The sequence below is a fragment of the Pelobates fuscus genome, chromosome 5 (assembly GCF_036172605.1).
Source record: "Pelobates fuscus isolate aPelFus1 chromosome 5, aPelFus1.pri, whole genome shotgun sequence".
Taxonomy (NCBI): Eukaryota; Metazoa; Chordata; class Amphibia; order Anura; family Pelobatidae; genus Pelobates; species Pelobates fuscus.
In genome coordinates, this window is record NC_086321.1 from 182431934 (window position 1) to 182504022 (window position 72089).

General features: G+C 44.2%; 1 protein-coding gene across 1 annotated transcript; it reads right to left on the bottom strand.

Annotated features, from left to right (window-relative positions):
* Positions 1-21504: 21504 nt before the first annotated feature.
* On the bottom strand, positions 21505-57195 carry LOC134612105 (olfactory receptor 5AP2-like). Its single transcript, XM_063456482.1, has 2 exons — positions 57104-57195; positions 21505-22468 (listed from the first exon to the last, which is right to left on the bottom strand). The coding sequence occupies exons 1-2, from the start codon at positions 57193-57195 to the stop codon at positions 21505-21507; spliced, it is 1056 nt and encodes a 351-aa protein (XP_063312552.1).
* Between the last annotated feature and the right edge of the window lie 14894 nt (positions 57196-72089).

A 72089-nucleotide genomic window follows, 5' to 3' on the forward strand; every position in this document is an offset into this window, starting at 1 on the left:
AGAAATATATTATCTTAATAATATATTATATAAGAAGAGGAGGGACTAAATGCAATAACCCTTATGCAAATAAAATCCCTTTTGGGTGTCACACATAAAACATGGAACATTGGGGGGCGTGGCCTGACCGCGATGCTGAGCGGACGCATGTAAGCTGAGCTCCCGACGAATATAGGCCCTACAGCGCACAAAAGCCGACAAACAAGCAAAAAAATCACCCCAAATTGCACCCCGTGCAGCAGCATGGATAAAATAATCCAGCGGAAACCCCATAAGAAGCCGTCAGATGTGGGCACCTCAGTGGGCAATATGTTTGCGGTATCCAGCGGCCCAGCCAGACCAACAAGATGGCGGCCGTCACAGCCCCAAAACCACCTCAACGCCGGCTCACCCAGAGTCTCCCCAGGGCCCCAATTCATCAAAGGGGGATACCTCCCAGATCCTAACTAAACTGAAGGAGGTAAAAACTTACCTGGCAGGGGAGATCAGCAGATCCACGGCGGAGGTTAAGGCTGAGATCGCGGCACTTGGGTACCACACGACCACCCTGGAACAAAGGCATGAGACAGCCATCATAGCACACAATGAGGTAACCAGCCACGTTAACAACCTCACTACACGACTGATAGCAGCAGAAACAGCCCTGGAAGACCTAGCCAATCTCTCCCGCCGAAATAATATCAGGCTAAGAGGCCTACCAGAAAGGGAGGGTGAAGGAAGCCTATCAGACACTGTCATGGCGATCCTGAAGCCCCTCGCACCAGGCATCCCAGACAACTATTGGCACCTTGACTGGGTTCACCGAGCCCTGGGCACAAGAAAATTGGATGCCAAACAGCCGAGGGATATCATTATGCGCTTCCAACATTTTCAAACAAAAGAAACTATCATGTAGAGCTCAATGTAAAATTCTGGTTCTTGCTTTCAAATGTCTACATAAGGCTGCTCCCACCTATCTATCCTCCCTTATACACAAGTATGTCCCGTCTAGGCCCTTACGATCTGCTGAAGACTTACTTCTATCTTCTGTCCGTACTCCCACCTCTGATGCTCGCCTTCAAGACTTCTCGAGGGCTGCACCGTTCGTGTGGAACTCACTTCCCCCCTCCGTTAGATGCTCACCCAGTCTCCACTCCTTCAAAAAATCATTAAAAACCCACTTCTTCATAAAAGCGTATCAATTAAACTCTTAATAGCTCCCAACTGATTCATATTCTGCAACTGTCACAAGTCTACTACTATCCTTACATTTTGTGTCATTTTACCCCACTCCCTCTAGCATGTAAGCTCATTGAGCAGTGCCCTCAACCCCTCTGTTCCTGTGTGTCCAACTTGTCTGGTTACAACTACATGTCTGTTCGTCCACCCATTGTAAAGCGCTGCGGAATTTGACGGCGCTCTATAAATAATATAATAATAATATAATAATAATAATGAAGCGCAGCAGAGAAGGCCCCATCACCTATATCCTCCTGTTCCAAGACCTGGCCCCAGCGACACTCCAGAGGTGCAGAGAATGGTGACCGATTACAGACATCCTCAGAAACCACAACACAAAATATGCCTGGGGACACCCCTTCAAGCTCATGGCGTTCAAGAATGGCAGGTCGAAGATACTAACACCTGACGGGGACGCAGCAACCTTTCTTCAGGGCACTAGACATCCAGGCTCTGCCAGACCTCCAATGGTAGACAGCAAATCCAGCAAACCGGGGAGTGGTATACAGCGGGCGAGTGAGGGCACAAACCACAGGGCAGACACACCGAGCACTTTTTTTTTTTTACACACACACTACTCTTAGGTTTGCCACCTGACTGGTATTTTACTGGCACAGCTGGTATTTGAGGCTGCCTGGCCGTGCCGGTATTGCAGTAATTTTTCTCAGAATAAGTGGAGATTACTCTGCAATACCAGCACCGGCCAGTAGGGGTCACTGTGTGTGGAGAGAGGCAGGGATAGGAAGTTACAGCATACGGGCGCCATTTTGGGCCGGTCACCCGGTGTGTTATTATATGTCTATATATTAGGACTTCTGTCCCTAATTTTTAGATTTACTTTGACTTAGGGACAAATCTCACTTTAGTAAATAGTGATGTGATTATTTGATTTCTCCTATTCTCTTAATGCTATCTCCATGCGGACAGAGCTCACAATAATAAAAGAGTTGTAGATATCTACATTTTATTTTGCACAGTTCCAAAATCCATATTAGTTAAAAATAGGTGAAAAGTGAATACATTACAAATCAGGCAAAGATCCAGTCCCACTTTAAAACATGTATATTAAGATTATAGATTGTGGAGTTAGTTCACTAAACTTTTAATTTTAGCAAACCTAAATCCAAATACAACGCATAGTTTCAATCTGTAAATTCAAATAATTTCAATGTATTGAGTAAACTTAGTCGATAACGTAAATAACCACAGAGGTCTTAAAGCAGCAAATGTCAGTTAATTTTATTTAATATCCCAGGATTAAACATCATGCTACTGGATCTATACACCCTCCGGGTGGATTTTAAGACTAACCATGTTTACTTTGAGGACCTTGCTCTGCAGATCATAGATATATATATATTCTATATATGTCTATGCTGCAGATCACACTGTGAGCGATCCAAGATGGTGGCCCCGCGGCGCATCAGCGCCAATAGGAATTTGCGGTCAATGCGGTGTCTAGGTATTATATGTCTATGCATATCCCTGCCTCTCTCTACTACTCACTGATCCGTGGGGAGCAGCAACACAGCACAGAGTCGAGACAGCAGCTCTACAGCTCAGGTAAGTGAGGACACTGAGACACTAGGGGACACTGAGACACTAGGGAACATATGGGGACACAGACACTAGGACACATGGGGACATAGACACTGGGAGACCTGGGAACACTGAGACACTTGGGGACACTGTTTCTCCCAGTGTCCCCATGTCCCCCATCCAGTGTCGCTAGTGTCTCAGTGTCCCCAAGTCTCCCAGTGTCTGTGTCCCATGTCTCTCAGTGTGCCTAGTGTCCCCATGTGTCCCAGTGTCTCCATGTGTCCCAGTGTCCCTATATGTCCCAGTGTCCCCATGTATATGTCCACAACTGTCCCCATGTCTCCCAGTGTCCCCAAGTGTCTGTCTCCCAGCCAGTGTTCCCTAGTCTCCCAGTGTCCCCTAGTCTCCCAGTGTCCCCTAGTCTCCCAGTGTCTGTGTTCCCATGTCTCCGTGGCCCTAGTGTCTTAGTGTCCCCAAATGTTTCAGTGTCCTCATGTCTCCCAGTGTGTGTGTGTCCCTAGTGTTGCAGTGTGCCTAGTGTCCCCATGTCTCCCAGTGTCATTATATGTTCCAGTGTCCCCATGTCTATGTCCACAACTGTCCCCATGTCTCCCAGTGTCCCCAAGTGTCTGTCTCCCAGCCAGTGTCTCCCAGTGTCTGTGTCCCTAGTGTCTGTGTCCCCATTTCTCCCAGTTTACCTAAATGTCTCAGTGCCCCCATGTCTCCCAGTGTCACCGGGTCTCTCACTGTCCCCATGTCTCTCAGTGTCCCCAGTATCCTAGTGACATGGGGACACACTGAGACACTGGGAGAAATAGGGACACTGAGACACTGGGAGGCTAGAGGACTGGGCAACATGGGGACACTGACACTGTGATACATAGGGACACTGAGACACTGGGTGACGTGCGAGACTGAGACACTGGCAGCAATCCATCTATACAGCAGAATCAAACTGTGAGTAGTTTGTTGGTGATTTTACAGAATTTTCTCTGATGTCACTCCTTGTGATTATACAAATGATTAAGGCTGGTATTTTTTTTTCCAAGAAAGGTGGCAACCCTAACTACTCTTTACATACTCTTGCTTAAAGTAGCACTATAGGGTCAAGAACACAATCATGTATTTCTGACCCTATTATGTTAAAACCACCACCCTGGCCCCTTCTATAGTAAAATATAACTTGTATTCAAGTCTGCAGCTGCTGGCTCTGCCTCTGAACTGACTGTCTGCTGACATCATCAGAAATGGTGGTCTGAGCAAATTACAATACTTCCCCATAGGATTGGCTGAGACTGTCAACTCAGATCAGGGGCAGAGCCAGCACAAATCATAGCCCTGGCCAATCAGCATCTCCTCATAAAGATAAATTGAATCAATGCATCTCTATGAGGAAAGTTCAGTGTCTGCATGCCGAGGGTGGAGACACTGAATGGCAGTGCTGCACACTAGGCAGTACTGCCCCAGGAAGCACCTCTAGCAGCCATCTCTGAAAAGACAGTGTTTACTGCAAAAGGCCTGAATGTAATGATTCTACTTACAAGAACAAATACAATAAGCTGCAGTTGTTCTGGTGACTAAAGTGTCCCTTTAAGTTTGGAAGCTTAAGAGGGATGTAAGGGAACAAAACTTGTGTGGACTGGCTGACAATAAAATTAGTTTAGGTAATACAGACGTTGGTCTCTCTAAAACTGTGGCATGTCCCCATTCTTCTACACTCACTACATACACCTTTTATCTGTCTCAGACTATATACCAGGAACTTCTGCCTGCTAGTAAGAAGGTAAGGAGACAAGTGGACCAGCGAGTGCTAGGGGACAGAAAGCATGGCGTGAGTGCATCATTAGATGCATTTATCTAAAGCTCAGGGTGCTGCCTGCATAGTATGCCCTTAGTTGGACAGCCTGCATGATTGGCGGGCAGCCTGACATGCATTCATGCCAGGCTGTCCTTCAAATTCTTTGGACAGACATGCCCCCTTTTTGGGCATGTTCTCCCCTTTTGGCAGGTCTGGTCACGTGACTCGCACCAGTGGCCCACCCTTTTACCCCGCCCATTGACTTCCTGCTTCACTGGACACTGCTGTTAAGGGTTATGGATTTACTTGAAAGATGAAAGCATAAATTAGAGAGAATTTAGCATAGAGTATGTGTTTTCTTATAGTTGCATCCTATGAGTTTCCCTCCAGCACCATCTCCATCAAATACATGGTGCTTGGGAGGTATGACTGTTTTAGTGTTTTTGGTCGATAAGATTCCGTAATTAGGACCATCATAATTGTCAGCACCAGGCCCAGTGTGCTCTTAATCTGGCCCTGGGTGAGATATACGGGGACACTAATGGCAAGTATATCTCCCCCGGTTCAGTATGAGAAAAGCCTGATTAAAAAAAAAAAAAACCCCAAAAAACCTTTAACTAAATATCAATTGAGACATCACACCCCAAAAAGGTTTAACCTAAGGGCAAAACCGCTGTAATTCCCAGGGGGGGGTGGGGGGCAGGGCAGAACGCCACTAGGGACTCACGGAAACTTGGGGGGGGGACCGGGAGGGGCCCCAAGGAACTGGGGGGACAGATGCACGAACTAACCCAAGCAGTCAAATATGGAGGCACCAAGCCGGGACACAGCTAAAATGGGGTTGAGAGGCAAATTGAGAAATATCTGGCACCGGGCAGCTACCGGGTACCGGGCTGTTTGGTAGGACAGATCTTAACAACCCGCTCGATTGACAACCTCTAAAAAATAACATGGTGTTTAGCGAACCTCACAAGTATAGGGTTGAACGCCCTGCTAAGACAACAGGCTTAGGTAAACTGCAATGTATACCATCACCGAACAGTACAAAAGAGGCCCTGTCCCTAGCAATACCATGACGTTTCGAATAGCTATATTATACTGAACGGACAGGTCAGACACAGACAGGTCAAGCCACTCTATACAGACACAAGACTAAGGAAAGAGCCATACCAAGACACCAATACCTACTGAGAATAGGCACGCAGTCTAGACACGGGATCTACCAAAGGTACACTATACCACTTGGGCGCCCATAACCCTTGGAGACGACACCACATAGCACCACCTACAGACTGTAAACGCACGGAGGGGCTAGCAGAGATAAGGATCACACAATGACAAGTACACATCCCCCCTTATGCTGAACCCCCTCCCTGTCCCCACACCCCCTGACAAGACCACACAAACTCCTGGAACCAAGGACGCGCCGCAGCATGAACCGAGACCTCTCCGGCCTCCTATAAGACCACACTGACCAACGGCCACACTGACCGACGGGCAAGATAGCCAGGGCAGGGGGACAACCCCGTAGATGTGCTCACGCATATAAAAAAAAGAGCCTAGGGACTAGATTGTACAGGTTAGGGCCCATGCATCCGTGTGCCGAACCCACTGTTGATGGGCCGGCAGCGCTGATGCAGGCGCCCCACACAAGTCTGGCAAGGGATAAGACCAGACGCTTTTTCTGTTTTTTCTGTTTATATTTCTATGTTATGATTAACAACCTTTCTATTTCCCTCCTCCCTTCCCCCCCTCATGGTGGCCGGTGCAACCCAATCTTGGCGATCACAAGGAGGCACCCCCACGCAAAACCCCCAGGGCCGGCCAGAGGACAACACCTGTAATTCAGCCCAAACGCACTCACCCCAGACACCACTATGTCCACACGCATTAATTCCCTAAACGCTGAATGCCCCTAAAAAGCGTAGGCTCTTATACAGAGAACTTAAAAGACTATGCCCAGATATAGCCTTCTGCAAGAAACCCACCTACCTAAGACCCTGGGGATATCCCTCAGAGATCACATATACAGCACGGGCTATGAGGCTAGATCACACTCCAAACGCAACGGAGTAGCAATACTAATACACAAACGTTGTCCGCTACGGATCACGGGGGTCAACCCAGATACAGACGGACGATATCTCATAATTTCCGGGACGTTATTTGCTCACACCATTCACCTCATAAACATTCACGCACCTAATGAACCATCCAGAGATTTCTGGGATCAAATAGCGGATAAACTGAAAGCTTTACAACATGGCATGATTATAATGGGAGGTGACTTTAACGCCGCAGATAGGGGGACCATAAAGGGCTTACCACGCTCACACGGCAGAGGGAGACAAGACAGACTGATACATGACTTCATCTGCACAACGGGACTGATAGATGTGTGGAGGCCCACCACCCAGGAGAAGTAGACTACACATTCTACTCTGCACCCCACGACTCCTACTCCCACATCGACTACTTCTTAGTAAACGACCAAGCCATCCAAAAGACCACAAAGTCCTCAGTAGGATCCATCACATGGTCCGACCATGCAGACATCAGCTTAGAACTAGACAACCTCTGTACCACGACCCAGTGGAACTGGAAACTAAACACCTCCCTACTACAGGACCCAGCCATTAAAGAGACTATACGCAGAGATTGTAGAATACTTCGAACTAAACACCACACAGGACCTGACACCCACAACCATATGGGCTGCGCACAAAACGGTTATAAGAGGTACCCTCATCAGGGAAGCTACCAGAAAAAAGAAACTAAAAACACAACAATGAAAATCCCTTTTACGCGACTTACACACTCAAGAACAGAGACAAAAATCCAACCCCACACCCGACGGACTCATAGCCCTACAGACTACCCGACGCCACATTAGAGAGACTCTGTTAGACGACGTTGCGAAGGCTATGGTATGGTCTAAAAGAACATTCTACGAACAGGCCAACAAAATGCACACGCTCCTGGCCCGCACACTACGCCCGTGACCAAGACAAACACACATCACAACAATCAGGGACCATACAGGACAGACTAAAACAGCACCAGCAGATATACCTCAAATCTTCACCGAGTTCTATAAAACCCTATACAACCACACACCCACTGACGCCGACAATGCACCACACATGCGGGAAGATATCAGGCAACACCTTAGCAAAATTGACCTCCCGAAACTAACCCCTTCAGCAGTAGAGACCCTAGGGGATGAATTCACAGCGGACAAAATAGACAGAGCTATCTCACGCCTTAAGGGACGAAAGGCCCCGGGTCCCGAAGGATATGAGGGCAGCTATTACAAGACATATAGAGCTGAGCTTATACCTCACCTACTAAAGTGGTTCAACCACTTGATGCAGGGCGGACATCCCGACCCAGAAATGTCTATGGCCCACATAGTACTGATACCAAAACCGGGGAAAGACACAACACACCCTGAACATTACAGACCCATATTGCTGATCAACCATGATGTTAAACTACTAGCCAAGATATTAGCGGACAGACTATCCCCGGACGACAACTATTTGAAAACACTAGACGCAACATCGACTTAATATGGACACAGACGACCTCACACACCCCAACGCTCATCCTCTCTCTCGACGACGAAAAGGCGTCCGACAGGGTAAAAAAAAACATACCTGTTCGAACTCTTACGACATCTCCGGTTCTCCGAGACATACATTACAACGATCCAAACCACGTACACAGATGTCAAGGCACACATCCGGATCCCAGGTGCCACGACAGCCCCTATCACCCTACACAATGGCACACGACAGGGCTGCCCACTGTCACCCCTCCTGTTCGTACTCACACTAGAACCCCTAATGCAAGCAATCAGATTGAACCAATCTATACAGGGAATCACGGTGGGTGACCAGACATATAAAGTATCAGGATATGCGGACGACGTCCTTCTCACTCTTACAAACCACGGGGAACTCAATGAAGGCCTTAGATCGAGAACTAACAGCATATGGAGACCTATCGGGCTATAAGGTCAACCTGTCCAAATCCACTGCACTCTTAATAGCCATGACAACGAACGACACGACGCACATAAGGAACCAGCACCACATACCTATAGCACAAAACACCATAAAATACCTAGGGATACAACTGACCACACACCCCAAGCTGTGCGGGGCTAACTACACCCCCCTTCTCAGGACCCTTAGCACCGACCTCGACAGATGGGCAGACAAACCTATATCCTGGATAGAAGGGTCCACACAATAAAAATGAACGTTCTCCCCAGACTTCTCTTCCTCTTCCAAGTTCCAGCTAATGCCCATACCTATCACTAAAACAGATCTGGCCCCCCTGCAGAGGACAGTAGGGGATTTTATATGGCAACACAAACGACACATAGTTTCCCGCAACATATTGTATAGGCCCAAAGACGGAGGAGGGCTAGGCTTGCCCCACCTCTACAACTACTATCTAGCGGCCCAATTGGCCCAAATCGCCATGTGGCACTCGACACCGGGCGACCGCAGATGGGACCTAGAATCCAGCATAACGGGAGCTGACATGTCCCTATTCTACATCTGGCTACCTAGGGAACATAGGGCCATCCTACGCACTAATTGTCCAGCTATCCTAAACTCCTTCAGGGTCTGGGACATAGTGGCCCTTAAACACAAATTAACCACCTCCACCCTCTCCACTGATTGAGGAACAGAGCGTTCCCACCGGGAATCAGGGCCGTCTTTAACGCGGGGCAAACGGGGCAGCTGCCCCGGGCCCTGTCCCTGCTGGGGGGCCCAAGACAGCTGCTCTGTTTGCCCTCTGCCCGCAAATTATGGGGGCCCATCGGGTGGCCCATGCTCTTAGGGCGACCCGGTGGGCCTGTGTCAGCACGGGCCCGGTCGGGCGCTGTGGCGCTTTAACAGCGCGATCGGGCCCTTGCTTTTCGGCAGCCGACTGGGAGGAAGTGACAGCCGCGCATCACTTCCTCCCACAGAAACAGGAGCCGCGCGGGAGGAAGGAGCTGTTCTGGAGGGGGCCAGGCCAGGAGAGCTTAACTCCCAGCCACCCCGGCCAGCCCACTGGACCCCAGGGAAGCCACCCTCCAGGAAAAGGTAAGAAACTGGAGGGTGGTTATCAAATTTTTCATGAGTGTCTGAGTGTGTGTGTCAGTATATATGTATGTGTGTATGTGTTAGTGTGCCAGTATGTCTGTCAGTGTATCTGTATGTCTGTGTGTGTGAGTCTGTCAGTGTCTGTGTGGTTCAGTATGTATGTATGTATGTATGTGTGCATGTCTGTCAGTGTATGTGTGTATGTCAGTGTGTCAGTATGTCTGTGTGTGTGTGTGTCTGTCAGTGTGTCAGTATGTCTGTGTGTGTGTCTGTCAGTGTGTGTGTGTGTGTGTCTGTCAGTGTGTCAGTTTGTCTCTGTGTGTGTGTGTGTGTGTGTGTGTGTGTGTGTGTGTGTCTATCAGTGTGTCAGTATGCCTGTATGTGTGTTTCAGTATGTCTGTCTGTGTGTATGTGTGCCAGAATGTCTGTCTGTCTATGTGTGAGTCTGTCAGTGTCCGTGTGGTTCTGTATGTCTGTGTTTGTCAATATGTCTGTCAGTGTATGTGTGTTTCAGTATCTCCATCTGTCTGTGTGTATATGTGCCAGTATGTCTTTCAGTGTATCTGTAGTCTGTGTGTGAGTCCGTCAGTGTCTGTGTGGTTCAGTATGTCTTTGTGTATGTGTATTTCAGTATGGCTGTCTGTGTCAGTACGTCTGTCAGAATGTGTCTCTGTATCTGTATGTTGTCCATTAGTGTTTGTGTGTGTATCTGTATGTGTCAGTGTTTGTATCTGTATATCTGCATGTGTGTCAGGTTGTGTATCTGTGTGTCTGTATGTTTGTCAGTGTGTGTGTCGGTGTAGCTATATGAAGTCAGTGTGTGTACCTTTGTATCTGCATGTATGCCAGTGTTTGTATCTGTGTTTGTCAGTGTATCTATATGTAGTCTGTGTGTATCTGTATGTTCTTGTGTTTATCTATATGCGGTCAGTGTGTATCTGCGTGTGTGTGTGTCAGGTATTGTATTTGTGTGTATCTATATGTAGTCAGGGGGGCCCAAGTAAATGCTTGCCCAGGGTCCAAACAAAATTAAAGACGGCCCTGCCGGGAATGAGGACCCGAGATTTCAGCGGGTCTACAGAGAGCGATACACCTATATGAAGGAAACCAAATAGGGCCATTTGAGAAGTTGACGGAAAGGACCAGGTTACGACCCCCAGACTACTTTAGATACATCCAAATTAGAGACTTCGCACAACATAACCTAGCAAAAACGGCAGCACAAACTACACCAACCGGTTTTGAACGAATGTGCCTCAAGGAAAACCCCCCAAAGGGACTCATCACACACTTATACGCACACCTATGCACAAACAGCACTGACTGGGGCGACCTACACTATACTACACAGTGGGAAACAGACCTCAAAGAGACCCTAGAGGGTACATTCATATGTGGTGGGACTGCCCGAAAGCGCAGACCTTCTGGAGGGGAGTTGGGAACCTTCTTGATCAGTGGCGTACACACACTCTATGGAGCCCCGGTGCGAAACTGATCCGTGGGCCCCCCCCTACCGTGAACCTCTCCCCCCTGACTGTGGGCCCCTCCCCCCCCGACACATACATACAGACACAAACACATACCCCCGACAGACACATACATGCAGACACATACATACAGAGACACACACGCAGACACATACATAGACACACACACATACACAGACATACAGAAACAGACACACACACACAGAGACACAGACACACAATCATACATACACAGACATACATACAGATACACACACACACACACACACACACACAGAGACAGACAGACACACAGAGACACAGACACACATATGGATACACACACACAGAGACACAGACATACATACACACAGATACAGACATAAATACACACAGACACATATACACAAAATGTTTCCTACCATGTGTGGGTCCAGTGGTGGCTCAGCCTGATGGGAGTCAGAGTTCCCACTCTGACTCCCTCCTCCTTTCAGTTTCCTCCCGCGCGGGCTGTCAGTATGCTGGGAGGAGTGACGTGCGGTCACTTCCTCCCAGCTTGTGATGTCATCACAGGGGGCCCGGTCGCGCTCTTAAAGCGCCCAGCGCAGACCGGGCCCCCTTACCATCCATGTCCATCGGGTGGCCCTGACAGCATGGGCCACCCGATGGACCCCTTGACATGCTGCCCCGGCGGTTTGCCGCACGGGCCGGGGCCGCAAAGCGTGGCAGCTGCTACCCGGTCGCGGGAGGGCCGCAGGGCAGCCGGGCCCCCTGGAGTGCCGGGCCCGGTCGCAGCTGCGACCCCTGCGACCGCGGTACGTACGCCACTGTTCTTGATAGGGTATTCCACAGAAAAGTAACACTAGACCCATGGGTTTTTCTGCTCTCTCGAACACTAGACGATTGGCCAAGGGGGGAACAGAAACTCCTGCACAAAATCACGCTTGCTGCCAGACTCACCATGGCACAGGCATGGCTTAAACCAGCAATCCCCCAGGTAACCACAGTAATCCACAAAATAAAAGACATACAGGTCATGGACCACCTTACAGCACTGGTGATAGGCACCATGAAATCTTACGAAAAAGTCTGGGACCTGTGGATGGCAGGGGATTTAGAGAGCTGAGAGGGGACCACACTAGGGATACCCCATGGGTCCAACACTCACATCGATCCCAAGAGAGCCTCCCACGGCGCTCCACCCTCCACCATGAGGGGGCCTTGCCCCCACCCCCACTCCCCCTCCACCCCTTTTCTTCTCCTCTTCTCTCCATTTCCCCCTAACATATCCTATCACCGTTGCCGGAGAAGGGACCACGACTATCCATCCCTAAACATAAGAGGTCAAAGTCCATAACCAACGGTTCAATACGCAACGACCAAGGTTTCATAATTTTGAGTTTGGTATTGGTTTTAGTTATTCTATTTTGTTTTTTACAAAATATAAGTGAAGAAAAATGACACTAAATAGCAAGTACATTCAAATTGAAGATGTGGTACTATCAGATGTAAAATGGAATATAACCTGTCTACAAACCGATGTTGATTAACGCCTATACCATGTAATGTACGCTCTACCACACCACTGTATTGCAATGTCATGCCAAAAATAAAGAAATAAAAAAAAAACATGGAATATTAAAACCTTACTCCAGTAAAAATTCAGGGAAGACAGGGGTGGCAAGGAAAGGGAAGGCATGCTGCCATTGGCTGTTTAGTGCTAGCATGCTGTAGGTGCCTCTGACAACTAATGGGTTAATTTCTGAATGTACAGCATCTCATAGTGAAAGGCTATACTTACAGACTCTAGGCACAATGACCAAATAAAATCAATGAAGTGGTCATGGCACTTGGAGTAACTCTTTCAATGATTATTAACAGAATTAATACCAGAACAAGCCTTCCTCATAAATATTTTTAAATCAATAACTCCAAAGTGTCATATGAGCGTATGACACTTCGGAGTTACAGAATTCGGATGACCCACCAATTAGCCAAAATGTATATGAATTGCAATTCATTTAAAAACGCATGCACACGTCTAATGTTTTATAAGAAAATAGCAGAGCAGAAACAAGGAATCTCCTGATGTTTTTTTGAAATTGTAATTAATTTAAATCTAATTGAACGCACTCTCAGTAACCAGTCTCCAAATATGAAAGGCAAATGTGGAATCTAGCTACTTAGAATTACACCTGAAGAACCTTACAATTCTAAATGTATTCTTTAAAGATTTGGAAAACAGTCCATTACTTCTTTATAGTCCTGTTGTATGATGATTGTGGCTGCTATACAGGGGAACATATATACATAGGATTAACCATCATGCCCCACTGCTTCCACTGCAATAAATTTAAACTTGTGCAACCAGTTTTAAAGAATATGCAATTCATCCTAATTTTGACCAGTTGGCAGGTCTTCCAAATTTCAAATTTAAGGTCAAAATAGCCAAATCTGAAAAAGTCTCTATCAGCAATGCTTCCTGTTCAGCTACTCTGGCCTTACATTTGGAATTAACTTTGAATTAATTTTGAATTCTCACTTTACTGAATTACCCTGTATATTACAAATGGCCAACGCTGTGAATGAGCAGTGTCAATTTTTTATTTTTTTTTATCATTCAAAGTTCTGTTCCTGCCACCTAAACAGGGGGGACGGAAGGGAGAAGAGGGAAATAAGCAGCTTAGTTTGCCATGATGAGAAAATGGTCTGTCCAATGATGCGGGCAGCATATCATGTCCAATTAAGAGATAAAAAAAAGATGATTGATGGTTATGGGACTGCCAATGAGTGTTTATTATCACACAGATAACAGATCAAGTGACAACTGAGCAAGAGAGAGAAAAAAATGAAAAATTTAATTTTATTAATTAATAGAAGATTGAAACAGGAAAATCAATTATGATAAAACTAAGTTAATTCACTATTTTTTAAGAAAGACATAACAATATAATTTGGACAACAAGCATCTGACATTGCAAAAATGGCTGACATTGTATATCTCTTTAAATAGGCTGTATTGCAGCCATTTTTGCATTGCAATACATTAATGGTCACATTTTCCTGTCCTTATTTTTCCTCTAAATCTTTTTTCCAAATCTGTTGCATGGACAATAGTCATCTGAGCCAAAAGGCCCCAAGAACAACTTTTAGATCATCCAAACTAAAAAGTAAAAATAAAAATTGGCTAAATTGATTTGGAAAAACATTTTTTTTGCTGTCCACAAGTCTAACTCTAATCAGTCCAAGATTTCCCTAGATGGCAGCAGTACCAGTGCGGTCTGGTGGATGGTGAGAACTGGTGTGAGGGTGGTTGTCCAATACTGGAACTTTAATTTTATCTTTTGAGTGGATTTGAATTAGACATACTGTACATAAATCTTGTTTTAAAGCTATCATATGGCAATTCCTTGTTTCCAGTCTGCTTTTTCAGTTTTATAAAAGATATGTGAAGAAACCTTTTGTAACGGATCGCCTGGCACCCCGACTGGGTACCTCCGTTAAAGGATGCTCCTAGCGCTTCCTGAGGACTCCAAGCACTCTGGCAGACACCATAATCACCGAACCGATGCAGCCAGGGCCGGACTGGGATAAAAATTCGGCCCGGGCATTTTTTTATCACAGCGGCCCACTAAGAAGGGGCGGGGCAGAGAGGGTGTGTTTTGTCGTCACTAACGACAAACACGCCCCCTTCTCAAAGTGCAGGCCAGGGCAGACCATGCGCAGAGCTCTGCTAAAGAGCTCTAGCATGAGAAAAAAGCCCTGTATTTGTTCTGCACAGTGCAAGCAAATGTAATAACATGCTTGCACTGTGTTTCCTTGCAACTTGTCTCTGGTGTCTCTATAAATGGATACCAGGAGACAAAAATGCCAGGAAAGAGTATCGTGCTGTGTTTAGAGCCTGCTTGTGGGATTGTGTGTGTGTGTGTATAGAGTGAGCTGATTGTGGTGTGGTATTGTGCAATAAGGTCGGTTTTAGTCGTTGTGTTTGTGGTGTAATGTAATGCATATGTGGCTAGGGGCTGTAGAGAATGTGTGTATAGGGGATGTAGCAAGTGTGTGCATACAGGCTATAGTGTGTGTGTGTGTGTGTATATGTGATGTAGTGTTTGTAGAAGGTGTGTTTAGGGGTGTAGTATGTGTTTGCTTACAAGGAATCAATTGTGTGTATAGGGGATCCAGAGTGTGTATGTCAGGAATGTAGTGTGTGTGTATATATATATATATATATATATATATATTTGGAAGTATTGTGTATGTGTGTGGTGCAGTGTGTTGGGGAGGTTCTGTGTGTATGTGAGGGGTGCAGTATGTGTGTATGATGGATGCTGTGTATGATGTGTGTGAGTGCGCTGTGTGTGAGAGTGCCGAGTGTGATAGTGCTGTGGATGATGTGTGAGAGTGCTGTGTGTGATGTGTTTTGTGATAGTGCTGAGTGCTGTGTGTGATGTGTTTTGTGATAGTGCTGAGTGCTGTGTGTGATGTGTTTTGTGATAGTGCTGAATGCTGTGTGTTATGTGTGTGATAGTGCTGAGTGTGATGTGTGTGTGAGTCCTGAGTGTGATGTGTGTGAGAGTGCTGGGTGTGAGAGTGCTGAGTGTGAGAGTGCTGAGTGTGAGAGTGCTGAGTGTGAGAGTGCTGAGTGTGAGAGTTCTGAGTGTGAGAGTGCTGAGTGTGCTGAGTGTGATGTGTTTTGTAATAGTGCTGTGAATGATGTGTTTTGTGATAGTGCTGAGTGTGATGTGTGTGTGAGTGCTGTGTGTGATGGGAGTGAGAGTGCTGTGTGTGATGGATGTGAGAGTGCTGTGTGTGATGGGAGTGAGAGTGCTGTGTGTGATGGGAGTGAGAGTGCTGTGTGTGATGGATGTGATAGTGCTGTGTGTGATGGGAGTGATAGTGCTGTGTGTGATGGATGTGATAGTGCTGTGTGTGATGGGAGTGAGAGTGCTGTGTGTGATGGATGTGATAGTGCTGTGTGTGATGGGAGTGAGAGTGCTGTGTGTGATGGGAGTGAGAGTGCTGTGTGTGATGGGAGTGAGAGTGCTGTGTGTGATGGGAGTGAGAGTGCTGTGTGTGATGGGAGTGAGAGTGCTGTGTGTGATGGATGTAATAGTGCTGTGTGTGATGGGAGTGAGAGTGCTGTGTGTGATGGATGTGATAGTGCTGTGTGTGATGGAGTGAGAGTGCTGTGTGTGATGGATGTGATAGTGCTGTGTGTGATGGGAGTGAGAGTGCTGTGTGTGATGGATGTGATAGTGCTGTGTGTGATGTGTGTGAATGTTAGAAGGGAGTGAGTGTTGGGGGGGTAAAATAAAATAAAAAAGTAGCATTATGTCCCCCCTCCTCCCCTCCCTTCTTATCTGTAGCCTCAAACGTGGGGGGGGACCGGAACGCTGGTGAGTGAGAGGGGGGGACCGGCACGCTGGTATCTTCCCTGGCGGTCCAGTGGGTGAGTGAACTCTAGCCTGCGAGGCTAGAGTTCACTCTCGCGAGATCCGGTCGTTGCCATGGCAACGCGCCGGATCTCGCGAGAGGAACCCGGCGGAGCTGCAAGATAGAGCTCCGCCGGGTCCTCTACCTCCCTCCCCAGCCGCATGTCTCTCCAAGTGGGCCGGTGAGGGAGATCTCTGATCTCCTCACCGGCCCTTCATTGAAAACAGCGGGGCCGGCGCTCGGATAGTGCCGGCCCTGCATAGACCGGTAGGGGAGATCCTGGGACCTTCCCCTGCCGGCCTCGGCCCCACGGCCACCGCGGCCCACCGGGCATTTGCCCGGTGTGCCCGATGGCCAGTCCGGGCCTGGATGCAGCATTTGAATCCTCTCAAGCCTCTGAATGCTGTAGACAGTTGAATAGGAACCATACGAATAGGTTTTCAATCCTAGCAGTCAAACTGGAACAACATACAATAAATCCTCCCCCAATAATGAGACGACACTTCACTTTGAGGGTTAAGCAGGAACTCTGGACTGGCTCATCCAGCCTGGCTTTTATTTCCATCTCACACATACAGGCCACACCCAGGGGGAGGCGTAAAATGACCAATAGTATCGCGGGTGCAACCCACACATCCCCTCCCCTTAGTGTGACACATAATCCCATTATGCATACAGTTTAAAATATACTTTTTACACAACTTTCATAACTCTAAAACCATACATCACATTCACATAAAAATCGATATCCACAATATATCGATCCTATTCACACAGTACAATTGCCATGGAGCTAAAGTCTTTCCCATAGTCTTTCATTATATGAATAGGCTCCATGGTATAGCTATCTGGGTTAACACATTCACATAAAGTCTGGTCCATAGTCCAAAGGCAAGAGGCGGGCAAGCAGCCCCCTCCAAGGACATGTGGCGAGGTCGGTTTCGCCACACCTTTTTTCCTGAGATTGGTGTCATAACACTTGGAATGTGCATCTAATGCTCCATATCATGTGAATGATGCAAGATATGGACCTTTTTGACACAATGGTTAATTTGTTTTACAAAGTACAATATTTGATGTTTTTTGTTTGTTTGTCTTTTACAGTTTTTATATTACTGCTTATTTTTATTTATTTATTTATTTATTTTTGTTATAGAGGTAAAGTGTTTGACTATCCACTATTCACCTTACTTGTTTAATTATTACGTAAATGACACAGTGCAAATAGTTTATTTGCAAAAATATATATTCTTCTAGAAACTTTAATAACATTGTCAATATAACTGTACATCTCAAAAGACATATTCCATTAAAAATAATGAACAGGTGGATATGTTCACATTAGAAAGCTTCCCTAAATGACCAACTTCATGATGTGACACAAGTTTTTAAAAAACAAAAAATATTATGCAAGCGACATTCCTATTAGCACGAACTTACACATACAAACATACATGTATGAATATGTGCAAAATCCATTGTGGAATACAAAAGCAGACATGAAAAAAATTTAACACAAACAGAGATGCTTAGTACCCCTTAGAAAAATGTTTCAATCATAATTTAAAAGTTGTTTTGAGTGCAATAAGAGTGACTACAAACCTGGTGCAACCAGGGTCAGTGCTACTATAAGGTAACACTTGTGCCACCTTAGGACAGCACAGCAGGGGAGGGGGGCTGCAAAAATCGAAATACTGGTAGTCAAATTTTTAAATTGGCAGTGAGCTCCTCTACCGGGCCATAAGGGATTCATTATTGAACCTGAATGAACCACAAGGGAATTTAGCCCACTCCCTGCAAAAAAAGCCAACACGCACATTTTACACAAGTCATCACGTAGACATCACATATATCACACACAGCCAACGCACATATCACACATAGACCAAACACAGCCACCACACATTACATCACTTCACATTATTGTGAGCTTTACTACAGTGGATCTCTTTGATAGTGTTATACAAAATGCACATTACATTTAAAGCTGTGGAGCTCTGTAATAACCTACTTAGCACATTACTGAGAGTTCTATTGTGACAATGTTTATGATACATTACTGTTTTTTGATTTTTGTTTTTTTTACTGTGGAGCTCTGTGATAAACTCATACACACCACACAATACTGTAACTTTTAATACTGCCTCTGTGTGATTGGAAGGAGTGAGGGTATGGCAAAATAAATCTTTGTCTCTGTACCTAAAAACAATTAACATAATGTGCAATAGCTTCAGGGCTGGTGCAAGACTATTTTGCACCCTAGGCAAGACCAGCTACTTGCACCCCCCCCCCCCTCTAAAATCTCCAACTTTGTGTGTCTCTTTCTCCCCCCAGCCCCTTTGTGTGTCTCTTTCCACAGCTCTTTTGTGTGTCTCTTTCTCTTCCAAGGTCCTCTTTGTATAACTTTGTCCTCCTCAATCTCGTTGTGTGTCTATTTGTCATTCCCAGGTCGTCTGTGTGTCTTTTTGTCTCTCCCAGCACCTCTGTTTGTCTCTTTGTCCCCCAGTACTTCTGTGTGTCTCTTTGTCTCCCTACCCCTTTGTGTGTCTATTTCTCCCTTTCCCCAGCCCTTAAGTGTCTCGTTGTCCTCTCCAACCCCTCTAAGTTTCTCTTTGTCCTCCAGTACCTATTTGGGTCTCTTTGTCCCTTCCAGCCCCTCTGTTTGTTTCTATGTCCTCCCCATGCCCTCTCTGTGTCTCTTTGTCCTCACCAGCCCCTCTGTGTGTCTCTCTTCTCCCACCAGCTCCTCTTGGTGTCTCTTTGGCATCCTCCAAGCCCCCTGTGTTTCTCTTTGTCCCCCCAGCCTCTCTGTGCATCTTCCCCTCCCACATCCTCTGTGTGCCTTTTTCCCTCCTCTCCAGTCCACTGTGAGCATCTACTGTGTGTCTCTCCCCAATTCCTCTGTGTACCTCTCCCCCCAGACCTCTGTGTGCCTCTTCTCCCCTTAGTTTCTCTGTGTGTCTCTTTGTCACCTTTCAGCCTTCTGTGTGTCTCTTTGTCCCAGCACATCTTTTCACCATCAGCCTTCTGTAAACCTCTTCACTCCAAGCCCTCTGTATGCCTCTCCCCTCTCAGTACTTTGTTTGCCTCATCCCCCACTAAGTCCTCTGTGTGCCTCACCCCTCTCAGTACTCTGTGTGCCTCTTCCCCATTCTGCAGTACTATGTGTGCCTCTCCTCCCCAGCTTGTGTGCCTTTGGTATCCTAGATGTTGTGAACTACATCTCCCCTGATGCTTTGCCAGTAATATGTCTGGAACATTCTGGGAAATATAGTCCACATCTGGAGTGCCTAAGGTTGCCTAACCCTGAGGTAGCAACTAGGTCCTTTTCCCAAACTTACAGTTGCTGCTTAGCTGGAGCAAAGCATGTGGCCACTAGAATGGAAAAAAGAGAGGAACAAAGAGAGAAAATAACACCAAATAAAAACCATAGCATTTAAACCCCAGCACTTATATGGAAAGATTCTTTAAGAAGAGTAAACGTTTGCGGAATAACATTTCTGATTGCTGAATAACACTTCCTTCATTGGAGCCTATGGGAGAATTACTGATTAGTAAGCAGAGTACATTCTTACTTGGCTACGCCTGTAGCATTCAAAGTATATAACGTCTTCTGGACATCATTTTAAATTGTATAAAATGTACACTCTATAACAGGAAATGTCGCTTTAATAACACTACATTCTCTCATATGTTGAGATTGAAATGAAATCAGTGAAAATAAAAACACCATGTATAGAGAGCTATAGTAAATATCACCATTAGAGTTACACTACACTACCTGGAGATGTTTATGTGATCACAACAAATATGTATTACTTAGTTTTGGGTGAATAAACCACCGGGACTGTGTCCGAGCGCGGATCCTAGGCGGCTGCCTAGGATGGTTGGATATGGTTGAGATATTTTTCAGTCTGTAAAATAATGAGTGCCTCCTTGAAGGTACTTGTTTTGTTATCAGTTTTTCTAAATGTATATTTTAAACTGAAATAAATATATTACCCGTTAAGAAAATGTCTGTTTTTCTTACGTTTTAGAAAGTATTAGATGCAGCTTTGTGAGAGTAGAGCGTGGAAGATGCCTGTATTGGACTAAGCTGCACAAGGTTGCCAAAAAAATTAATCATCTTTTCATTTTATTAATTCTGAGAACTAGCTGTTTTAACACAGTGAACTGAATAAGATTGTGAAATATATCCGTCAACTGTTTTATCTATCTATTAATTTATTGCTTTCATGGAATAGGAACCTGCTGAAATAAAACCACTATTCAATGAGACTTTCAGGCTTTATTCACTAAAGTGATAATTTAACGTAGTTTGAAAGTGAACTTCCCATTTAAGGACAGAGTAGCCGAACTAAAAGCATAGATGATTTAATTTTTTTGACCTTGAATTTGAAATTCAAAATCAATTCACTCTGAATTCTCACTTCAGTGAATAACCCTGCTGATGTCTCCCATATGATAGAGAAAGAAGATAAACATAAACAAATACATTCTTTAGTGTATAAAGTACAGTATGCCATGATATTTTAGTCCTCAGATGAAATACCCTCTAAAACGACCTAAGCATATTTGGCTATTTATCTTCTTATATAAATTTTTCAAGCAGATGCAATCCTGTTAGTTTTGAACCATCTTGCAATAAATTAGTAAACCAGTAAATAAGCACTGCTATGAACAGTGTTTAAGGGACATCAACCAGACATTAAACTTCGTAAGGATTTTTTTCTTCAATTCATGTACATTTCAAGGTATTCATGTTTAGTTCTTTAACCATAATGACACAAGTTGTGCAGAATTATTTAGATATACTCTCCTTTGAAATTGCACTCCAAAAAATAGAAGTTAAATATTTTATGTCACACTTAAGGAGACATCATTGAGCTTATTTTATGACACTTAGTATTTTATACACCAAAGAACATTTTATATATACTGCCATTTACAAATTACGTTTAGTTATAAAGAAAACCTTTTCTACTGCCTTCTGAAAATCTTTATTCCTTAAGCAATATATGATAGGATTTAAAAGAGGTGTCACAACACCGTATACCAAAGATATGACATGATCCTGTCCATAGAGTGAGTGTGAAGCAGGCCGGAGATAAGTGAAGACGACTGTTCCAAAGAAGATGATAACAACTATGAGATGTGAGGAACATGTAGAAAAGGCTTTTCTTTTTCCTTTCTGACTAGGGATCTGTAGCACAGCCGCAATAACACAAACATAAGATATAAGAGTTAAGAGTAGAGAGCTTACAATCACACAGCCCCCAAGAAAAAATACAACCAGTTCATTGATATGAGTATCTTTACAGGAGATCTTAAGAAGTGGTGGGATCTCACAGAAGTAATGCTTTATGAGATGGCTATGACAGAACGGTAACAATGCTGTGAGTGTAGTTTGTACCACAGAATCTAAAAATCCAATGGTCCAACTGGTTAGTGTAAGAAGGACACAAACAAATTGGTTCATGATTGTATTATAAAGCAGAGGATGACAAATGGCTACATATCTATCATAAGCCATAACACCAAGTAGGACACACTCAGAGCCACCCAAAGTCACAAACGTAAACATCTGAACAAAGCAGCCAACAAAGGAGATTGTCTTATCTTCATTCAAGATATTCTTTAGGTTGTTTGGGGTAATAGCAGTAGTATATAATATTTCTATTAAAGCAAGATTGACTAAAAAAAAATACATGGGGGTATGAAGACGGGAGTCCAGACAAATTATGACAAGAACAGTGAAGTTGCCAACAACTGTCAAAATATAAATTATAGCAAATAATACAAAGAGCAAAGTCTGCAGTGCTGGAGATGTCTCTATTCCTAAAAGAATGAATCCTGAAACCAGGGTGATATTTTCATTTTCATCTTTCCTGGGTCCGAGATGTTGTAACCTTTTTGAACAGAAATATAAGTAGCATTAGAGAAAGGATGTAGTCACTGACCTCGGATTATTCTTGAGATGAAAATTAATCCACAAAATGTGATTCAGGGTGAACTTTACTTATATTCTTTTGTGATCAATGCAAGGAAATAGGAACAAACAGTACATAGTAACTGATTATTTTAAAAACAGTCAACATTTGCAATTTAATAAGCTAAAAGGCCATCAAATAAACGTGATATTGTAATTTAAGCATCACTGGAATCATAGCTCACAGGAGTGCAAATGCTGATGGATACAAACACATTTACTGTCTTTCTAAAGCTAATAAATAAAACTTACCAGGTTTCCATTATTCGTTATTTTATTGCAGTTAATGGCTGATGTGATCATTGTTATGAGATCATATGCTGAATAATTTACTCTTCATGCATCTGATGTAAAAATATAGAACTGGTTAAATAATCCAGAGGAACGAAGATTTACAATTAACACATTTTATACTGTGCAAGAAATACTAATGGGAAATGTTAATGAGCACGAAGAGCATAATGAGGTTTCATTTATTTATTTATTTAAAACTGAATTGTCAATCATGCATCTCATTAAAAACTTTGAGGTTTATAAATAGAGTTGAGCGAACCCGAACTGTAAAGTTTGGGTTCGTACCGAACATTACGATTTTTGGACCCCGAACCAGAACCCGGACATTTCAGTAACAGTTCGGGTTCAAGTTCGGTGTTCGGCGATTTAATGGCGCGTTTTGAAAAGCTGCAGGGCATCCAATCAACAAGCATTTGATTTGTGTGCCCTTACAAGCCATCACTGCCATGCCTATTAATGGCATGGCTGTGATTGGCCAGTGCAGCATGTGACCAAGCCTCTTATTAGTGTAGGGAGAGGATGCTGCAGCTGTGAGGGACAGATTAGGAAAGAATTCTGGTGTTGAATCTGCAAACTACATCGATTATTTTTGTGGGTGCTATACAGGGCCATCTTTAATTTTGTTTGGACCCTGGGCAAGCATTTACTTGGGCCCCCATGACTACATATAGATATGCACAAATACAATACCTGACACACACACACGCAGATACACACTGATCGCATATAGATACACACAAGAACATACAGATACACACAGACTACATATAGAAACACTGACACACACAGATACAAACACTGGCATACATGCAGATACACAGGTACACACACTGAGTTCATATAGAGAAATAAGCAATCAGTCTGTTTGTTAGGTGGGCACTTGCAACTGCATGTGTGCCAGGAACATTACTTTAATCCTGTTCTGGTAGTTCAGTGGGCAACATCTAGGCATTTTTAAATACTGCTGTGACATTGCAGTTTGACAAATTCACATTTTGTGTGTGCTAAAAAGTAAATTTGGGGCGTGCACTTCATATCTGAGAGTCAAATAGAATCATCAAATACTGCTGTGACATAGCAGTTTGACTAATTCACATTTTTATGGTGCAAAAAGTAAATTTGGGGCGTGCACTTCATATCTGAGAGTGAAATAGAAACGTCAAATACTGTGGTTACATCGCAGTTTGACCAATTCACATTTTTTTGGTGCTAAAAAGTACATTTGGGGCGTCCACTTCATATCTGAGAGCCAAATAGAACCGTCAAATACTGCTGTGACATTGCAGTTTGACCAATTCAAATTTTTTGTGTGCTAAAAAGTAACTTTACGGGGGAAACTTCATATCTGAGAGTCAAATAGAACCGTCAAATACTGTGGTTACATCGCACTTTGAAAAATTCACATTTATTTGGTGCTAAAAAGTAAATTTGGGGCGTGCACTTCATATCAGAGAGAGAAAGTAGAACCGTCAAATACTGTAATTACATCGCACTTTGAAAAATTCACATTTTTTTGGTGCTAAATAGTACATTTGCGGCCTGTGGTGCATTTCTTGCAGTCCAATAAAATAAATACTACTGTTACATTGTTGGTTTAAAAATTCACACTTTATTGTGCTAAATAGAACATTTGCGGCCTGCGGTGCATTTCTTGCAGTCCAATAAAACCCTTAAATACTACTCTTACATTGTTGGTTTAAAAAAAATCACACTTTTTTGTGCTAAATAGTATATTTGCGGCCTGCAGTGTATTTTTTGCAGTCCAATAAAACCGTGAAATACTTCTGTTACATTGTTGTTTGACAAATTCAAATTTTTTGAGACAGTGAAGTAACTGTATTAATTACGCCTGTCACACTGTTGTGTGACCTCTAGAAATGTTTTCTCTTTAGGACACCGGCACTGCCTTACTGAACTTAATTGTTGACTATTGGCGGTTACATTGTCGCCTGACATAAACCATCTGTTAGTTTGGTGGGTGAACTCAAAGAATGAGGAGAGCATCAAATAAGGGACGTGGCCCTGGTTGTGGTGCTGCTGGTGCTGGTGGAGCTCCTGTTGCAGGGAGAGGAGGTGGTCGATCTGTGCCAGCTACACGCACAAGTGAAACACCTTCCTCAGGTGCGAGTAGCCGAGAGAACCCAAATGCCGCTCTACGAATGGTGAGGCCACAACAAGTACAGGCAATAGTAGATTGGGTGGCTGAAAGTGCCTCCAGTTCCATCACATTGTCTCCCACCCGGTCCCCTGCTGAAAGCTCAGAGTTGGCACCTGCAGCCCATGGCCCCATCTGTCTTTCACCTCACCCCCTTGCAAATCAGGCAAGCAGTCTGAGCCACAAGTCATGCAGCAGTCTCTTATGCTTTTTGATGACTCTGCTGGCGGGGTTTCCATGGGCCATCCACCTAGCCCTGCCCCAGAAGTGGAAGAGAATGAGTGCACTAATGAACAACCACTTATGTTTCAGGATGTGGACATGGGAGGATCACCGCAGCACGTCTCTGTTGATGACGAAACACAGGTGCCAACTGCTGTGGCTTTCTGCAGTGTGCAGACCTGCACGGAGGGCAGGGTTGAGGAGTGGGTGGAAGATGATGTGAAGGATGGTGAGGTCCTAGACCCCACATGGAATCAAGGTCATGCGAGTGACATGTGCAGTTTGGAGGAAGAGGCGGTGGTCGCACAGAAGCACCAGCACAGCATAAGAGGGAGCAGGGTGCAAAAGCGGAGCGGCGGCCGTCCCCTAGACAGTACACCTGCTACTGCCCACTGCACCCAGGGACCGAGCACACCAAAGCCAGCTCCAAGGAGTTCCCTGGCGTGGCAGTTCTTCAGACAATGTGCTGATGACAAGACACGAGTGGTTTGCATGCTGTGGAATCAGAGCCTGAAGCGAGGCATAAACGTTCTAAACCTGAGCACAACCTGCATGACCAGGCATCTACATGCAAAGCATGAGCTGCAGTGGAGTAAACACCTGTCCGTACAGGTAGGGGGTCAACTTTTTGAGGGCCCAGACCAGGGCCAAGCACTCCTTCTCCACTGCCGCATAACTCACTTCCCTGGGTAGTAACTTTCTGTTCAGGTATGCGACAGGGTGCTCTCCTCCATCCTCCCCGACTTGGCTCAGCACAGCCCCCAGTCCAAACATGGAAGCGTCTGTGTGGACAAGAAAAGTTTGTTAGATACTGGGACAGCCAAGACAGGGGCATTAACAAGTGCTTGCTTCAATGCTTTAAACACGGCTTCACAAGCTGGAGACGACAGGACCTGTTTATGTAAATTCTTCTTAGTCAGGTCCATCAGGGGCTTGGCGATAGCGTTATAGTCGGGAACAAAACATCTATAGTACCCTGCAGTCCCTAAGAAGGCTAGTACCTGGGTCTTAGTGAGGGGTGTGGGACAGTTAGCTACCGCCTCTACCTTGGCTGACTCTGGTCTCTGGCTCCCACATCCCACTCTGTGTCCCAGGTACTGTACCTCAGCCATACCTAGATGGCACTTATCTGGCTTCAAGATCAGGCCTGCGGCCTGAATCTTGTCCAAAACCACCCCTACATGAACCAAGTGCTCCTCTCAAGAGCCACTGTAGATTGCGATGTCTTCCAGGTATGCACAAGCAAAATCCTGGAAGCCATCGAGGAGCCTATCCACCATACGCTGGAAGGTAGCTGGGGCATTTTTGATCCGAATGGCATGACCTTAAATTGGTATAGGCCAAACGGGGTGACAAATGCCGACTTGGGGATATCATCCTCGGCCAGGGGAATCTGCCAATAGCCCTTATACAGCTCTATGGTAGTAAGATAGCATCCCATGGCTATGCGATCTAGCAGTTCGTCTACCCTGGGCATCAGGTAGGCGTCAGTGGTGGTCTTCTCGTTGAGTCGCCTGTAGTCCATGCAGAACCGTGTGGTCCCATCTTTCTTAGGCACCAGGACTACAGGCGAGGCTCAAGGACTGTCTGAGTGCTTGATGACCCCTAACTGGGTCATCTCCTGTATTTCCTTCCGCATTCCTTCTCGGACTGCTTCAGGGATACGGTAAGGGGGCTGTCGCAGGGGTGTCTGTCCAGGGGTCTCTACCCTGTGCACAGCTAGGGTCGTATAGCCTGGTTCTTGGGAGAAAGTCGCCTGTTTCTCCCACAAAAGCCTCTTAGCCTGTCCCATCTCAGTGTGGCTTAACCGGTCCCTTAGCTGTACAAGGCTAGTAAGGTCAGTCTGGGGGTCTCTCTCTAGTAAATCAGGGAGGGGTAAGCTTTCTGAGTCATCTGCAGCAGGGGCACACACTGCAGCGACATCCTCCTGTCTTTCTTGGTACGCCTTCAGCATGTTCAAATGAAAGGATCGCTGGATCCTTTCATCTACACAGCTGGCAATGACATAAGTAGTATCACATACCTGGGCTACTACTTTCTATGGGCCCTGCCAAGATGCTTGCATCTTGTCAGTCTTCACCAGCTTGAGCACTAAGAGTACTCCACCAACATGGCCAGTCCAATTGTCCAGCCAGGGCACAGTTCTGGAGGATGAGGAGGATGAGGAGGAGGAGGAAGCGTGTTCACAGCAGGGCGGCACACAACGCAGCTCATGGGCATCACTGGAGCGTGGCTAGGTGGATACGGAGGACACAGGAGATACACCTCCCACAGAGGACAGTTTGTCCTTGCCTCTGGGCAGCCTGGCACACATGAACGACTACATGTTGCAGTGCCTGCGCAACGACTGCCGAGTTGCCCACATTCTAAATTGTGCTTGCTGGATCCATTACAAGGACAATGTGCCGTCCTTAATTCCCTCACTGGAGCGTGATCGGAAGATGCGCGACTACAAGCGCACACTGGTAGACGCGCTGCTGAGGGCATTCCCAACTGACACCGGGGGCTCAGTGGAAGCACAAGGCGAAGGCAGAGGAGGAGGAAGAGGTCGCCAACGCAGCTGGGGCCCCTCCAGCACCTCAGAAGGCAGGGTTAGCAGGGCATTCCCAACTGACACCGGGGACTCAGTGGAAGCACAAGGCGAAGGCAGACAAGGAGGAAGAGGTCGCCAATGCAGCTGGGGCCCCTCCAGCACCTCAGAAGGCAGGGTTAGCATGGTCGAAATGTGGAAAAGCTTTGCCAGCACGCCACAACAACCAGCACCACCAGCTGATATTGAACGTCTTAGCAGGAGGCAGCATTTCAGCAACATGGTTACACGCCTACATGTACTGATTGATGGGTCTGCCCCATTCAAGTTCTGGGTCTCCAAATTGGGCACTTGGCCTGAGCTTGCCCTTTATGCCTTGGAGGTGCTGGCCTGCCCTGCAGCCAGTGTATTGTCTGAACGTGTGTTAAACACAGCAGGGGGCATTATCACAGACAAGCGCAGCTGCCTGTCCACGGCCGGTCGCAGCTTTGACCCCTGCAACAACGGTAGTTCCGCCACTGCCTCCGGTGGGTGCAAGCTGACATACCTCTTCTCATTAGCCCCGGCACTGTTCTGTGTTGGAACATTGCTGAGTTAACCTTCGTCAATACTCCAAACCATGGAGCTTGCAAGAGGAATAGTTTGCACCCTGGCTGAAGTGCAGATTGCAGCCTCCCTGGTCCTACCTTATCTAGCCAATCTCCCAATCGTACATGAATATATGAAGTGTGGGTGGCGCCTACTCTGCATGGGCTGACAGGGGACATCATTTGATCTCCCATGCCAGCCTCGGCCCATGGCCATCATGGCCCACCGGCATTTGCCTGGTTTGCTCGATGGCCTGTCCAGTCTGCTTATCAGTATGGCAGCCAGGCAGAGAAAAGTGGAGGTAGCACATATACCAAGCATGTACCTGACAACACTGGCTTTCCATAGGCCTGAAATTACTTAATTTTGGTGCCACAATTACATCATGGTAATTACAGAAAATTAAAAAGATCAAAATCAACCCCCTAAAGGACTAAATGCTGATTTTGATCTTTTAAATTTTCTGTAATTTTCTATGTTTCTTCATATCCATTTCTTGGCCCAGTTTGGCAGCAGCCTGGGTGCACGATTTGCAGTCCAGACCATCGGCCTACTGAGACTTGCGGGCTGACAGCTGGGAGAGGCGGTCGATCTTCCAGCTACAACCACATGGCCTAAAGCGACTAGATTACAGCCCTGCTATCCCCCCTCCCCTCCCCCGGACCTGCGGGGGTATCCCAGTCCACACTGAGAAATGTACCTCTCTCCTCCAGCACCAACAACCGGCACTGCCACCGAATCCACATTGTGCATCACCCAGATGGCCACATCTCCCCAAGTGCCAGGAGAGCCCAGACACTCAGTCATGGGGGGAGGGATTTAAAACTAGGTTTGACAAGATATGTCAAAACTTCTGGCTTAGACTATGCTGCAAATCGCCTGAACCTCCCATACAAGTAAATTACCTTAATCTGGGTCCTGCTCCAACACCCATTCTTCCTCTCGGTAAGGGACCCTCATGGAAGCGGCCTCACCATGCACTCTATCCACGGAAATTGATCCTCACACACTGATGTCCACACAGGTCTATGACCCTCCAATGGGAAAGAGAACACTGAACCCAAAGCACTGGGTGCAGTAGAGGCCTGGGCTGGAGACAGTGGGAGACCCTGGCACTAGGAGTCATGTCCCTGGCAACTACCTGGGAGCCAACATCTCCTATATAGCTCCCACATGGATGCTCTGCTGTGGCCTGAGTGCGGCATAGGCTGAGAGAATTAGGTGGGGGTTAAGTTAGCTTCAACTAACGCGGAGAATTAAGACCATTAGCTCCAATAGCCTCTCAGTGACACACCAGCTACTCATATGCAGTAACCCTGTTTAAGCTTTATTGCAACAACTACTTAACTTTTGCACAATGCCTTTCTTGTCTTTCATTATAAAAATTTCCTGACTTTGATGTACACCTTTTGTATCTTACTCACCAATTCTTTGCTATCTACTCAGTGTATTTTGTGCAAATTCTGTTCTTAACAAGCACAAGCAAAAAAAAGTGAAATTTTATTGAAAATATCGATATATATATCTAGACTTTTTATGGTTTTAGTATTTTATACAAGAGTGTATTGAGAAGAGTATATCTGGGAATATTGAATGATCTGGGATTATTAAATTAATTAATTGAGATTATCAAATCAAGATTTCTTTTGGAAACTGACTTAGTCTGTTATTTCACTTGCTCAAGGAGGCACTTTAGTATCTCATCTATGTCCAATCAAGTGTTTATGTAGAGTGAAGGCCTCTCTCATCAGTATAAAAGGCAGTATAAAAGTGTTCTAACTGGAAATTATGAAAACTTTCTGTAATAGATATGACCTGAAATACAAATAAATGGAAAGAAATACATGATACACCATTTAAAGGTTTAACCCCTTAAGGACCAAACTTCTGGAATAAAAGGCTTAACATAGCAGGGGACAAAAAAAATCTTAATTAAACAAAACTTGCAATAAAGAAAGCCTAAATAGGGCTCTTTTTACAGGAAGTGTTTATGGAAGGCTGTGCAAGTCACATGCAGGGAGGTGTGACTAGGGTTCATAAACAAAGAGATTTAACTCCTAAATGGCAGAGGATTGAGCAGTGAGGCTGCAGTGGCATGTTCTATACACCAAAACTGCTTCATTAAGCTAAAGTTGTTCAGGTGATTATAGTGTCCCTTTAACTTATGGTTTTGATTTGATTTTTTGCATAGGTTATTATTAAATTAATGATGATAAACTTATCCTTTAGTAATTGTTATGTATTGATGCTTGTGTTTGTATATTGTAGAGACCATTCTGGAGTGTTTGTGCCATCGGATTGTTGGGAAATGCTAATAAATCTTTCTGGCTAAACTCTATTTTATAATGGTGTCTGTTCAGCCACAACGCGTGCAGGCCGAAGAAACTGAGTTGCTTACCTATGAGGACATAAACTGTGCACACAAGTACCTGAAAATTCCTGAAAGTAAAGTTGTCTAAAGCCGCAAGCTCATGGAATAACCTTCTCGACAATTGGGAGTGTGTCACGACAACCATATGATCCAACACGCAGAACTATGTAACATCTACATAGTAGAGAAAAACAGACAGAATGTAAACATGTCCTTAGAATGGCTGGGTTAATACGTTGAAAAATAGAGAATTATCATGGGAAAGCTGTGTAGATAGAATAGATAAATGGAGATCGGGGGAGGTGATCATGGGACACAAATTTTACTCTGGACGATCAAATGGATGTTACGTCCTCGGGGGAGGTGTGTCAGGATCGGGTCAGGGATCCAACACGCAGAGTACAAAGAGTAGCAGATACGTATACCGGTCCTTAGAATGGCCGGACTTAACGTATAACTACGATAGAATGGTCAGAGACAAGCCGAGGTCGAGGGAACGAGAAGACAGGTAAGCGAGAGACAAGCCGGGTCAAGGATAACAGAAAGACAGGAGAGTAAATATCAAAGCCGGGTCGGAACCAAAAGACAAGAGAATAACAAAGCACTGTGTGACTAGGCGGACTAGAACCACGACAGGGCAATGAGTAAATGAGATAGCCACTGTTAAGTATGCTGGTTAGGGAGAGAAGACACGCCTCCGGCGAGTCCTGATTCGTCTCCACTGATTTGAGTGACAGGGTGTTCCGGGTTGGCGTCATGACGTCGGCCTCTGAGCCTCCTGCTATAAAAGGAAGTGGCTCCCTCGCGGCCGGCGTTAGCAAGACCGGGTGAACCGCGAGGAACCGAGGAGACATGCCGTCCGGACGGATAAACTTCTAAGTCTCTACCTCTCTTAGAGGTAGAGGCTTCAGGTACCCTGACAGTACCCCCCCTCTCAGATACGCCCACCGGGCGGAAGGAGCCGGGGCGAGATGGAAAGCGAGAGTGAAATGCCCTGCGAAGGTGAGGAGCATGAACATCCTCTTGTGGTACCCAACTCCTCTCCTCAGGACCATAACCCCTCCAGTTAACCAAATATTGTACTCTCCCCCGGGAGACACGAGAATCAATAATGGAGTTAACCTCATACTCCTCCTGACCCTCCACCTGAACAGGGCGCGGAGGGGCGATTGTGGAGGAGAATCTGTTACAGATTAGAGGTTTCAGCAATGACACGTGAAAGGAGTTTGGGATGCGTAAAGCGGCTGGGAGAGCTAGACGATACGCCACTGGATTAATTCGAGTCAAGATCCTGTAGGGACCAATATAACGAGGAGCGAATTTCATGGAAGGAACTTTAAGGCGAATATTCCTAGTACTCAACCAAACTCTATCGCCTGGAACAAAATTCGGAGCCGCCCTTCTACGTTTGTCAGCATGTTTCTTAACCAGCATAGAATTGTGTAGAAGAATCTGTCGAGTCTGATCCCACAACTTCCTCAAATTGGCCACATGGACATCAACCGACGGCACTCCTTGGGAAGGAGAAACCGAGGGAAGAATAGATGGGTGAAAGCCATAGTTCATGAAGAAGGGGCTTGAATGCGTAGAGTCACAAACGAGATTGTTGTGCGCAAACTCCGCCCAAGGAATCAAACCGACCCAATCGTCCTGGTGTTCGGAAACAAAACAACGTAGGTATTGCTCAATCTTCTGGTTGGTACGCTCGGCAGCTCCGTTAGACTGAGGATGATAGGCGGAGGAAAAATTCAATTTGATGCCTAATTGAGAACAGAATGATCTCCAGAAGCGTGAAACAAATTGGGAGCCTCTATCAGAAGTGATCTCCGAGGGAATCCCATGCAAGCGAAAAATTTCTTTAGCAAAGATTTCCGCCAATTCAGGAGAAGTCGGAAGTTTAGGCAACGGTACGAAATGTGCCATCTTGGTAAACCTATCGACTACGGTGAGGATAACAGTGTGCTTTTTAGAAACAGGCAAATCCACAATAAAGTCCATTGCCACACAGGACCAAGGTTTGTCAGGAATTTCCAGAGGCTGCAGAAGACCACAAGGAAGCGAATGCGGTAATTTAGTTTTAGTACAGACCACACAAACTCCGATAAAATCCTTAATATCCTTCCGTAGCGAAGGCCACCAGAAATCTTTGGAGATCAAAGAATACGTCTTGCGAACACCCGGATGACCGGCCACCTTACTCTCGTGAAGACACTGTAAGAGCTCCAATTGGAGTTCAGGAGGAACGAAAAGTCTGGAAGCCGGAGTCAGTCTAGGTGCCAGATGCTGCAAGCTCCTTATCTGATCAAGTAGCGGAGAATGGACTTTGAGAGTAGTGTTAGCAATAATGTTACACTTGGGTACTATAGAGGACAAAACCGGCTCAGATACGGCAGCAGGTTCATACTGGCGAGATAAGGCGTCGGCTTTAGAATTCTTAGAACCTGGCCTATATGTGAGTACGTAGTTGAAGTGAGTGAGAAATATGGACCAACGAGCCTGTCTAGATGATAGTCGTTTAGCCTCTCCAATATAGGATAAGTTTTTATGATCTGTCAAAATAGTAACAGGATGCAAAGTACCCTCCAATAAATGTCTCCACTCCTTCAAGGCCATTATAACCGCTAGTAGTTCCCTGTCACCAATGTCATATCTGCTTTCAGTACCTGACAACTTTTTGGAAAAGTATCCACAAGGATGTAATGGTTTATCTACACCCAACCTTTGGGACAGAACAGCACCTATACCTGTCTCAGAAGCGTCAACTTCGAGTAGGAAAGGTAGTGTAGTATCAGGGTGAACTAAAATTGGTGCGGAAGCAAACAGCTCCTTGAGTGTCTTAAAAGCCAGAAGTGCTTCAGTAGACCAATTCTTAGTGTCAGCCCCTTGTTTGGTCATATTGGTGATGGGAGCAATGATAGAGGAGTATCCCTTAATGAAACGTCTGTAGTAATTGGAGAAACCAATAAATCTCTGGATAGCCTTGAGACCCTTAGGTAAAGGCCAATCTAATATGGATTGGAGCTTCTCCGGGTCCATTTCAAACCCTTCCCCAGAAATCACATAACCAAGAAAGGTAGTTTGTGATTGGTCAAAGCTGCATTTCTCTAGTTTGCAGTATAAGCCATGCTGAAGGAGTTTGTGTAAAACCCTTCTGACTTGTCCGTGGTGAGTCTCAATATCCCTGGAATGTATAAGTATATCATCAAGGTATACAATCACACAGTCCTCTTGAAACTCCCTAAGAACCTCATTAATAAGGTCCTGAAATACCGCCGGGGCATTGCAGAGACCAAAAGGCATTACAGTATACTCATAGTGCCCATATCGAGTATTGAATGCAGTTTTCCACTCGTCACCGTCGTGAATTCTCACCAAATTATAAGCACCTCTAAGGTCTAACTTAGTGAAAATTTTAGAACTTTTTAATCGATCAAAAAGCTCGGTGATCAAGGGAATCGGATATACATTTCTGATGGTTATCTTGTTAAGACCTCGGTAGTCAATGCAGGGTCTTAAAGAACCATCCTTCTTTTTAACAAAAAAAAATCCAGCCCCAGCAGGAGAGGAGGATCTTCTAATGAACCCCTTGTCTAGGTTCTCACGAATATACTCCTCTAGAACTAAGTTTTCATTCGTAGACAAAGGGTATACATGACCCCTGGGGGGCATGGTACCAGAAAGTAAATTAATTTTGCAATCAAAAGGCCTATGTGGTGGTAAGGTATCAGCCTTTCCTTTGTCAAATACTGCCTTTAAATCTTGATACAGGGACGGTATCTGTACCTTGGTAGAGTCGGTAGCGTTATTAAGTGAGTTGACACTACAAAGAGGTGACACTTTCTTTAAACAATTCTCTTGACAATCCTGACCCCACGAAACTATCTCCCCTGATCTCCAATCTATAACGGGGTTATGTCTCTTAAGCCAGGAGTATCCCAGGACTATGGGAACAGAAGGAGATGAAATGAGTAGTAGGGATATTTCCTCCTTGTGTAGAATACCAGTAGTTAAGTAAAGAGGTATGGTCTCCCGGAAAATCACAGGCTCAACTAAAGGTCTACCATAAATGGCTTCAACAGCCAAGGGTGTCTTCCTTAACTGGGATGGGATAGTGTGTTTGGTGAGAAACTCTTGGTCGATAAAACTCTCAGCAGCGCCGGAGTCTATCAATGCCATAGTCTCTAAAGTTCCCTTCTCCCAAGTTAAAGAGACCGGTAATAGGAGTCTATGTTCTTTGTAGTTATGAGTAGAGGACAAAATCGAAACACCCAAGGTCTGTCCTCTAGAGAAACTTAGGTGCGAGCGTTTCCCGGACGACTGGGACAGCTCAAACGTACATGACCTCTGGCCCCACAATACATACACAGTCCCTCCCTTCTCCTGTACTGTCTCTCCTCCTCTGATAGACGAGTAAGGCCTAACTGCATAGGTTCTGAAACCTGTGGATTTTTGGTTTCAGAAATTTGAAATGATGGTGCTAGTGTAAAGGAAGATTTACCGGTTCTATCTCGAGTATTTTGTCTCTCCCTTAGACGTTCGTCAATACGAGAGATAAAGGAAATTAAGTCCTCCAGATTCTCGGGAAGCTCTCTTGTCGCTACCTCATCAAGTATTACATCAGATAATCCATTTAAGAATACGTCTATATAGGCCTGTTCATTCCATTTTACCTCTGCCGCCAAAGACCTGAACTCTAGTGCGTAATCCACAAGTGTTTGGTTGTCTTGTCTAAGGCGCAACAGTAATCTGGCTGCATTGACCCTCCTGCCAGGGGGATCAAAAGTTCTTTTAAAAGCAGCTACAAAGGCATTATAGTTATAGACTAATGGATTATCATTCTCCCACAACGGATTAGCCCATCTCAGAGCTTTCTCAATGAGTAAGGTAATAATAAATCCCACTTTTGCCCTATCAGTAGGGTATGAACGAGGCTGTAGTTCGAAATGAATACTAATCTGGTTCAAAAAGCCACGACACCTTTCAGGGGAACCAGCATAACGTACAGGTGGGGTAACTCGGGAAGAAGCACCTACAGTAACTACCTCTAGCCCTGAACCCACAGAAGAAGCAGACATATTACGCATCTCTTCAGGTGGATTAATAGAACGAGACAGCAGCGCCTGTAGTGCTAGAGCCATCTGATCCATCCTATGATCCATGGCGTCAAACCTAGGATCAGGAGAACCAAGCTGACAATTTGTACCTGCAGGATCCATGGCCCTGTCGTAAAGTCAGGATCGGGTCAGGGATCCAACACGCAGAGTACAAAGAGTAGCAGATACGTATACCGGTCCTTAGAATGGCCGGACTTAACGTATAACTACGATAGAATGGTCAGAGACAAGCCGAGGTCGAGGGAACGAGAAGACAGGTAAGCGAGAGACAAGCCGGGTCAAGGATAACAGAAAGACAGGAGAGTAAATATCAAAGCCGGGTCGGAACCAAAAGACAAGAGAATAACAAAGCACTGTGTGACTAGGCGGACTAGAACCACGACAGGGCAATGAGTAAATGAGATAGCCACTGTTAAGTATGCTGGTTAGGGAGAGAAGACACGCCTCCGGCGAGTCCTGATTCGTCTCCACTGATTTGAGTGACAGGGTGTTCCGGGTTGGCGTCATGACGTCGGCCTCTGAGCCTCCTGCTATAAAAGGAAGTGGCTCCCTCGCGGCCGGCGTTAGCAAGACCGGGTGAACCGCGAGGAACCGAGGAGACATGCCGTCCGGACGGATAAACTTCTAAGTCTCTACCTCTCTTAGAGGTAGAGGCTTCAGGTACCCTGACAAGGTGGCCCAAACCACGGCACTTCATAGGCGCTCCACAACGTGAAAGCTGAACCAAATCCTTCTGACACACAGATATATTGATCCATGGACTGTGACACACCCCTTGGGGAGGGACTACACATTCCACTCTCTTGCTCACAATTCTTACTCCCAGATAGACAGATTCCTTATACATAGCTCGATTGTACTGAAGGTACAGGGCCTCATCACGTGGTCTGAACAGTTTCCCAATAAAGGCAGAGGCTCTTGGCACATAATGGAGCACACATACTTGCAGATATCCGTAAAGAACTGCACTTGTACTTTGACACCAATAAGTTGCCAGGCACTAAGCCAGATTCGCTGTGGTTAGCACACAAAGCTTACATTAGAGGGGTCTTAATTAAACACGCTAGCTATGCGAAAGCACAGAGGCTTAAAACATACTTGGACCTTACTAAAAGGTTGGCATAAATATCCTCCCTAAACAAGTCAGCCCCTTCACCCCAGCAAGCATTAGAATTAATATGTATACAACACCAGCTCTCGGAACTAGAATTAGCCAAAACCAACTTTCTGCTTCACAGATTTAAGCAAAGCTATTTTGAACATGGCAACAGGGCTGGAGCTCTTCTAGCCTCTCAATAAAAAAAAAATGGACATTGGCTACAAAGATTGCGTTTATACGTATGACACAGGGCGGCAAAATTCTGAACCCAGACAAAATAGTGCAAGAATTCGCCAAATACTATAGTTCGCTGTATAACCTTAAAGATGACCCTACTACCCATGTCAACATCTTCCTAGATATGACCCGCATACCAAGGTTACAGGAAACAGACATGCAAAACCTATCACACTCGAGAAAATACGAAAACACATCAAAGCCCTACCTCTAGCCAAGAGCCCAGGGCCTGATGGCCTGCCGGCAGCTTATTATAAAACTTTCCAAAGGCAATTAGGCTCTCATTTAATGGATGTACTCAATGACTGCTTCCAAAGAGGATCCCTCCCCAGGGAGATGTTCCTAGCCCATATAGTTAGCAAAAAAAAAAACATATGTTCGAATTGTAGACCAATTTCCCTTCTAAACACAGATACGAAGCTATATGCCAAAGATATCGCGGACAGACTTAGCTCGCTCCTGCCAAAACGTATCCACTACAATCAGTCCGGCTTTATTAAGGGGAGACAGGGGTCAGATAATTCCAGACATCTCTTAAATGTGCTTCATCACATCCATGAGGAATCAAGCAAAGGTTTTCTCTTAGCGCTGGACGCAGAGAAGGCCTTTGACAGACTTAATGGGTCATACATGACGGAAGTGCTGGGGAGATTCAGGCTCGCTCCAGCATTCATTACGGCAATAATGGCACTATACACGTGCCCAACAGCTAGCATCTCCAACGTGGGTTTTATATCCCCTCTATTTACTATCGCTAATGGGACAAGGCAGGGGTGCCTCCTTTCCCCCCTTTTGTTCATACTGTGTTTGGAACCTTTGGCTCAGCTCATTCGTGTATCTCCAGACATAAAAGGCATCTCAATAAGAGAACAAACACACAAGGTATCACTATTCGCAGATGCCATCATTTTAACGCTCTCTAGCCCCGAAACATCCCTTCCCAAACTAATGGAATTGTTGACCGCCTTTGGGACAGTCTCTTATTACAAACTTAATACTAGCAAAACACAAGCACTACCGATTAACATACCCCATAACACACTAACAACCCCCACAAAACTCTTTCAGTTTGACTGGAGGGAAGCCTATGTAGTAACTAAATCCATAGCAACGCTATTGAAACACAACCATCTACAAATGCTGACAACACTGAGACAAGAATTAGACAAATGGAAGAAGGTACGAATCTCTTGGTCGAGCTGAATAAATGCCCTTAAAATGATGTCCTTGCCTAAACTGTTATATATCTTCAGGATGCTTCCTATCCAGAAACCTTAGAGTTACTTCGATAAGGCACAAAAGATCTTCACAGATTTTATCTGGTATAAAGGTAGAGCAAGGGATGTGTTGCAGAGACCTTTCCTGGTCTCCCCATGGATACCTAAACGCCAATGGGAGAATCAGGGAGTTAAAAGTTTATCTCAACTGATATCCGGGGGTACACTGGTCCCGTCCCTGCAGGATACATATCATTTGTCATCAAAATTTACATTCTTATATCGACAACTTAAGAGTGTACTACTAGAACACGTAGGTTATGCAGCGAATGACACCACCCCTGCCGTGAGAGACACACAACTTTTGCTGGCCTCGTGCTGGACAACACCTTGAAACCCTAACTCCTCTCTGGCTGCTATAGGGCCCTCATTGCCCCTGGGTCCCAGACCCCCATGGCCATAATGTCACAATGGGAAAGAGAAACTGGAAAAGTAGTCCCACAGGAGAGGTGGATCAGGAAACGAAATGCACTGCAGGGCATTACCAGATGCTTCTCACATATTGAAGCTCATCGTAAGCTCATAAATCGTTGGTATCTCACACCTGATAAACTAAGCCATATATACAAAACAACATCGGCAATATGCTGGAGATGTTGCTTGGATAGAGCCACCATGTTCCATGTTTGGTGGGACTGTACGGTAATTAAACCACTGTGGGGCAAAGTGGCAAAACTGGTGGCGGCACTCCACCTAAAGGTTCCATTAGAACCTGAGGTTTATCTCTGGCTATAGTTTCCACCCAATGGGACGTTCCATGAGAGGGCCTTAGTAGCACACATCGCCGATGCGGCAAGAACGCTTATTGCTCTCAATTGGAAATCTGGCCTTTGTCCTAAAAAAACAATGCTGATAGACAAGTTAAAACTTAACTAAGCATATGAGCGTATGGCTATCCTCTCACCGAGTGCTCATTCTAAAACAATGAAAATCTGGGAACCATGGGAGGCCCTGTACCCTTCACCTCCCAGGACGAGTGAGCCTAAGGTTAACTTGATCCCACAGGTCTAATGACTTTGCAGAACTATCCCTGATTGTATTAATATGGGCCTTATCCTGATCCAGTGTATCAGGCTTATGACATTATTGCAGATCAGACACAGTCAGTTCACACTTAGCCCTGACCTTATAGAAAGGGTGTCAGGCTCACTGGAATTTTTCCAAAATTGCATCGCTGAACACAACCGGTGGGTCATCGGATTTACCCTCGTCCCGGTATGGGTGGGTCTATGAACAGCCAATGCACTCACTCTGTACAATTAGTGCAGGACGTACAATATACACAGACAAATACAAAAGGTAGAGAGGGCCCTGCCCGTAAGCTGATATCTAGCCATTGAAGCTCTTTTATACAAAGTGCTTAGCTAGATTGGCCATAAGCTTACAATCTAAAAGATACAGTGGGGATTTGAGACAAGAGGTAGCAGGGGACATTTGGAAGTGATTGCTAAAAGAAGTTCACATAGAATTGCAGCTATTATTGAAAATGTTAAGGAAATGAAAAGGTAATTAGGTGAGAATCTCAAATAGCTGGAGGAGCATGCTACATATTTAGGGGGAACCTGGGAGGGTGGGTGGGTAGTGCTGAGAAAATATGCAAATATTCTGTATTGTTGGTTCTGAAAGTGTTAGGTGAGGCCTGAAAAACAGAGAACAGTTATATGAAGGTATTTATCGCCTGGAGGAGCATTGGAATAGGGGGGAGAGGGGAAGGGTAGAGTAGAATTTTAGTAACCAAATTCTAACACCCAAAATATTAATAACTGTGTACATGAAATATTGGTCAGAAACATTAAATGACAATAATACAAACTGCATGCACAGAAAATTACAGTGGCAAACTACAGGTATAAATGGTAACAATTCTATAGTAACACATGATAATATGGTAGCAATGCAAGAATAAATTATGTGTAGTATCTTCCAAGCTTCAGTCAGTACCTGGGAGTTGTGGGAGGAGTGTGCAGGATGTTAAATGCAGAACTTCTGTATTGTTGGTTCTGGAAGTGTAAGGTGAGGCCTGGGAGTTGTGGGAGTTAACGCAGGATGTTCAATGCAGAACTTCTGTATTGTTGGTTCTGGAAGTGTAAGGTGAGGCCTGGGAGTTGTGGGAGTTAATGCAGGATGTTCAATGCAGAACTTCTGTATTGTTGGTTCTGGAAGTGTAAGGTGAGGCCTGGGAGTTGTGGGAGTTAACGCAGGATGTTCAATGCAGAACTTCTGTATTGTTGGTTCTGGAAGTGTAAGGTGAGGCCTGGGAGTTGTGGGAGTTAACGCAGGATGTTCAATGCAGAACTTCTGTATTGTTGGTTCTGGAAGTGTAAGGTGAGGCCTGGGAGTTGTGGGAGTTAACGCAGGATGTTCAATGCAGAACTTCTGTATTGTTGGTTCTGGAAGTGTAAGGTGAGGCCTGGGAGTTGTGGGAGTTAACGCAGGATGTTCAATGCAGAACTTCTGTATTGTTGGTTCTGGAAGTGTAAGGTGAGGCCTGGGAGTTGTGGGAGTTAACGCAGGATGTTCAATGCAGAACTTCTGTATTGTTGGTTCTGGAAGTGTAAGGTGAGGCCTGGGAGTTGTGGGAGTTAATGCAGGATGTTCAATGCAGAACTTCTGTATTGTTGGTTCTGGAAGTGTAAGGTGAGGCTTACACTTCCTTACACAAATTACATATATAATTTGATACATCAAGCCCAAGCAATAAAATTAACCCTAACATATACTGTAACTAAACCCCCATTATTTTTGCCAAGATTAGGTTTTTTAAATAAAATTTATATAATCTGTGAGTTTCGAAGTTGCTGTTTAGTGGATGAGTGAGTGCGCTGGATCATGTGTATTTTAAATAGACATATGTTTGTTCCCAGTCTGTTCCCTTCTACCTTTACACACTGACAAAAAACTTAGTATTTACCTTTGTGTACTTTTAATCCCTTAAGGACAACGCTTCAGTTAGTTTGTTTTGAATTTACGTACAGAAGAAATGTTGGCATTTGTGTTACTGTGCTCAATCACAATTATCTGCATTCTAATTAATAAAACAAGCACATATTACATACCATGGACAAACAGGGCTGTAATTTGATGTGGCACATACATATATAAATTCTCATATATTATAAAAAATAAAACTGCTAAAAAATCTTTTTGTGTAGAGGTTTTGATTGACAATCTCTGCTAAAAATTGAAGTAAAACTGTGTTTGTGTTTTTTACATTCATTTAGGTTTTTTTTAATGTTTTTTTTTAAACCTGTGTGCTATTCCTGTACAAATAATAGAGAGGACTTTAAAAACAGGTCTGCAAGGAGGCACACCTGGTTCCAGTCCTATTACCCTAATGGAATGTACTGTGTAATTTGTTTTTTAAATCTATTATCTCCTTTCTCTGGGTTAGGCCCTGTATTACCCCACAACCACTACAAATTTGGTGGGAGCTTCTCTCTCTCCAGTTTTGTATATCCTATTCCTGTACAAAACCCATAATGTGTTCAGCTATATCTTATGAGTACAATGATACCCCCTATGTATGCCTTTTTCACTACCCAATGTGTGCCATATAAAAGACCTGACCATTTCAGTTTATACTGTTAGAATTGTGGTAGATGGATTTGACGGGCCTTACTCTCATTTTGTGGTATTAAAGCAGTTTGACTGTTTAGTTGTGAAAGTGCACACTCCTAGATATCTCATATGGTGTATACTGTGCCAGTGTGAATTTGTTTTAAATCAACTCACTCCATGTCTGCAACCCATCTGCCTCCCTTTCAATTGTGGTAATATTTTTTGGCTTACAGTATTATTATATATGTAATTATATTATTATTAATATTATGTCTAAATTATGTCATATGCCTTTGTCGAATACCCCTAAAGGCACAAATGCAAGTGACTGTGTGAAGTAGAGCTATCCATGGGTGGATCATGTATTAGTGATTTAGCCAAAATATTAGCATTCAATCTCAAATGCATTAATTAAAGTCATTAATAGCTTAATATACCACTTGCTCCCCCAAAATGAGCATTGCCTCTAGGTAGTCATTTAGGGGACCATGGGATTTCACTATAACATTGACAAACATATTTTCTTCTATTTACACTCAAAACATCAGTTGTTTAGTTAGATTAGATGGTTATATTAGATGGAGACACAGAGTGGTAGATCGTATTTCATTTTGTAAAGGAAATATATATGTATATATTGTTTCCTTGTTTGCTAAATATTTATTAGCACACTTATATAGTCTTCAAACACAATTAATTTAGCTGGATACATATTTATCTATAATGGAATTGTATCAGAATAGCTACATTCTAACAAACATAAATATATGTTTATGGTTAAAAGGTTGCACTAAAATAGTCAATATAAATAAAAGCCAAATTTTATAGTTATATTATTCTTCACAATAATTGTTCACACCAATCCAAATATTCAATTCTGTACTTTTTGGTGAAACCAAATGTACACGAAACTCTTTAGTAGTAGGCAAAAAAAAAAAATTAGGTTAACATTATGTTGAGATGGTGGCGACTGGTGGCAAAAAGTAGCATGTTGCCTCTTTAGTCTAACAGAAAGCTATGGGCCATTTTGCTAACAGTGGACTTTCTCATGGTTTCATAAAAACTGTCCAAGTTTGTATAAGTCTCAATAAGACTCTTTGGAATTCTTTATTTCGAAAGCTATATATTATAGGGTTAAGAAATGGCGTAAATACCCCATAAACCACTAAGATTACTCGATTCTCATAGTAGGATGTTTGTGATGTTGGACGTATATAGATGGAAATCACTGTGCCAAAGAAAATGCATACAACCATCAGGTGTGAGATGCAGGTGGAGAAGGTTTTATGTTTACCTGTTAATCTACGAATTCGCAGGACAGATGTGACAATACATGCGTAGGATACGAGGGTGAGCAGAAGAGAGCCCACAGTTATACTTCCTCCAAAAAAGAATATCAACATTTCATTGAAACTGGTGTCCTTACAGGAAAGTTTCAAAATTGAGGGAATCTCACAGAAGTAATGTTTAATATGGCGATCATTGCAGAAGGGTAACATTCCAGCAAGGATTGTATGCAACAGTGAGTTCAGAAATCCAATACCCCAGCAGATCAGTGCCAGAAAGAGGCAAATAGACTGGTCCATGATCATGGTATATAACAGAGGGTTACATATGGCAACATACCTGTCATAAGCCATGGTGCCTAGTAGTATGCACTCAGATCCTCCCAGCATAATAAATATAAACATCTGAATAAAACAACCAACAAAAGAGATATTTTTGTCTTTATTTACCAGTATATGCAATGTGTTTGGAAGGATAGTGGAAGTATAGATAAGTTCTATTAAGGCAAGATTCTTCAGAAAAAAATACATCGGTGTGCGAAGCCGACACTCTGCTTGGATAATTATAATAATCATGAGGTTTCCTGTAACTGTCATTATGAAGGCTGTTGCAAACAAAACAAAAATTAATTTCTGCTGCATTGGTGTTGTCTCTAATCCCATCAGAATGAAATCATGCTCATTTGCAGTGAAGTTTTCACTTTGTTTCTCTTTACCTGGCTCTAAATATTTAAGTCTTGTGAAAAAATGTAATGGTTAGTATTTAAATATACATAGTACATAGTAATACATAGTTACATAGTCTGAAAAGAGACATGTATCCATCAAGTTCAGACTTCCTCACATTTATTTTTTACTGTTGATCCAAGAGAAGGCAATATCTACTTCAAATACTTAATGGGTTACTCTAGTGGGTTATTTTTTTGTTTTGTTTTTATACCTCCACTTGAAAAAGCCTTTGAGGCGAAATGCGTTTTGGCTATTATATGCTGTTTTATCCTGTTTGTTATCTGTTAAAATAAAGGTATTTTGGCTTATACTACACTCAACTAGTGTGCCATTTTACTCTTTCTTTTACATATTATTCTATTTTGACCTCTACTGCCTGACACCTGTATTTTTTATCACCAGTATATCCCTGGTGGGGATTATACCACCCACGCCATATCCATCGAGCAGTTCACCTGCTCTGGTACATGTGAGTACGTTCTTCATTTATTTTTAATCTATTATTATTTTATATAGAAAGCACTATTGTGTTTCCTTTTTTATCTTTTTATATTTTATGGTCCTCACACCACCAAGACACCACTCGCACTTATCCTTGCAAGTGGGGATTGTACCACTGTATGCCATTCATACTGGAGCTAGTTACAGCTCCATAAAACGTGAGTAGGATTATATCTTATTCCTTTTACCAGCTTCTATTAAGAACATACTACCCTATTATTTCTTCTCTTCTCTGTTATTTCATACAGATCCAAAGCTGAACCCAACCTGACACTCTCATAGAAGAATCACACAGCACTATTTACAAGTGAATTCCCCCTATTACCACTGTGGACTCTCATATATTGGATTTCCTGGCTTTACCCCACTTGGGACTGAATCATACCCATTTATTTGTGGACTATACTATTGTTTTTACTTATTTATTTCTTTATATTGTGGCGCTACCCTTATCTTCCTTTATTTATTTTTTTGTTGGTTTGTTTGTTTGTTATTAATAGTTTAAGCTATTTTCACCCATTTACTTTAGTCCGTACTACCCTTTTTTAACATGTAAAAGTTGGTAAAATTATATAAAACGTACCTGAAATCCAGCGCCAGGCCAAGTTCTCCTGGATCTTCTCCATACCTCTTTTGTGGCGCTGCATTATCTTCTTCTACTGTTTTGGCCTATCAAATACTCCTCATAGAGAAGCATTGATTGTGCTTCAGTGCATGTATTAGGAGGGGGGGTGAGAACTAATATGTGGGTGGATGAGGACATGAACAATGGAAGGGAATCTCATGGAAGGACAGTGAGAAGGAAACTATAAAGGATGGCACTGTTGGAGGGAAATGGGAGGAATATTTTAATTTAAAAATGCACAGTGGTTGGAAAAGGGAGGTGAGCTAATTCAAGTACATCTAGGAGACAGTGTGCACATGAGTCGCTCATACACAGTCCAAAGGCTTTACTTGCAGGCATGTTCACAGCGCTGCCTGGAAGTGAAGAACCAGATTTTGTCTGTTGCCAAATGTTATTTTTGTGCACAATTGACATTTGGCATACCAGAAAAGAGCTCTGGGCTACCAAACTCACTTGTTCCCAGGGTACAACTAACCCCTGGCACAAAAGCACAGACATTTTTGGATGTGCAGTGTTTCAAGCAGATTTCTTCCTTAATGACCACTTCAAAAAAACAGAAGTATTCATGAACATTGGAGTAACCCTTTAAACTATGATTGCCATAGAAATATTTAGAAACAAAATAAATTGCAGCTCTTACTGGTGCATTTTAATTAATAGTGAATTGCAGAAATACAATCCAATTCACCAAAAATAAACATAAACATAACTCAGAATTGTGTTGTGGTTTGTTCTCTAAACAACTAATTTATGAAATTTGATAATGAAGGTACAAAATTCACCCCCACAAAGTGGTGTTGGTTCTCCAGATCACTCAGACTGCTTGAATACAGAGGCTAGGGAAGATTCCAGAAGCTAGTTGCTAGTTATCTCATTTCACTTCATTTGCCAGTAGTGATGTCGCGAACACAAAATTTTCCGTTCGCGAACGGTGGACGCGAACTTCCGCAAACGTTCGCGAACTGGCGAATCGGGCTAACCGCCATTGACTTCAATGGGCAGGCAAATTTTAAAACCCACAGGGACTCTTTCTGGCCACAATAGTGATGGAAAAGTTGTTTCAAGGGGACTAACACATAGACTGTGGCATGCCGGTGGCAAAACTCCCATGGAAAATTACACAGTTGATGCAGAGTCTGGTTTTAATCCATAAAGGGCATAAATCACCTAACATTCCTAAATCACAATGGATATGGATTGACACCTGGCATATGACATATTGACACCTTGACATATGGATTGACACCTGTCCTCGGAGACCCTGATACACACAGACACAGAGCACAATAGGGACTGTTCCCCCTACATAGGTTCACTTGGCAGATATGGATTGACACCTATCCTAATGATCCCTGATACACACTGACACAGAGCAGAATAGGGACTGTTCCCCCTACATAGGGTCACTTGGCAGATATGGATGGACACCTATCCTAATGATCCCTGATACACATTGACACAGAGAAGAATAGGGACTGTTCCCCCTACATAGGGTCACTTGGCAGATATGGATTGACACCTATCCTAATGATCCCTGATACACACTGACACAGAGCAGAATAGGGACTGTTCCCCCTACATAGGGTCACTTGGCAGATATGGATTGACACCTGTCCTCAGGGACCCTGATACACACTGACACAGAGCAGAATAGGGACTGTTCCCCCTACATAGGGTCACTTGGCAGATATGGATTGACACCTATCCTAATGATCCCTGATACACACTGACACAGAGAAGAATTGGGACTGTTCCCCCTACATAGGGTCACTTGGCAGATATGGATTGACACCTGTCCTCAGAGACCCTGAAACACACTGACACAGAGCAGAATAGGGACTGTTCCCCCTACATAGGGTCACTTGGCAGATATGGATTGACACCTGTCCTCAGGGACCCTGATACACACTGACACAGAGCAGAATAGGGACTGTTTCCCCTACATAGGGTCACTTGGCAGATATGTATTGACACCTATCCTAATGATCCCTGATACACACTGACACAGAGAAGAATTGGGACTGTTCCCCCTACATAGGGTCACTTGGCAGATATGGATTGACACCTGTCCTCAGAGACCCTGAAACACACTGACACAGAGCAGAATATGGACTGTTCCCCCTACATAGGGTCACTTGGCAGATATGGATTGACACCTATCCTAATGATCCCTGATACACACGGACACAGAGCAGAATAAGGACTGTTCTCCCTACATAGGGTCACTTGGCAGATATGGATTGACACCTATCCTAATGATCCCTGATACACACTGACACAGAGCAGAATAGGGACTGTTCCCCCTACATAGGGTCACTTGGCAGATATGGATTGACACCTATCCTAATGATCCCTGATACACACTGACACAGAGAAGAATAGGGACTGTTCCCCCTACATAGGGTCACTTGGCAGATATGGATTGACACCTATCCTAATGATCCCTGATACACACTGACACAGAGCAGAATAGGGACTGTTCCCCCTACATAGGGTCACTTGGCAGATATGGATTGACACCTATCCTAGTGATCCCTGATACACACTGACACAGAGCAGAATAGGGACTGTTCCCCCTACATAGGGTCACTTGGCAGATATGGATTGACACCTGTCCTCAGGGTCCCTGATACACACTGACACAGAGCAGAATAGGGACTGTTCCTCCTACATAGGGTCACCATTTTTAGCCCAAGGCAGCTCATCTATCAGGCCTTTTTTAGTCAAATGTATCGCCCGCTGTCAGTCCCTTCGGGATCCATCCCTCATTCATCTTAATAAAGGTGAGGTAATCTAGACTTTTTTTACCTAGGCGACTTCTCTTCTCAGTGACAATACCTCCTGCTGCACTGAAGGACCTTTCTGACAGGACACTTGAAGCGGGGCAGGTCAGAAGTTCTATCGCAAATTGGGATAGCTCAGGCCACAGGTCAAGCCTGCACACCCAGTAGTCAAGGGGTTCATCGCTCCTCAGAGTGTCAATATCTGCAGTTAAAGCGAGGTAGTCTGCTACCTGTCGGTCGAGTCGTTCTCGGAGGGTGGATCCCGAAGGACTGTGGCGATGCGTAGGACTTAAAAAGCTCTGCATGTCCTCCATCAACAACACGTCTTTAAAGCGTCCTGTCCTTGCCGGCGTGGTCGTGGGAGGAGGAGGATGACTTTCACCGCTTCCCCTGTTAGATTCCCGTTGTGCTGTTACATCACCCTTATACGCTGTGTAAAGCATACTTTTTAATTTATTTTGCAAATGCTGCATCCTTTCCGACTTGTTGTAATTTGGTAACATTTCCGCCACTTTCTGCTTATACTGGGGGTCTAGTAGCGTGGACACCCAGTACAGGTCGTTCTTCTTCAGCCTTTTTATACGAGGGTCCCTCAACAGGCACGACAGCATGAAAGACCCCATTTGCACAAGGTTGGATGCCGAGCTACTCATTTCCCGTTCCTCCTCCTCAGTGATCTCAATGAAGGTATGTCCTTCCCCCCAGCCACGTACAACACCACGGGTACCAGATAGGTGACAACGAGCACCCTGGGATGCCTGTTGTGGTTGGTCTTCCTCCTCCTCCTCAAAGCCACATTCCTCCTCTGACTCCTCTTCCTCACAATCCTCTTCCAGCGTTGCCGCAGGTCCAGCAAGCGATGCTGATAAGGCTGTTTCTGGTGGTGATGGTGACCACAACTCTTCCTCTTCCTCTTCACACTCATCTACGGCCTGATCCAGCACTCTTCGCAGGGCACACTCCAGGAAGAAAACAAATGGTATGATGTCGCTGATGGTGCCTTCGGTGCGACTGACTAGGTTTGTCACCTCCTCAAAAGGACGCATGAGCCTACAGGCATTGCGCATGAGCATCCAGTAACGTTGCAAAAAATCCCCAGCTTCCCAGAGGCTGTCCTAAAACCCCGGTCATACAAATATTCATTAACGGCTTTTTCTTGTTAGAGCAGGCGGTCGAACATTAGGAGTGTTGAATTCCAACTAGTCGGGCTGTCGCAAATCAAGCGCCTCACTGGCATGTTGTTTCGCCGCTGGATATCTGCAAAGTGTGTAGGAATGCCTGAAATGGCCACACACATTCCTGGCCTGCTTCAGGACGTCCTGTAAGCCTGTGTACTTATGCACAAAGTGTTGTACGATCAGATTACATACATGTGCCATGCACAGCACATGTGTCAACTTGCCCAACTTCAATGCCGCCAACAAATTTGTTCCATTGTCACAAACCACTTTGCCGATATCCAGTTGCTGCGGAGTCAGCCACTTTTCCACCTGTGCGTTCAGGGCGGACAGGAGTGCTTGTCCGGTGTGACTCTCTGCTTTCAAGCAAGTAAAACCCAAGACGGCGTGACACTGCCGTATCCAGGATGTGGAATAGTACCTGGGGATCTGGGGGGGTGCCGTTGATGTGGAGCAAGACGCAGCAGCAGAAGAAGACTCAGCCGAGGAGGTTATGGAAGAGGATGGAGTAGGAGTAGTAGAGGAGGTGGCAGCAGGCCTGCCTGCAGGTCGTGGCGGTGTCACCAACTCCTCTGCAGAGCCACGCATTCCATGCTTGGCAGCCGTCAGCAGGTTTACCCAATGCACAGTGTAGGTGATATACCTGCCCTGACCATGCTTTGCAGACCAGGTATCAGTGGTCAGATGGACCCTTGCCCCAACACTGTGTACCAGACATGCTATTACTTCCTTTTGCACAATCGAGTACAGGTTGGGAATTGCGTTTGTGAAAAGAAATTTCGTCCGGGTACCTTCCACTGCGGTGTCCCAATAGCCACAAATTTTTTGAACGCCTCAGACTCCACCAGCTTGTATGGTAAAAGCTGGCGGGCTAATAGTTCAGACAAGCCAGCTGTCAGACGCTGGGCAAGGGGGTGACTTTCTGACATTGGCTTCTTACGCTCAAACATGTCCTTGACAGACACCTGTCTGTGGGCAGATGAGCGGGAACTGCTCATGGCGAGAGACGGAGTGGCGGATGGTTGAGAGGGGGCAAGGAGGACAGCAGTGGTTGACGTGGCTGAAGATGCTGGACCAGGAGGAGGATGGCGGCTTTGAGTTTGTGTGCTGCTTGTACTCATGTGTTGATCCCATAGACGTTTGTGATGTGCGATCATGTGCCTACGCAAAGCAGTTGTACCTAGGTGGGTGTTGGACTTCCCACGACTCAGTTTCTTTTGGCACAGGTTGCAAATGGCATCGCTGTTGTCAGAGGTAGACACACAAAAAAAATGCCACACTGCTGAGCTCTGCAATGACGGCATTCTGGTGGTGGACACAGCATGCGTTGATTGTCATGCTGTCGGGCTGACCCCGGGTGCCGATGCATGCTGTCTGACTGTGCCACTAGCTCCTTGTGACAACCTCCCCCTGCTTCCAACTCGTCTCCTCCTCCTCCTCTCTGTCTTCCCATCTGAATTTTCGCCCTGTTCTTCTTCTTGCCGAGCGGGCACCCACGTGACATCCATGGACGCATCGTCATCATCAACCGCTTCACTTGTATTTGACAACTCAGCAAAGGAAGCAGCAGCGGTTACAACATCATCATCATCACACTGTACGTCCATGTGTGTAATGCTGCCTGCCTGAGACATATCCCTGTTATCTACATCCTCTGGCAATAATGGTTGCGCATCACTCATTTCTTCAAACGGATGTGTAAATAACTCCTCTGACATACCAAGTGAAGCAGCTGTGGTGCTAGTGTTGGTAGTGGCGGCAGGTGGGTGAGTGGTATCTTGAGAGGTGCCCAAAGCTAAGCTGGAGGAGGATGGTGCGTCAAGGTTCTGAGCGGAAGCTGTAGAAGATTGGGTGTCCTGTGTTAGCCTGTCAACTATGTCCTCAGAACTTTTCAAGTTCAGGGTACGTGGCCTCTGAAAACTGGGCATTATTCTAGGGCAAAAGGGAATCACAGCACCACGACCACGATGGCCCCTGCGGGGTGGCCTGCCTCTGCCTGTCATTTTTTGTTGGATTAGTGGTACTATGCGTGCAATCTACTGTGAGACCAGATATGAGTGGCAATGTGCACTGGCAGAAGTTGGCAGAGTACACGCTGTAGGCCTGACACCCGCTTGAAGACAACTAACTGCTATTCAATCTATAACAGTAGAAAAATGTTTTTGGTTTTAAATGCACGCTATACTGACACCAGATATGAGTGGCAAAGTGCACTTGCAGAGGTTGGCAGAGTACACGCCGAAGGCCTGACACCCGCTTTAAGGACACTGACTGCTATTAGCTTACAGTGAAAAAAATTTTTTTCTTTTTAAAGGCACGCTATAATGACACCAGATATGAGTGGCAAAGTTCACTTGCAGAGGTTGGCAGAGTACAAGCTGAAGGCCTGACACCCGCTTTAAGGACACTGACTGCTATTAGCTTACAGTGAAAAACTTTTTTTTCTTTTTAAAGGCACGCTATAGTGACACCAGATATGAGTGGCAAAGTGCACTTGCAGAGGTTGGCAGAGTACACGCTGAAGGCCTGACACCCAGACGCTTGCAGACAACTAACTGCTATTCAATCTATTACAGTGAAAACATTTTTTTTTGTTTTTAAATGCAAGCTTAAGCTATTGTGACACCAGATATGAGTGGTGGCACTGGGCAAGTGGGCAACTGCAATTACATTACACAGAAAAAAAAAAGCAGACTGATGTTCTAGCCCTAAAAAGGGCTTTTTGGGGTGCTCTCTTTACAGCAGAGATCAGATGAGTCCTTCAGGACTGTAGTGGACACTGAATACCCTAGCCTAGCTATCAATTTCCGAAGAAAAGCAAAATACTCAAATAGTTGGGAAAAAAAATCCGAACTTGAAGAGTATAAACTGGGGTATAAGGTAAATATATAAACAAACGTTCTTGAATTAGTTCAGTAAATAGTTAGATAGCATGGGTACAAAATAGAAAAGCCTATATAGTGCAATTAAGCCTAAATGGCTCACCTCTAAAGAATCCTAGCAATAAACAGCTACCTACTAAAAAATCCCTCTTGAAGAGCGACAGACTAGAGACTTTAATAAACTGTACGTAGGGTCAAGACTAGAAGCTCCAAGAGTAAACAGCAGGTTAATATAGCCGAATGAATAGCTAGGAGACTGGTCACTAAACAAAGCTTAGATAGTTATTATAGTGCCGTGTGACTTGTATTATCACCTATACACCTATAAGTTTATAAATTCACAACCAAGGCACAATAAACAGCCATTCGGCTAAAATAACAGGCTTGCTGGAAAATATGACTGCTGCTAGCTTGTATATTATAGCTACTCGCACCAGTAGGGGATTGGTGATATCCCCCTTGTTCGCTGTGTAGCTGACTGTAAAACAGGGTCTAAATAAAGGAGCAGACAGCAATATTGTTGAATCCCAGTCTAACATAACAGGCTTGCTGGAAAATATGACTGCTGCTAGCTTGTATATTATAGCTACTTGCACCAGTAGGAGATTGGTGGTATCCCCCTTGTTCGCTGTGCAGCCGACTGTAAAACAGGGTCTAAATAAAGGAGCAGACAGCAATATTGTTGAATCCCAGTCTATGCACTGTTAAAACAAACCCTTGTAAAGAGGTATGTAGTGACCAGATAAGAGGTGAAAAAGAGGATGAGAAATTAAAGTGAAACTATGTGCAGAACCATACTTAGGATGTTGGTTACCTGCACATAGTGATAGATAGCCCTAGTGAAAAGAAATAGAAAAAGGGGTTCCTTTTCTCTCTATTTCTTTTCTTTTATGTAAACATAATTTTTCTGTGGATTATTTGGCATTATCTTTGTGTGCGGACCTACATGTACCTATTGTGACACAATAAAATCTTACCTATAATATCACAACTTAAAAAACAACGACGTTGAGATCGTCCTTTAGCAGCATGTCAATAACACTTACCTGAATTCCATTTGATTTTTCATCAGTAAATCTCTAGTTCATATATTTCATTGTAATATATTAGATATGATATGTTAGTTGCACAAGTTGGTAAAAGTATTAGGATTCCATAGCTTTGAGATCTTCCCTTGTTTGAAGAATGGTGGATTAACTGTATATGACAAGCAAATATCCTCTTTATAGCTAGTTCAATGTGTGTAGTACATGGGGATTGATTTAATTTCTCTTTAGGGAGTAATTACTTGAATAGTTTCGATCACTATCAGGGTTTTTTACCATAGTGAGACATTTACAATAAATTTGAATGTTCAGGTCAAAATAGTCAATCTGTAACAGAATGCCCAGCTGGTCAATCTGGAGGCAGGTTAGGCATCCACAAGGCCCCAGTTAAGCCTTAGCCAGTCACCTACCTCGCCAAATAAGAAAGCCACCTCTGTATAAGTGACTAACACATTCATTCATGATAGATATAATAAGGTGATCAAGAGGTACATAAAGTGTTTAAAGTCCCAGGTAAGAATCAGAGTGGAAAGAAGAAGTGATCAATAGACAACAACAAATGGTATGTAACAGAATTGGCTAGAGTAGGAGTTGTTAACCTTGGAACTAATACATGTTGATGGAGAATGAATTATTTTACCTATGCAATGCTTAGTGGATATCGCCCTAGACATGCTGAGTTATAAATATATGCAGTAACCTATGGATGTATTGCATACTAAGAGGTGGATTTAATAACATATATTATTCTGTAGCAACAGATATCTGGACAAGCATCCGTTGATGGCTCTTTTGGTGAGAAATGGCGAGGAAATCGAGGTGAAGAGTTAATAAAAGGCCCACAGGTGTAATTAGTACATCTGGAGATACCTTGCCTAACTCTCACCTGCAGTAACAGAGAAAATGGCACCTGTCATAGATACAGGTAAATAAAGGGTTAAAATGCATTTGCCTTAGTTAAGTCTTTCCACGTCTGCAAGGGGTTAAAAGCAAGAATTTTCTCTCTTGGCTGCAATCGATACTCCCTTTTATTTCACAGTGCAAGCTGACACAGAGAAGATGTGCTAGACATGCGCAGTAACCTCCTCCTTTGGCCTTACGCAATGGTCCAATTTAGCAACCCATACAGCAGGAAACACTCTTGATCTTGCCTTCACCAATTTCTGTACTGCCTCTAATCTCTCCAATATTCCTTTTCCTCTATCTGACCACCATCTGCTGAGTTTTGGCATCGGCATACCCAAGATCCAATTGACACCACCGTCTGAACATCAATCTCACAGAAACCGCCAATATCTTGACCTAGAGCATTTCTCCACTAATCTCCAAACTCTCCTTTTACCTATCTCAAACCTCACCTGTCCTAGCTCTGCAACCTCCTTCTACAATTCCACCCTCTCCTCTCTACTAGACATCATGGCACCTCCTACATTTAAATGCAGCAAGCGCCCCCAACAACATACCTCCAAAAATGCTCCAGAACTGCTGAATGCTGTTGGAGAAAGTCTCACTGTGCGTGTAACTTTCTCCACTATAAATTTATGCTGCACTCATATAGCTTGGCTCTTTCCTCGGCAAAAGTAAATTACTTTACTACTCTCATAACCACACTCTCCCACGAACCCAAACGACTATTTCACACATTTGACTCTCTTCTTCGCTCTATTGTTCTTCCTCCACCTACTAACTTAACTGCCTCAGACTTTGCAACTCACTTCACTGTCAAGACCTCTACAATCAGGGAAGAGATCTCTCATCTTTCTTCTTCCCCTTACAATACTTCCCCTAAATGCACTCCCTCTGCTGATCTATGTTCATTCGCACCCGCTACAGCGAAAAAGGTTTCTACTCTGCTTCAGTCCTCCCTCTCCGCCACCAGCTCCCTAGATCCAATTCCCTTGCATCTCACCCGTACTCTGTCTTCTTCTCTTTCTCTACCTCTCACTAAAATTCTCAATCTCTCTCTCTCTCTCCTCTGGCATATTTCCATCGCCCTTCAAACATGCAACTGTAACTCCAATTCTAAAGAAGCCCAACCTTGACCCTAACTCCTGTCCAACTTCCGACCTATCTCGCTACTGTCTCTTGCGTCCAAGATACTTGAAAGAGTTGTGTATGCAAGATTGACAGACTTCCTTGAGTCCAACTCTCTGCTAGACCCACTTCAGTCTGGTTTCTGTGCTAAGTACTCTGTGGAAACGGCACTGACCAAAGTATCCAATGATCTACTCGCTCCACAATCTTGTGGTCACTACTCTATCCTAATTCTCCTTGACCTTTCTGCAGCTTTTGACACTGTTGATCATCAACAGCTTCTATTTATCCTCCGCAATATCAGTCTACAAGATATTGCTCTCTCCTGGTGCTCCTCCTACCTCTCCCAGCACTCTTTCAGTGTTTCTTTCTCTGGCTCACCTTCTTCTCCACACCTCCTCTCTGTTGGTTTCCCCCAAGGTTCAGTCCTTGGTCTCCTACTGTTCTCTATCTATACTGCCTCCCTTGGTAAACTCATTATCACCTTTGGCTTTCAATATTATTTCTATGTGGATGACACGCAAATCTATCTGTCCTTTCCTGATCTCTCCCTGTCCCTCTTGACTATTGTCTCTGACTGCCTTTCTGCTATTTGTAACTGGATGGCTGCCCACTTCCTTAAACTCAACTTGACCAAAACTGAAATTCTGGTATTTCCTCCCTCAAGTGTTGTTACTCCTTTGTCTGTCTCCCTCCAAGTCATCGGTGCTACCATCAGCTCCACCACGTTGGCTCGTTGCCTACGTGTTCTCTTTGACTCCGACCTCTCCTTCACACCTCATGTTCAGTCTATCGCCAATCCTGTCGCTTCCATCTCAAAACCATCCTTAACGCCAAATGCGACTAAGGTGCTGGTTCATTCCACTGTCCTTTCTCGCCTTGATTACTGTAATCCGCTTCTCAGTGGTCTTACATGCTCCCAACTTGCACCTTTACAGTCCATAATGAATGCGGCGGCGAGACTCGTCTTCCTGTCCATCCGCACCTCCCACGCCTAACCCTTCTGTCAGTCCCTACATTGGCTTCCTGTAAGATATAGGGCTCAATTTAAAATTCTGGTTCTTGCTTTCAAATCTCTACATAATTCTGCTCCCACCTATCGATCCTCCCTAATACACAAGTATGTCCCGTCTAGGCCCTTACGCTCTGCTGAAGACTTACATCTATCTTCTGTTCGTACTCCAACCTCTGATGCGCGCCTTCAAGACTTCTCGAGGGCTGCACTGTTCCTGTGGAACTCACTTCCCTCCTCCATCTGTTTGAGAGTGCCGTTGAAGCGCTCACAGAGACCGTTAGTCTGGTGGTGATAGGGGGAACTTTGGATGGGCTTGATGCCGCACACGTTCCATAGTTGGTGGGTAAGATCTGCGGTAAATTGCGTTCCTTGGTCAGAGAGGATTTCCTTGGGGAAACCTACCCTGGCAAATATCTTAACCAGTGCATCAGCAACAGTGTCCGTCTGGATATTGGTAAGTGCGACCGCTTCTGCATAACGGGTAGCGTAGTCCACCACAGTAAGTATATATTTCTTACTGGATGGATTAGGTTTCTGTAGGGGCCCTACTATGTCGACCGCTATCCGACTGAAAGGCTCTTCGATAATAGGCATGGATATTAGTCGAGCCTTTGGATGATCCCAACTTTCCCTATGCGCTGACAGGTATCGCACGTTTTGCAGTAACGTCGCACATCTCTTGAGACACCTGGCCAAAAGAAATTCTGAGTTATCCGGTGAGATGTGCGGTGTACGCCAAGATGCCCAGCTAGGGGTATGTCATGCCCAATCCGGAGAAGCTCCATCCGGTATTTCCTAGGAACTACCAGTCGGCGCTTCTGGGATGGGGCTGTCCCTTTACCTTGGGTCTCGGTCAATCGTTGTAACCGATCTTGCTCCCAGATAAACCCCTCTCCCTCTAACCCTCCTTGTTCCTGGTTGGCCTTGGCCCCATATTTTTGAAGGGTATGGTCTTCCCTCCCAAACTCCTCTGTGGTGTTTTAGTCTAACGGGGTCGGGTCTACTTTCATAGTCGGGGCTTTGGTTCTTACCTGAGTCTCCGTGACATGTGGGCCAGTTTCTGCTGTCCAAGCTTGCAAACGAGTAGCCACTGGTTGGGCTTCATCAGTTTAACTGAGAGCATAAGTGGATGCAAGGGGACCCAAGTCTTCCCCAGTAAGACTTCTGCAGGTAAATCCCTACGTGTATATTTATATAATTATTTATATAATTTTGTATATGGACATATGAATAGTTTGTATTCTTTTTATTTATTTATATATACATAGATATATATACAATTTCATTCTAAGTGTATTTTGATATAAATATATATATATTAATATCAAAATACAGTTAGAATAAAATTTCGTATAGATATATAATTTTTTTTCATTTTTATTATTATTTTTACATGTTTAATTTAATTAAAATTACTTATTATTTGTATTTTATAATAATATATATATACAATATATATAGCTATTATATATATTATATATATACCTGTGTAATTTAATTATAAGTGTATTTTTATATTAATATATGTACATATTAATATAAAAATACACTTAGCATGACATTATATATATGATATATAGACATATATTATATAGGTATAATATATGTCTATATATCATATATATATATATATATATATATATACACATATATAATAATACTTTTTTTTATTCACTTTAACTTTTTTTTATGATTTTACACTAGCAGGGAGACTGCCTGTCAGCACAGACAGTCCCCCTGCAGGCAGACACATGGACACCTATTGTGACCATGTGGTCGCCCTGTTGGGCGATCACATGGCCACAGGGGTCCTAATCCGCCATGGGGAGACTGTCTGGGCTGCAGGCAGTCTCCCCACAACGGGAGCACCGCCGATCGCCGCCGGGGGAACGACGGCGATCGGGTAAGTACATCTTAAATTTAGGACGGTTCAGGACCGTCGTCGGTCGGCAATGAAAAAATGCCGATGACGGTCCTGAACCGTCCTACGTCCTTAAGGGGTTAACATATTTATAAATGATCTTGAAATGGGCATTGAAAGCCATGTTTCAGTGTTTGCAGATGACACAAAACTTTGTAAAGTAATAAAATGTGAGCAGGATATTGCTTTGCTGCAGATGGATTTGGATAGATTGGGGTATTGGGCACTAAATTGGCAGATGAAATTTAACGTAGAGAAATGCAAAAATATAATTTTGCCTCTTTATAAATCGCTGGTAAGACCACCTTGAATATGCTGTGCAATTTGGGGCACCTGTTCTAAAGAAAGACCTCATGGCACTAGAAAAAGTGCAGAGATGAGCTACAAAATTGATAAAAGGAATGGAGCATTTTAGTTACGAAGAAAGGTTAAAAGATGTAAATCTCTTTAGTGTGAAAAAACGGCGCCTCAGAGGGGATATGATAACATGATACAAATATATTCAGGGCCAGTATCTCTAAATCTATTCATAAACAGGGCTATACATAGGACAGGAGGTCACACATTTAAGCTGAAAGAAAGGATATTTCATCTAAGGCAAAGAAAAGGTTTTTTATAGTAAGAGTAATAAGGATATGGAATTCTCTGCCTCAAGAGGTGGTTTTATCAGAGTCCATACAGATGTTTCAACTGAAATTTGATAAATAGTAGGGTAATAGCTGCTTGATCCAATGAGACATCTGACTGCTATTTTGAGGTCAAGAAGGAATTTTTTCCTAGTTTGTTGCAAAATTGGAAGCGCTACAGACTAGGATTTTTGCCTTCTTTTGGATCAACAGCAAAAACATATGTGAGGAAGGCTGAACTTGATGGACGCAAGTCTCTTTTCAGCTATGTAACTATGTAACAGGCACATGTATTTCAAAGAAGTGGATTTAATATAAATATCATATGAGATAAGTCTGGAATTTGGATGCCATCTACTTGGTACTCACAAACAAATAACATTAAATCTGTTGTTCATTTCCCTTTTAATAACTTATATTTAGTTCAGGACACAGTAGCATTCCATAAAATATTTGTAACGTTTTTTTTTTTTTTTTTTAATTAATGCATTAATTGAGGTTTTACTGTCTCCTGCTGAGCAAAATTGGAACTGTATCCAACTATTTTTAAACCTGAGCTGACTTTAGTATTCAAAAACTTACAGAACAATGATATGATTCTTTCATATTCACATCATTGTGCCTTCTGTGATTAAACCAACAATCATTTGTCAGTGAAAGCACATTGAGATGTATCCTACTTTAGTTGAGATCAACTACTAGGCCTATTGATCTTCAACCTTGTTCTGTAACATTCAGCATAGGTTGTTTACCCTCAGTCTGCACAGCACTGCACAATGTTTATTACCCCAGTTCCCTGGCCTTACTCTCTTGATTCCCGTCCAAATATCTCTTATTCACACAGCCCAATATTCTAATACAGATAAAGAAACAGCACACACATAAAAATACAGTTTACAATTTTACAAGCCTACTTAAAATCACCTATCTCAGCAAATAAATATTCAGTTTCACCATATTGCCATATTGTGTTAAGCTAATTTTGTTAAGCTAATTCTAACGTGAGAGACAAATTAAATGTGCTGAAGTGCTTTGATATGTACACTCACAATACATATTATATATCTTCTCCATGAAAATTAGAATTAAAGTCCATTGCTATCCAAAAACCTTCTCAAATTTATACTTTCTTGTGGTTTCCTCCAAAAAGGCCTTTGAAACTGAGGTGCTCAACCCAAAAGGAATCTGGTCTGGATTCCAAACTTACATAGTAAATTAAAAATGGAATTGAGGGCACAGCCGGAACATGCATTTCACAGGAATAGTGCTGCTGTAATGACAAAAATGTATAGATAATAAAGATTATGGAACAGTACACATACATAAAAATACAGTTATACATTTTGTAAGGCTACTTAAAATTACCTATCTCAGCAAACAAATATGGGGATTCAGTTCCACCATATGGCCATATTGTGTTAAGCACACCACTATTTCACAGTACCCCAATATCAGTGGGTCCAACATTAATTCCAATGTGTGAGACAAATTAAATAGTGCTAGGGAACAGCAAACAGCAAACAGGGTGCACAGTGGAGAGGAGGAGGAACAAAAACAGAGGAGGAGGAGAGTGACTCTGGAAGGTTGAGACTCCCGTCAGCATCGGTCAGCCAGCTCCCACTGGACCACAGAAATGCCACCCTTCTGCACCCAAATAGTAAGGTAACAGGAGGGTGGCAAATATATGTAAATTATTATGTGTGTGTGTGTGTATACCTGGGTCTCTGTGTATATAAGGTTGTGCATATCTGTGTGGGTTTATCTGGCTGTGTGTGTATTCGTATACCTGTGTGTCAGTGTGTGTATGTGTCTGTGTACCTGTGTGTACCTCTGTGTCAGTGTACCTGTGTGTATGTGTGTATGTGTATGTGTGTATGAATCATATCCCTGCTCCCTGTATTCCCCAAAGCACAGCTGGCGTGGTGCTGTCTTAGTGGCAAGGCCTGGCTGAGAGGGGCAGCAAACTCAGGGACCCCCCAGGGTGGTACAAGCTCTAGCTATGCCACTGCATTAGTCCTGTACGTTAAGGCATTAATTACATATAAACTTTCTTAAAGAAGACTCTTCTGGAAGGGAGGTGGAGAAGGTCCAGTTAGGCGAGGGGCTAACGGAGCAGGAGAGACAGGAGATTTGCCATTTGCTACAGGAGTGACGAGAAAATTTTCTTTATGCACCCAGGGTATACCTCAGCAGGTGCCACTTAGGCAACTAGCATACCAGATCCCTTAATACTCAGTTTGGGAGCAATCAAGTCCTCCAATAGTCAGTGGCGTCTCTTGGATTCATTTTTAGGAGGGACACCATGGTTTTGTGGACCCAGGACATACTTGAAAACAAGATAAATCTCAATGTATCCTTCTTGGTAAAACATTTTATAAATAAATAAATGGTGGGCCAGTGACAAAAATAGGGGGCAGTTATAAAATGTGTATGTATATGTGTGTGTCTGTATACACATGCTTCCTTAATCCCTCTGCAAACTGCAGTCTCAGGCAGGTAGGTATTGTGTCACACCACACTGTCCGTTCAGCTCGCATCTACCCCATGGATTGAAGAATACATGTTTTTTGTGCACCCCCTCCCTCCCCCTTCCATCAATGTCTCTGTCCCCCTCCCTTTCATGTCTTTCCTTACCCCTTCTTTTATGTCATGGATATCATTTGTATTGTATGCAGTGTGTGTATTTAATACAGCTGTGGATGTGTGTGTGTGGTGGATACAGTGTGTTTGGTAGTGTATTTAGTGTTTAACCCCCCTCTCTGCCTCTTACCTGTGGGCTGGAAGGGGAAGGACAGTGTGTAGGAATGTGATAGTATAGCAGGGCAGTGTGTAGGAAGGTGACAGTGTGGGGGTAGTGTGTAGGAAGGTGACTGTGTGGGGGTGGGGCAGTGTGTTATAAGGTATCAGTGTGGGGGCAGGGTGTAGGAAGGTGACAATGTGTGGGGCAGGGTGTGGGAATGACAGCATGGATGAGCAGACTGACAGGCAACCCTCACTGATACACACTCACTGACAGACAGTCATTGTCTCACACACTGTTTAACTAACACACACATTCACTGACACACACAGTGACACAAACACACTATCAGAGACACATGCACTCACTGACAGACACACACTCACTAACAGACACACACACATTCACTGACAGACACACACCTACTAGCAGATACACACTGACAGACAGGGGCGGACTGAGAACCCTCAGGGCCCCCGGGCAAAATAAATCAAGGGCCCCCTTACAGGCCCCACCCATACTCCGCAGCAAGCGCCACCCATGTCCCGCCTCCATGCACCGCCTCCAGCCACACCCTACACAATCTTTAGACACAAGGAACAAAAGTGCAATAATCCCTTCAAGGCCCCAGTAGAGACTACAATTGAGGGCTAATGGGCCATGGAGGGGGGGAGCATTCTAGCAGAGGCTATCTCAGTGTCCTTTAGAGAGTGTGTTAGAAAGAATCCCCTCCAGGCCCTATTAGAGACTACAATGGAGTCTAACAGGCTTGGAAGGGGGTCTTTCTAACAGAGGCCATCTCAGTGTCCCTGCTGGAAACAGTCGCCTCCAGGCCCCAGTAGAGACTACAATTGAGGGCTAATGGGCCATGGAGGGGGGGAGCATTCTAGCAGAGGCTATCTCAGTGTCCTTTAGAGAGTGTGTTAGAAAGAATTTCCTCCAGGTCCCATTAGAGACTACAATGGAGTCTAATGGGGCCTGGAGGGGGGTCTCTCCAACACTCTGGTTCCTATTCACAATATAGCAACACAACATAGCTGATACCTAGGCCAAGTTGGCTCCTCTTACCTTAATTACTGTTGCTGGCTGGCAGTCTGTGGGCTTGCTGGAAGGCTGTGGGCTTACTGGCTGCGGCTGGCAGGCTGTGGGCTTGCTGGCAGGCTGTGGGCTTGCTGGCTACTGCCGGCAGGCTGTGGGCTTGCTGGCTGTGGCTGGCAGGCTGTGGGCTTGCTGGAAGGCTGTGGGCTTACTGGCTGGGGCTGGCAGGCTGTGGGCTTGCTGGCAGGCTGTGGGCTTACTGGCTACTGCCGGCAAGCTGTGGGCTTGCTGGCTGCGGCTGGCAGGCTGTGGGCTTGCTGGCTGCGGCTGGCAGTCTGTGGCTTGCTGGCTGGCAGGCTGTGGCTTGCTGGCTGCGGTTGGCAGGCTGTGGGGTTGCTGGCTTTAAGCCTAACTGGTGGCCTGTAGACTGGCTGGCTGTCTACTGGCCAGCCTGTGGGCTGGCTGGCCTGTGGGTTGGCTGGCTTGCTGGCTACTGGGGCACTCGTAGATTAAAGAAATAATCCATGCACAATAACCACTACTACTCTGTGTAGTCGTTATGGTGCCAGGAGGGCCGGGCCCCCCTCCCAGAGTAAGTAGTCAAACCGTTTAAGAACAGTTTGACAACTTACCTGGGGTCTGCTGGGATATGAGGCTGTAGTAGGGTATAGGAGCAGTGGTGCAATGTGTAAGGGGTGCAGTCTGTGTGAAAGGTTCAGTGTGTGTGAGGGGGTGTAGTGTGTGAATGTGTAGGGTGTGTGGGGCAATGTGTGTACGAGGGGGCTGTGTATGTGTGTGGCAATGTTAGTATGGGGGGCTGTGTGCCTATGGGTGGACAGTGTATGTGTGTGTGTGTGAGGCAATGTGTGTAAATGTGTATGGTGTGTGTGGGGGCAGTGTGTGTGTATGGTGTGTGTGGGGGCAGTGTGTGTGTATGGGGGGCAGTGTGTGAATGTGTATGGTGTGGGGGCAGTGTGTTTATGGGGCTAAAGTTCACTCTCACCACTGCGACCACCAGGAATACCTGGTGGTCACAGTGTTGAGAGTGAACTCTAGCCCGTAGCTCCAGGGCTAGAGTTTACTCTTGCAAGAGCCGTAACGTTGCCGTGGTAACCGCGGCAACGGTCTGTGCTCGCGCAAGAAGGACCCAGAGGAGCTGCAGGCTGAGCTCCCGGGTCCTCTCTTACTCCCTCCCCTGCCGGCTGCCCGCATGGTGCCTGCGGACAGGGGAGGGGGCAATTGCCCTCCTCTTACTCCCCCCTCCCCCTCTTCTTACCCCCCCTCCCCCTCTTCTTACCCCCTTCTTACTCCCACTCTCTTCTTACCCCCATTCTTACTCTCCCCTCTTCTTACTCCCCCCTCCCCCTCTCCTTACTCCCCCTTCTTACTCTCCCCATCTTCTTACTCCCCCTCCCCCTCTTCTTACTCCCACCTCTTCTTACTCCTCCCTCTTCTTACTCCTCCCTCTTCTTACTCCCCCCTCTTCTTACCCCCTCCCCCCTCTTCTTACCCCCTCCCCGCTCTTCTTACCCCCCTCCCCCTCTTCTTACTCCCCCTTCCTCTTTTTACTCCCCCTCCCCTCTTCTTACCCCCTTTACTCCCCCCTCTCTTCTTAATCTCCCCTCTTCTTACCCCCTCCCCCCTCTTCTTACTCTCCCCTCCCCCTCTTTTTACTCCCCCCCTTCCTCTTTTACTCCCCCTCCCCCTCTTCTTACTCCCCCCTCCCTTCTTACCCCCTCCCTCTTCTTACCCCCCCTCTCTTCTTACCCCCTCCCTCTCTCTTCTTACCCCCCTCCCTCTCTCTTTTTACCCCCCCTACTCCCCTCTCTCTTTTTACCCCCCTCCCTCTCTCTTTTTACCCCCCTCCCTCTCTCTTTTTACCCCCCCTCCCTCTCTCTTTTAACCCCCTCTCTCTTTTAACCTCCCCTCTCTCTTTTAACCTCCCCTCCCTCTCTCTTTTAACCCCTCCTCTCTCTTTTAACCCCCCCTCCCTCTCTCTTTTAACCCCCCTCCCCCTCTCTCTTTTAACCCCCCTCCCCCTCTCTCTTTGAACTCCCCCCCCTCTCTCTTTTAACTTCCCCCCCCTCCCCTCCCTCCCTCTCTCTTTTTACCCCCTCCCTGTAGCGTGGCCGAGAGGCTCTGCGTCCGCGGTGCCGACCGGATTGATAGGAAGGTGCACACACACTGAGTGTGCACCTTCCTGTCAGTCCGGCCGGGTACAGGAAACAGAAACTCCTGTTCCGCGCGGAACAGGAGTTTCTGTTTCCTGTACCCGGCCGGACTGACAGGAAGGTGCACACTCAGTGTGTGTGCACCTTCCTATAACTCCGGCCGGCACCGCGGACGCAGAGCAGCTCGGCCACGCTACGGGGAGGGGAGGTGAGAAGCTGCAGCCGCCTGAGCGCTCTTAAGAGAGCGCTCAGGCGGCTGCAGCATTTAAAGGGGCGGCCGGGCCCCCTGATGGCGGGCCCCCCTCCCGGCCGGGCCCTCGGACCATGTCCGAAGTGCCCGACCGGTCAGTCCGCCCCTGCTGACAGACACACACACATTCAATGACAAACAGATAGATGTCACTGACAGACTCTCACTGATTTTACATACACACATTCACTGACAGAGACACACATTCACTGACAGGCACACACACACTCAATGTCAAACACAGACTCTCACTGATGTGACAGACACTCACAGACATACACATACACATTCACTGACAGACATACACACATTCACTGGCAGACACACACATTCTCTCTCACACACTCACAAATTACTAAAATTATTATTTTAATTTGTCCACCCAGTCTCCCTACCTTTGGGAGAGCTGGTGTGGATCTGTACCTGGGGTCTAGTTGGGCTGCTGTGAGGTATTATCTCAAATTCTGGCTCCCGGTATCAGTCGACGGCTCGCGATGGAGGATTATAACTCCCTCGCCGCCTCTGATGTGCTCACAGCCACTTGCCTTGGGGGTCCATAAACTGCTTACTCCATGAAAGGAGGAAACACTGGGGATGTCCATGTGGGCACTTTGGAATAAAAACAGCCAGGGCCCGCCTTAGGCCTTTTGGCGCCCTCTGCGAAAAAAAACAACACACAGGCTTACAGTCACACACAGGCAGAGTGTGATGCACAAACAGTTACAAGCACACACAGTTACAGTGACACAGTGGCACACAGTCACACACACATGCACACAGTCTCACACAAACATACAGTCACACACATACATACAGTCACACACACACACACACACACACACACACAGAGGCAGATAGTCACACGTAGACACACAGTCACACACATTCAGAGGCAGACAACCACACACACAGAGGCAGACACAGTCACATACAGTTACAGTGACACACACAGAGGCAGATAGTCACACACAGAGGCAGACACAGTCACACACACACAGGAAGATAGTCACACACACACAGTTACCTCTGTCCATTATGGGCTGGAGTAGAGGACGTGCTGCTCCTGGAGTCTAGAAATGGGGAAGCAGGGACTCCTTCCTGCTCCCCCCCCTTCCTGTGCAGCAGTTACCCCCAACCGATGTCTTCTGGAAGCTTTTAGTCCCGCCCCCTCCACACCGTAAGCCCCACCACTATGTGTTTGGGTTTTTTAAAAATCCCGGGTGGAGGATTCATTATTCACCACCAGGAATTATTTAAAAAAACAAACACAATGCCCTTGATACAGTGCCTGCATTGGGGGGGGGGGGGGGGGCACAAGGGGGGACATGGCATGATGTAGGCTTTGGTGCTAAAGCAGAATGGCACTACCCGCTTCTGTTTTGATTACCACTGAATAAATGACAGGACCACTAATGTTACCCTAAGTAGACAAGCTATTAGACCTGATAGCCAGACTAAATTATCTCACGACCATTGACCTAAGGGGTACTGGCAAATTCCATTGGACCTGAAAGTGATTCGTAAGTCGGCTTTCATCACCCCGTTCAGCTTATACAGTTTTGAGTAATGCCTTTATACAGTTTCAAGTAATGCTTATTCAGTTTAGAGTAATGCCATTCAGAATAAAGGAAGCTCCGGCTATATTGCAATGATTGATTGATCAACTCCTCAATGGACTCCAGGATTATGCGTGTGTGTACCTGGATGACATCGCAAGGTCCACTTGTGGGAGCTTGTGTGGAATGCAAACAGCCTGTGGAACACACTCTGGAGGATCACAAATCTTCATGGCTGAGTTTTATTCAGATGCTCTTAAGTTCTATTAATACAGTGTTAGCACAAGAGAGACTGAGAAAGCACATTTGAGTTCCGAGTGGACACATTGGGAGTGTATCCCTTTTAAGGGCAACATTGCATTTAAAACCTGTTTTTTTAATATTTTGTTTCAATAAAACTTTTATACAGTCTACACCATGAATTGTTTTATGTTATAGATTGACTGGAGAAAATTGTGGTAACCTTCCCCTGGGACACAGCACCAGATCAACTTTATTAATCAATATATCTCCAGCGTTAGTACACTGTACTCTATAACATTGCAAGTATGCCTGATTTTTTTGCTGAAGTGTATTACATAGTAGCATTCAAACTAGATTGAACATTTTTAGAGAGACATACTCCTTGATGGTCAGGAGTAGACTATTGATACCTGTTTTATGCATGTTGTGATTGTGGATTGAGGAGCTTGCATACAATTGTGCACTGGTTTTATTGCTTTATTTATTTACGTAGGTACAGTATATTATTCTACCATTTTGATATTTTTATGCAGATTTCTCTTTTCATAGATATTTTATATTGATATATTTTTATTTTTATAAGTATTAGTTGTTTTTAGCCTATATATTAGTTATAGTTACGTGATAATTTCCTTGTCCTACTAAAATGTGGAAGAGATACAAATTTTTGTGTGTTTCTTTGGCTTTTATTAGAAATATGTGTTAACAATTAAAATAAAGAAAATCAATGAGCAACGTCAAACCATAATAATAACATATTGATCCATAAGTGGAAAGCCGTAAGTCCTCTGAATGAAGTTCAAGTGCAGATGACTTTAACAAGCATGCTGCAAGTCATGATCCTTAGTAAAAAAGTTTGACCAAAGTTTGACTTGAAGAAGCCCTTAAGGAGGCAGGAGGCAAGGAAAGACTCATAGCCGCAACAAACCTTTCGACATCCAACAGGTAAAAAAGCTGGAGTAATTTATCCCCATGCACAATGGTCCACTTCGACCTGGGCCCCAGCAGTACTGAACATCAGTGTCCCTCAACAATTGTTTGCCAGACTGTAGAGATTGTTTCCATCTCTATAGTATGGAAGAGTGTGACAAATCATTCAAAAAAGAGAGGTCAGAGTTTTTGAAGTGGTAAATGGAGTTCCAGGCTGCGGACCGCATTAGCTGTTTATCGCAGAATAATCGCAAAAGCAAATCAGCAAGTGTTTGAGACTTGGGGACCCATGATTTATACTCAATGGTAATGCTTTTATCCTTAGAAGGTATTTCAAGAGAGGACAGTAGGCATCTGATATGTGAGGCACCTCATTATCAAGCATAATAACCAAATTATCATTATGTTTAAAAATGTACTACCCATAATGCCACTTAGCCTCACGTCATTCTGAGGTTACATTGTTGTTAAGTTGTCTTTAAGTTCTGCCATTTTGATTTCCATAGTGAGATTAGCTTGCTTAAGCCCATCCACCTACATGCACAGAACATAATGTCTGCCTTGCGCACTGCTAGTATCATCCTGTAGTGCTTGAAGCCAAGCAGTCATAGCCACCATGTCCTTCCAGAAAAGTGCAAGATCAGCCGCGAAAAGGCCCTTCATCTCAGAAGGAATGTCAGTGATCAGGTAAACCACAGATCATGATGAACTAATGGCATTCTGAGTGTTTTTAAAGAAATATTATAATCACAGTTTTTGTTTATAGATCCAGCCCTGCATACTTACTGCTCAACTCTCTGCCATGTTGGAGTTAAATAACCTTGTTTATGCAGTCCCAGCAACACCAACCCTGGCCATGATTCACACAGACCCCACGAAAAAAAGGTTTTGTCTTTACACCACAATGTGTCTAACTTAGCAGTTCGTATCTCCTGTTCTTTTAATTGAACTGTAATTACACACAGGAAGCTGAGGTAAGCTCTATCAGGATATAAATAGGGAAGATGATAAATTCTAAATTGAACACACTATGCATCAAGAAAGGTAAACAAAGTTCAGCAATTTCAAGTAGTGTGTAGGGAGGCTGTCAGAGTCACAGTCAAATGAGATATAGCTAGGGTTGCATTAGGAAAGTGAATTATCTTCTAAATGACAGATAATTGCGGAGTAATATTGCAGGAGCATGATCTATACACCATTATCACTTCATTAAGATAAGATAGCTGTGCTGCTTAGATTGTCCATTTAAGGTATATAATTCCTCTACACACATATAACATTTGCCCACATTTTTGAACTTCCATGTTTGCTCTTATTTACCTAAATTATCTTAAATTGAAACTTTGATTTGTTTAAATATAATTTTATTCACCATTCAGCTTACCGTACCAGTCCAAGACAAAGGGGGATATCTAATTTTCTAACAATGTCTGAGAGCAAAATAATATGGATATTGGGATAGTGAGAGCAGGGACATGACTTTTTACAATTCAGTGATATTTTTTGCTATTTGCAGGAGGAGGACCTGCTGGTTTAATAAGATTACTTTTGGTAAAGTGTATTGCAAGGTGTTTGCTAAGACCTTCTGACAATTTTGTAAGAAAAGTTTAATTTATTTGCATGGCATTCTCTGGTTGTGCCAGGACAGCTCGTTTTATAATGTGATTAAAACAAGAAAAGAAAAGCAAATATTTTAAACTAACTAAATTTTAGCTAGACTTTTAGTTAGCAATCGCATTCTGAAAAATCTCTTTTTATATTTTACATTAGGTTTCTACGAAGTTCTGAAGTGGCCGTGCATTATGTATTCACATTAATATTAGTCAATTTTTACCCATAATGATAATTTGGTTGTATTTGAAAAAAGTAATGCAGATGACCGTTCATGTGCTGAATGTACAAATGTGTTTCAAAATGCTAGGTGTCTGCTTTAAAAAGTCCCCCAAATAACCTAATATATTTGCAATTAGAGGAATTGCAAGTAAGAACAATTAGACTACTACAAAGAGTATCGTAAATATAGTATTTATAGGAAACATTATGATTATTAATTTAATGAATTAAACAAGCTGGTCATTTTATAAAATATGTTATACAACAGAATCTTCATTCTATGTACTATTGTCATCCAGAATATGGTTGATTGAATACATAAAGCTAAATTGCAATTTGATGTATTTGGCAGCAAATTAGTTCATGTGAAATGATGACATACAACATTTAAAACAGTGTAGCATCTGATATGTGAACAGTTAACAAACTAATGTGTTTTTGAGCTCTGAGATGGAGCTAATTGTCCCACATCTTCAATGAATTCTCAAGATATTAATTAACATTGTACATAATAAACAGCAAAGGAAAGAGAAAAGAAACAGAGTAATTATTTGCTAATGTTTGGTAAATTCAGTGTTCCCTTTGGATTTATTTATTTTTATTCTATTTTCCAATTAGTGACTAAAAGGAGATATGATTAATGAGTCACAGAAATTAAGTATTGCATGATTTTTACAACACAATAATGTTAACTGTCTTGAAGCCACTGACCATCACAAATATAAAGATGTGCAATGGTTTTATGAATGAGTTCAACAAAATAAAAGGCTAAATGATTGTCCTAGTTTGACAAGATCTTAATGGTTAAAGGGAACTGATCACCAAATATTATTCAAATTTCATATATGTATTGTGAGTTTTAAATTATTTTTTATAAATTAGTATTTAATGTTCCTTTGTAAATCTAATACAAAAATGACTGATTATATTTAATTTAGTCCTTTTAATTTCTAGTTTATTTTAATATAGAACACTTCTCTCACTTGGACTCAAAGCACTTTAAAGCAATAGTTTTCAACCAAGTTCTCAAAGCATGCCAGAATTATGGGATTTGTAAATTTTGTTCCTATGCGGATATGGACAAAAAACTGTCAGGTGTTATTCTTTGAGAACTACATAAAGATTCCCAACTTCAGCTTCATATTATCCTTTGATTTTATTATGGAGCCTGAGTTACCATTGACAGAAAGATAACCTGCACCTGCAATGTGAATATGTTTGTGTCAATGTTGGTATTACCAGCTCATCACCACAACATATTGCAGGACTGGTGCCACTCACACCTCTCACTAATGCTCCTTGTTCAATGCTGCATTAGCAGAATGAGCCCACAAGAGAAGAACGTTACATCAAAGTCATAACCCAAGGTGATCTCTTTTAACAGACCTTGCCATGCGAAACATATAGTGAGAAATTCCAATGAGATGACTGCCATATAGACATTCTGTTACTCAACAGTATAGCTTTTCATCAGAACAGTTCAAGTGACATGGCTTTTAAAGTACATACAATTTACGGAGATATGTCACTGGGTGACTACATTCAGCATGTGTTCACTATCTGTTAAAGAACCATTTCACACCCCAAAAGCACTTCAGCTTGCTGAAATGCTTTATGGGTGAGGAGTATCCTAGTTTATAAAAGCAACGATTTCTATGTGAAATCAGCACTTTTATGAATTAACTATGGAAAACCATCAGTCTAATAGCCAGGTAGGTTTCCAGCCTATTGTCCATAAATGCCCCTTCCCATACATAAATACACAGATACCTTGGTAAACAGACACATATACACAGGGAGACCACACATGGAAATACATACAGAAAGTAGACGGTTCAACCAAAGCACTCCACTTGAAATGTTATTTTAGTAGGGGTAGCACAATCTTTGCCCATGTGATGGCTTGGTTTGTTTCGAATATCGTCCATGCAAATTATTTTGGTTAAAGATTCAGATGAACCAAAAGGGCAGGAAAAACAGAAACTATTAGTGTGGATCAATGCAGAAACAGCCACAAGAATAATGCCTATATCAGACATTTTTGGAATGCCATTTCTGACAGGGTTAGTCACTAAAGACTGAACTTTCTTTAGATGGACAAAATCCTGTGAAAATGACCGAATCCAGACTACAATGGCAATTTTCATATTTACTGAAGCCAATTCTGGTCACAAATCTGTCAACCTGAGCAAATATGCAGCAATCGCCCAGATGCATTTGGTGTCAGGATTATGCACATTCACTATGATAGTTCACTTGCTTTTTAATCGACAATGTGTTATTTTTTGTTTTTTTCAAATACAAATAATAGATGAAGGGCATATCACTGTACACCCCTTTGCCTCCACCCATGATCAGCTTTTGGAGGCTGCCCTACGCATAACTAAACCTGGGCATCTCCCTAATCTAAATGTGCCAAACCCTTTCCTATCAAGGCCACTCCTCTTCCTGATTAAGAACCTACCCTTTCCTATTTAGTCTCCACCTTTTCCTACTCCTTTTAAAGGGATACATAAGTGTTAGGAAAACAAAGCTGTTTTCCTGGCAATATTGTTCCCTAAAGTGCCCTCCTCGTCCCCCACCACCACCCACTCGGCACTGACTGAAGAAGTTAAAACCCATTGTAGCAGAACCCCTCTGGCTGTCCAACACATTTCCTTCATAATTTATTTATTTTGAACATAAAAGGTTTTAGTATGGACTTCTATT

Excerpts from the sequence above, each read along its gene's own strand:
- LOC134612105 (XM_063456482.1), bottom strand. The coding sequence starts at position 57,195 with ATGCTCTCAGTTAAACTGATGAAGCCCAACCAGTGGCTACTCGTTTGC. Across the intron at positions 22,469-57,103 it reads CACATGTCACGGAGACTCAG|GTTACAACATCTCGGACCCA; the intron begins GTAAGAACCAAA and ends CTGTTCAAAAAG.